The sequence below is a fragment of the Nansenia antarctica genome (genome assembly GCF_963989245.1).
Source record: "Nansenia antarctica genome assembly, chromosome: 12".
Classification (NCBI taxonomy): domain Eukaryota; kingdom Metazoa; phylum Chordata; class Actinopteri; order Argentiniformes; family Microstomatidae; genus Nansenia; species Nansenia antarctica.
The window spans coordinates 11,211,533-11,271,532 of record NC_137682.1 but is presented as its reverse complement, the minus strand read 5'-3'; the positions used below and the strand labels follow the sequence as shown (position 1 = coordinate 11,271,532).

At 42.1% G+C, this 60,000-nt stretch overlaps 1 protein-coding gene across 1 annotated transcript; it reads right to left on the bottom strand.

The window, feature by feature from the left end:
* Window positions 1-22,049: 22,049 nt before the first annotated feature.
* slc35b3 (solute carrier family 35 member B3) lies at window positions 22,050-38,346 on the bottom strand. The gene is made up of 10 exons (XM_080543440.1): window positions 37,819-38,346; window positions 37,276-37,506; window positions 36,471-36,592; window positions 35,477-35,631; window positions 26,777-26,884; window positions 26,284-26,381; window positions 24,719-24,811; window positions 23,867-23,978; window positions 23,172-23,241; window positions 22,050-22,793 (listed from the first exon to the last, which is right to left on the bottom strand). The coding sequence occupies exons 2-10, from the start codon at window positions 37,489-37,491 to the stop codon at window positions 22,643-22,645; spliced, it is 1,125 nt and encodes a 374-aa protein (XP_080399566.1). The 5' UTR covers window positions 37,492-37,506; window positions 37,819-38,346; the 3' UTR covers window positions 22,050-22,642.
* Window positions 38,347-60,000: the final 21,654 nt, after the last annotated feature.

Below are 60,000 nucleotides of genomic sequence, written 5' to 3'. Positions count from 1 at the left end.
GTGTGTGTGTGTGTGTGTGTGTGTGTGTGTGTGTGTGTGTGTGTGCTTGTCCGTAAGCGCTCTTTGGGAAATGGCAGCGAGAGGCAGCCGAGGAGAAAGGGGAATGTGAAATCATTTGACTGCTGACTGTCCTGCTGGGGTGCCTGGGGCTGTTCCACACATTTCCATTGAGTTACTTTATGATCAGGCCAGTATGTTATTGAAATATTATCTCTTTAGCCCAGCTCATTCTACCACCAAATGACAGGCTCTCACAACACTGATACAGACCAAATACCAAATAGAGGGCACTTGCCATTAAGGACATTAGACCCCTTTGATCCTAGCCTCGGTATCTCTCCCCACATGATAAAAATGGCTGCCGTTGGAGGTAATCTTTCTCTTTTTTGTTGCCTCTATCACTTCATATTGTGAAATGTTTAATCCATAACCAATTGGATTTTCTTGAAAATCTAAAATCATCAATGTTTACTGTTGGCTGACGTAAATATGCACCGAGGCCAAAGGTACACAATTATCTGTCCGCAAAATTCTCAACACTTGTTATTTGCATTTTATGAGATTACATTACTTTAGAAATCATTTCCATTTGGAATGGATAGATTATAGGGGAATTACGGTGGCTGCCTGCAACAGACCCCTGTTTTAATGGTGTGTGTGTGTGTGTGTGTGTGTGTGTGTGTGTGTGTGTGTGTGTGTGTGTGTGTGTGTGTGTGTGTGTGTGTGTGTGTGTGTGTGTGTGGCATTCAGAGGCTTCGTCGCTGAGAGAGATAAATCGGTTTCTCATTCCCAACACAAATTGGATTCCAACGCCAAGCGTGTTCCCGGACAGGTGCATATTCAGTTCATAATTGTCATAGACTGACAAGCTTGTTGCGGAGTGCATCAGACCAATGGATAAATAATGAAATAAATAAAATCAACTACATGCACATGTTTCAAATCCATAAACCTGTCTAATCTCTTGAGAAAGGCATAGAAAACCTGAGACAGGTCCCACATTTTCCACGTTGGCGCCATTATGTAAATTGAACTCAATTAAATACAACCCATAGAAAACTATTGTAATACGGCTTGATTAGCCAGGCAGCTTTAAAATCAGCCATAAAAAGAGTCATATACACAGAAGAATGAAGGAATGTGACCATGCGTGTCAAACATGTTAATTTCCCTTCGTGAACTTCATTTGACTCCTAAGTGGCTGAACTCAAGTGGTGACACATACAATGTTAAATATGTACACCGTTTTAAGGCCATGTTTGTCACATGTAATAGGAAGCTTTCTGTACAAAAATAAACAGACTGTTCATGATCCTCGATAGTGTATGTTGAATATAAAAACAAGTTATGGGTGTATCCAACCTGGGTCAAATATTATGAAGCGTTTGCTTTAGCCTGCCTGGTATGTCAGATAGGTGGAGTTTTGCCCATTTCATTCCTTAAGCCCAATTTATACTTCTGCGTTGAATTTACGCGCGGCTATGCCATAGCCTACGCAAGGGCTCTCCCAATTTATAGTTCTGCGTTGGTCGGTCTGCGTCGCGTTGGTCGGTGTACTCATAGCGGCATAATAGTGATTTTTTTGTTGTGCTTGTTGTAAAGAAAATGTCTATAATGCATTGAAATTACATTAAACTAAGATAATAAGATGGTTATCATAATTTTTCAAATCTTTATTAATAAGTAATTACAGAAAAAGTAAATGACATTTCTGTCATGGCTTCCGCATTTAGGCCTACGAGAGAGTCGGAATCATGTCGGAATAATGTGCTACCAAGCGGACCAATCACAGTGCTTACGGTCTGCGTAGGCACTGCCGCGTAGTTACATTTTTGGAGAGGTGCGCGTCAACCTACGGTGTAGGCTCCAGGCCTACGCAGGCTACTCCGTAGATTTTACGCAGAAGTATACATTGGGCTTTATTCCATTCCATACATTACAATGAGCCCGTCTTCCAAATTCTACCTCCACCAGCCTCCCCTGTTACATACAGTATCTCTATGTAGGAGTATAAACTAATAGTGGAAACTCGTAGTGGTCTGCTGTGAATTCCCTCTATTTTGTCCTTGTTTTTTTGTTTTTTTTCTGTCCCTGCCTGAGTCAAAGATAGGTTTGGCCTGTTTGGGTGTCCTTGTCTGTCCCTCTATCTTTGCCAATGACGCCTCCTCAGTTAGAAATAGGTGAGCGAGCACTTCCTCTCTCAGCGTCCCCTCTGACTCGGTGTTGTGTCCTATTTAGCATTGTTGCGGCGCATTACTTTAGCGTTACCCTTGCTGACAGTAAACCCGCTCTTTCCTGACCTTGTTGCTTGCCAGGATGCAATTTCTGCCTTGTGTGTGTGGGTGTGTGTGTGTGTGTGTATGTGTGTGTGTGTGTGTGTGTGTGTGTGTGTGTGTGTGTGTGTGTGTGTGTGTGTGTGTGTGCGCGTGAGAGAGAGAGAAAGAGAGAGAGAGAGAGAGAGAGAGAGAGAGGGGGGGGGGGGGGGGGGGATATCCATTCAGGTTTGACCTTACATGCACTTTGCCATGATCCAGTCCACTGATGAAAAGTTGTGCTGTCAAGAGCAGGTGCCGTCCAGCCTTAGTCTGGAGCAGAGAGCGCATCCCCACAGTGGCTACACCTCACCACTCTGCACAGAGCCAAACATGAACAAACACATTCAGGAAGCCTACTGCATGGGATTGCAATACACTGGTGCAGTGCACTTTAATTCACAGTAAAAACAATGCAATGTCAAAACATTTTTACTATCACATTTATTTTCTACTACAGTATTTGTCTTTGGGCGTTTTGAAAGCACTTAAAATGTGTCATTAATGTGTGTATTATTATTTTATGTTTGTATTACTGTTACTCTTAGTAGTAAAAGTAGTAGTGGTAGTACTTAGTATTTAGCATTACAGTATTTGTATTAGTATCATGACCATTATCTCCAGACTAAATAATGTGACTGTAAATCATTTTTTAGTGTTATCCTTTCTATTCTAACAGCTCATGTGTAGTACTCAATACTAGACCCCCGAGTATTACAATACCTGATAAATCAACCACACTTACCGGAATAGTATAACGTGTATTATTCAAACCTAGAATACTTCCTGTTTTGTCTTCGGTTTGTAACAATTATTTTTTTATCATCATGTTTTTATCATCATGTTTTCCATTTTGCGTGGAGACGTTTTGAAAGCCGTTATCTATGGGTTTTAGTGCGTACAGGTGATCCCATTCATGTACGCTGGTATAGCTAAATGCTAGCCCCGGAGCCAGCCAAAGAAAGTTCAAGAATAGAAAGGATGTCTGCGGATAAGTCTGCAACACTCTGAGGTCTAACATCTTAGGGAAATGAGGTCTAACAACGAAAGAAAATAGAAGTATCCCTTTAAATCTTCTGTGTTTCAGACAGTGACAGTGCATTTCATTTTAGTGAGTGCTTGCCTACTGTATTTATATATATATATATATTTATATATAATATATTTTATATATATATATATATATATATATATATATACACACCTTTGAGTTCTGGGACTTGGGGGAGGGTCTCCTCTCCTACTGCATAGTAGGCCCCTTTGTATGTAATGTGCAAATATGTGTCCCTTTGCAGAACACATATCATTTGCTCTGATGAAACACCACGTTGACGCTTCCTGAGGTACTCTCCTCCTTTAATCTTTTATTCACTACTGCTGAGAAGGGGGAAAAAAAGAGGAAAAAAACGTGATGGGTTTAGGAAGGGGGAAGGGGAGGGGGGGGGGGGCAAAGAGACATTTGCGTACTTTCCCCCCCCCCTCTCCTCCCGTCTGTCCGTTCGCCGCTCGCGTGGACTTTCTAGTCTCTAATAACGTTTTTTAACAGTGTTTACTAATGTATCATTCATTAGCCATTGGGCCGCCACGAGAAAACATCATCTATCCGGCAAAGGGGAGGTTATTATCGCATTAAATCATTTCACAATATACCTGTGTGGCTGGGCTCTGACAGGGCCGGGCCTGACTGCCTTCTATCCCCTGGGCCCCGGGGGGAAACTCTCCCAGCCATGATGAGATATGAGCCTTGCCTGTGATGAATATGATATTACCCATGTCACTGGGTGAGCTGGCCGCCCTCCCCTACATCCCCTGCTCTCTCTCTCTCTCTCTCTCTCTCTCTCTCTCTCTGTCCCTTTCTCCATTTCTCTCTCTAGCGCTCTATCAATCTCTCGTCTTACCTATCTCTCTATTTCGATCACTCCCTCTCTCTCTCTCTCTCTCTCTCTCTCTGTTCCTCTCTAACTCTATCAATCTCTTTTTTTTTGGTCATCTATCTTTGGGTGATTCGTACCTCTTATCTCTCTCTCCCTCTGCTCCACCTCTTTCTTCTTTTCTTCATGTACCACTCGTTCTGCATACTGTAATGTAGTAGGTAAATACGGCTAAGCAGGTAAACGGTGCTCTGGGCATCAGTCAAGCGTGGCTGTGTCACTGTTCAGTGGGTCCATGTTAGCAGACTGCAATGTGACTAATCTCATCTTTAATATGATGCACTTTAGCATGAGGGCTGTGGTGGTCCTCGCAGTGCCAATATGGGCTTTGTCTCTGTGCCTGCCCTCAAGCACTGCTCCTCTCTTTCTCTCTCTCTCTCTCTCTCTCTCTCGCTCGCTCTCTCTCTCCCATTTCTCTATTTCTCATCTCTGTCTCTCTGTCTCAACTCACCCGCCCCCTTTTTCTCTGCTCACCAGAGCAATCATCACCCCCTCCAAGTCTTCCCTGTGACCTCAGCGATGATTAACAGAGATTACCTGTACTGTACTGTACTGTACATCTGGCCAGAAAGATGCTGAGAGGGTTTTTTTCACTCCCGTTCACCCGGGGGGTTGGTAATCCTACTGTTGGTAACCCTACTGTGTTTGGCAGGCCTACCGGTGACCCATCATTGCTTTATTACCTACTGTAGGTGAATTGACTTTGAGATTCACAATGCAATGCTTAATAGTGGACTAAAGTAAAATAGAACGGAATAATAGAATAGAATTGAATAACACAGAATTGAGTAGAACAGAGCGGGATAGAATTGAATAAAATAGCACGATGCATGTACACCGTCTTACAAAGTGGAATAGAATTGAATGAAACAAAGAAAAAAAGAATTGAATAAAATTGACTGGCACACCCCTACAGTATAATATACACTACATATACATACTACACCTTCTCACATTCACAAAAAAGCCTGCATAGGTGATAACGATGAGAAATTGTGCCACATACAGTGCACAATAGAACAGATAGATCATGTGTTTTACGGCAATAACAAGACACATGTGAGCTTGCACTCTCAACATTATTGCCACAGCACAGCTTCACAGCACAGCTTCACAGCACAGTGCACAACATTTTTTTAGCACCCCCCTTACGATTCGCTGCACACCCTCCAATTTGTGCAGGAAACCTAGGGTAGGCAGTCTCGGTCCCCCTCCAATACAATATGCATCTCATAAAAGTGTCCGTGCTCGTTGGTGGAGCACCTCCGGGTACAGTCGCACTAATGAGGGACCGCACATCCAACAGAACATCCTCCTTCGTTAATTACTGCACCAAGCCTCTCCACCGCACCCGAGCCTGTGTGTGTAGGCCCCATGAAGAGAGAGATGCCATGCGACGGTAACCACTCAAAACAAGCAACATGCCCCAAACAGCCAAATGGAATCCATATCGTAGTATGTATGGTATACAGTAGTTATGGAGCGAGCGAGTCTGTGTGTTTATTCATTATTGGGGAACATGCTATGCTATTATTGTGATACTCATAGCCCGAGCCATGGGCCATAGCATGGTTTGGTTATTAGTAAACATGTTATTACAAGGTTATTACTTATGGATTGGTGTTGGTTCAGGTGTTTGTGTATGTACACTGTTATGGGCAAAAGTATGTGGACACAATTATCGTCTGGGGCTGTTTTCATGGTTTGGGCTAGGCCCTTTAGTTCCAGAGAAGGGAAATCTTAATGCGTACACAGCATACAATGCGTTTCTAGAGAATGACATGCTTCCAATTTTGTGGCAACAGTTTGGGGAAGGCCCTTTCCAGTTTCAGCATGACAATGCCCCCATACACAAAGTGAGGTCCATAATGACATGGTTTGCCGAGTTTGGTCTGGGAGAACTTGACTGGCCTGCACACAGAGCTCTGACCTCAACCCCATCGAACACCTTTCGGATGACATTTACCTTTACATTTACGGCATTTAGCAGACGCCTTATTCCAAAGCAACTTTACAATCGATCCATTTGACTAAGCAAGTGAATCAATTCACCAGTCGTAGCAGGAAGAGTAATCTAGCTCAGGCCACGGGCCTTTGGCAGTCGTCGTGATTGAAGAAGAAAGAAAGATTACTTTTTAAAAAAAAATATAGACACTGGAGAAACAGCACAAAGGGGGAAGTAGAAATCTTAGGAGACACAGTATAGGGGGAAGCAGGTGTCTCAGGAGACACAGTGCTGGGGGGTAGTAGATGTCTCAGGAGGAGCAGTTAAGGTGTAACCTGAAAAGATAGGTCTTCAGTTCCCGGCGGAAGATGGGGAGTGTTCTGACAGCCATGGGAAGCCTTCTGTGGATGCGCGATGGGATGACGTTTGGCGTTGCATATGCTGTGTATGCTAATATATGCTAATATAAAGTAAGAAGTAAAGCGAAGTAAGTAAAGCACGTTTTTTCCCGAATGTTGCTTCTGGCTCGGTCGATCTCGATAGGAGAAACGGATCGAGATATCCAAACGTAGCTATCTCTGCCATTGTCATACGGTCAGTTTGGTGCAGTTTGGTGACGATAGCATCCCGGGAAGTGCTATTGAGTTTGCATCGTAGCTCGGCGGCAATCTCCATACCTCTCAGCCTCTGTGCGGTAAGTGCTATCGAGTCCATTCAAAGTGTCAAAGCCTTCCCCCTTTTCACTGGTAATAATCAAAGTAATATTTTGACTATAAACACCAGTCTGTCTCAGCAAAAACAGACACTGAATGTTTAGAAAATAAAAATAAGTTTAGTATAATAACTAAAACATTTGCAGCACTTTCTGTGATGTGGTATGCTTACTTAGTCTGGAGGGACTGATAATTCGCACATGATCCGCATTTTCTTTTTTGCAAACATTGACATATTATGGAAACACAGCTACTGGCTAGGTAAACATTGAACTCTGTCCTTGTTAAGTCGTGACGTGTTTCCGGGTCCAACGTTGGCTGAGGCGCTGTCTTCGAAATGCCGAAATAATAATAATAATAAATTATATCTATATAGCGCTTTTCCGAGGCTCAAATACCCTGACAATATGGAGAAAACGGGAAAGTGCCGTGTCCCTTGTTGTATGAATAGATCCGAGTCTAAAAAACGATTAAACTGTCATTCTACCGCTGTAGTTCACAGGTACTCTGGTGCGGGGAATTTCTGGTTTGGACTCGGAAATGGCTAAACGTCACTTTTGACGTCAGACTTAACAAGCGGATAGTGCTCTCAAGATCTTTACAATCTTTACAATCTTTCATAATCTGTAAAAAACAGAAACATTACCTTACACTACTTGAGGACTTTTTCACCAGACCCTCTCACCGATGTCTTCAGTTATGAACAGAGGTTACAGTCAACCCAGAATACATTTGAGCCTACTTTGATCTCCTGAACAGTTGACACCAAGTCATCCTGAATGCTGTCACAGTCCAATGTCCCATGAGCACCTTTTGGGTACCCAGCTATGCTGATGAGTGTGACATTACTCACAGGATGACCTATAGACACGGCTGCTGGCTCCTCCTCCCCTCTTCCTCCCTTGTAGCCAAACTACAAGACACAACATGCATGTACACTTTAACACTGATAATTAGAGCGGAGGGAGTCTAGAAAAAAAGAAGAAAAAGGAAAAAGAAAACTCTGCTCAGGAATGCCTAATTGTCTTTTCTTCGCTAACATTAGCATGCCCCGAACGTTAGCAGGCCACGGCGGTTAGTTCATCCAGCCATGTACAGTTAAATCCTTCCTGGCTCTTTATCCCTGTGTTTATGTATTTGGTTTGTGGGCAGAGAAGACCAGCCCGGGCCATTATTAAAGCATCCCCCCCCCCCCGAATATACTTGACTTTCTCCACCACCGTTTTGCTTTTTCTTCTCCTTCCCCCTGCCTCCCTCCCCTTTTGTTCGTACCGAGGGGCGCCCACAGCTTATAATAAAAGGCATAGGATTTTAAATTAGAAATTAATTTGGATAATTTGTCTCCTACGCGTGCCCTCCTCCTGCTGCTCCTGCCAGGAATATGTTAATATATCATATTAAGTAATTGCGAGGCCCAGATGCACGTGATTATGCCGTCGAAGAGAGAGAGAGAGAGAGAGAGAGAGAGAGAGAGAGAGAGAGAGAGAGAGAGAGAGAGAGAGAGAGAGAGAGAGAGAGAGAGAGAGAGAGAGAGAGAGAGAGAGAGGGGCTGATCTAATTAGTCAGGGGCAGATTTGGCACACTCAGTTAGCCCTGGCTGTAGCCTTGGCCTTGTACTACTGTACGCCACGCTACTTAAGAGCACCTATGAGGCAGAGATGACAACCTTTTTATGGCACAGGGACAGAGTGGCACATGGACAGAGTGAGGGGGAGGGTGGGAGAGGGGGGTGTTTGGGAAGGGCATTACACGCACAAAGAGAGGGAGGAAGGTAGAGAGAGAGAAGGGGGGGGGGGGGCGGGGTTGAGAGAGATTAGGGAGCGGTGTAAAAGATTATGGACCGATCTCCTGCCTCGATAAAGCGGGCGGGGTCACATTGTTGCACTCCAAAGTGAGGTGTAGCCAAGGTCGACACCTCCCTCACACGCACACACACACACACCTCCATTCTCCTCCATTCTCCCTCCCCCCACCCTCCACTAGACTGAACTAACCCTGCTGTAATGGAGGGGCGGGGAGAAGGTAATGAAAGGTAATGAAATAACCATTGCTCTCACACTATTCAACATGCCTAATTAATCACCAGTATCTGCAGACAGCCTTGTATGTGAACTCAGCTGTTTGGTCCACATCATCACAGAGACCTGCACCCGACCAGTATGAATGAGTGCGTTGTAGAACTACCATACGCATATTTCCATGCTCTACTGAACTGAATTATTCTATTCGACTGGGAACGACGGGTATAATGCGGTAGCTACTGCACACACTGGGAATTGAATAAGAGAAATGTCATCCTGGAAAGTATAAGCGACTTCCAACCTGAGATCAACTTCACATTAGAGTTGCCCTGTGGGTGCCATAACAATGAGACTGTCTGGGGAAATGTAGGCGTCACATGCAAGCGTGGGAGGAGAGGCACATGTCATGCTGTGCATTTTTGACCAAACAGTCCTTCATCTGCTCTAAATGTTTCCACCTCTGTGCTTGACCCTCATGAAACCACACAACTCAAGTCTACAGACTAGGCCATGATCGAAAAGACACTGTCAATAATTTCTGCATAGAGGGCAGAGATATAAGACAAACGTAAATAATGGAGCAATCATTCCGTCGCTTATGATGAGTTAATCTCATTCTAGTATTTAGCCATCATATTCATCACTAGCAGGGGTATATTTTATTATCAGCAAATACTGACAATATCATTGACTGTGGCTTTAAGTGATATTCAAAGGCAAATCAACCTCTCCTGTCCAGCCATACAAGGCTGACACAATTTAGTTCAAGTGCTTCTGTATGCCTCTGGTTTAAGAGTATCTAAATGTATTTAAAACACAACCTCAGGAATCCGTTGACATCTGAGAAGCATAGGCTACAGTACAATGCAATTATACATGTTCTCTGAAATTGTGAGGACAAACTGCACAGTTAGAATAAACCCCTGAAAAGGTTCTTCTGCATTATTAAATCTATGATGTAACAAACAAAACAAGGTTTTACAGAGGGGCTATACAGTACAGTTACGTGAGTGTGCCTCATCAAGAAATGAGGCACGGTTAATGCATTTCACAAATGTTTAATTAGAGTGTATTAATTAAAGGGATTCTCCCTTTCTTTCTCCCTCTTTCTTTGATAGATCTGTAGCGTGACCTCCAGTTAATTGAAACCCAGGAGACTTTTCTTGCATAAAATCAGATTTATCTATCCATAAAAGGATTTCGTTAAAAATAGTCCAAATCCAGTGGCTCACAAACTAAAAGGCCCCCAGCTAGAGAGGCGAGCCTGGCTCCCAACCCCTTGCCCTTCCTCTGTTGCGATCGCGAAACAAGTGCTACCGCTAACTAGCTAGGGATCCATTAATTAATTGCAGGAAAACACAGACATTATGTCTATAGGGCAGATCCCCCCCCTTCCCCCCCCCCCCGCCCCCAAGAATGAAATCAGTGTACCATCAACCCTACTGAAACACTGTCTGGAATGCCCCCTTGACGATAATGTGTGGAAAGTAATGATGGCCACAGTGATAATGAAAACCATGCATCAAACAAAACACACTAATTGTATGAGATGGGCAAAGATGGAGAGTTAGCCGAGAGCAGAATGGCAGCCCTACACAGATACACAATAGCCACTTCTCGACAGTGGTGCCAGTGGGTCCAAAGGCTTACTAGCAGCCAGCTAGTGCACAAAGTCCGGTGCTTTGAGCCTGGTGAAGCACTTTGTGACCATTGTATTTGTAAAAAGGGCTATTAACATAAATGTGATTGTTGTGCATGCTAACTTGGATTATGCATGCCACCCACCAAGTTCGCTAGCCAACAAAAGCATCAACTTGCTCTAAACCACGTAGCCCTGTTTGACCTCATAAGGACAAGGGTGGTAGAGGAGGTTAAAACCCTGATTTTTAAAGACTTAAAACCCAGGTTTTAAGTAACAAATTACAGAATGATTGCACAGAGTAGTAATCGTTGAAGCCTCGGTGTGACTGTTGAAAAGCCATTTGCCTTGGCACACACTGGCATGCATGTGGCATAAAAAAGTAACTGCAATTTGTTCAAATGACTATGATGATGTGCAATGATGGCTATCAAAACAAGTGAGCTCTAACTAGCTAGCTACCTCTTATGCTAAGGGATACTGTAAAAATATATTCATACATTTCCTTACTGATCAGAAGAAAATATATACAGTAGGCTATAGGAAACTGATAACTAAACATCTTTATTCTGTTCTAGGACGTTCCATTCAAACATGAATGAACCTCCACGACAACAACTATCACAACAGTCATGTGGACTGGTTCACCCTGCCAAGTAGCAAAGACGGCTGGGAAATAAAGAGCTTATACGTGGAAAAAAAATTAAAATCAACCTGAATTTTAAAAAACAGCAAATGACATTTTAATGGGACACGGTTATAGTAGATACAGACAGACAAAGACAAACAGACAGACAGACAGATTCTGTTGACACTTTATTGTCCTCAGAGAGAAAATTATTTCCACATTCCCAGATCACTCAACAGAGTGAAAGCAACACAGCGCAGAAACATGACCACACAGTGCAATGTAATCCCTTACAGTGACAAGCCTCAAGCCCCCATGGCACATTGAGGCAGTGTGTGTGTGGGAGTTGAACTTAATGGTGTGGGCGAAACATCGGCCGCTCACACTCCGAACCATGTCCTCTTAGGGGGAAACAGCTTATGCAGTAGCGGTAAGGTACCAACACACTACTGTCACGGAGCGCCCCCCCACCAAGGAAGGTTCCTTATCATCCCTATCCCTAAACAACCCCCGAGCCAAAGGTTCCCCACAGGCTAGACAACCCAGCCACGCGTGGATCATCATCATAGGTGCCACCTGGGACCGCCGTTGGTCCGCGTCCAAAATACCACCGGATTTAGTACTCTCGGGTTGGCGCCAGAAAAGATAACGTACCAGCAGGCCACGCCTACTTCCCGTGTTTGTGGGGGATCCGTCGTGGAGGGAGAAGGAGTAGGGTCAGATGTTCTGTACCTAATTACCGCGCATACGCACATTTAAAGAAAATGCATAGGAGAAGAAGTAAAACCAGCCTGAGGGTTGGGGGGATGGGGGGGGCTAGGGTGGGGGGGGGGGGCTGTTATTGATGTTACACCCCAAGGACAGGCACATATGGGCTTCTATCTCTGAACTGTTTTATTAATTCACTATCGTACACCTCTCTCTCTCTCCCATGCAACCATTGACATTGTGGGAAACAGCACCATAATTAAAAAAACAACTGTGTGTGTATGTGTGTGTGTGTGAGAGAGAGAGAGAGAGAGAGAGAGAGAGAGAGAGAGAGAGAGAGAGAGAGAGAGAGAGAGAGAGAGAGAGAGAGAGAGAGAATGTGTGTGTGTGTGTGTGTGTGTGTGTGTGTGTGTGTGTGTGTGTGTGTGAGAGAGAGAGAGAGAGAGAGAGAGAGAGAGAGAGAGAGAGAGAGAGAGAGTGTGTGTGTGTGTGTGTGAGAGAGAGTGAGAGAGTGTGTGTGTGTGTGTGTGTGTGTGTGTGTGTGTGTGTGTGTGTGTGTTGGGCTCATTTGGTGCTGAAGTGATACATAATGCAGCCATGTTGTCCCCTCAAATCTGGGCTCCCGGGCTCCCCCTCTCTCTCTTTCTACAGAAAATTAATAGGCAACCACCACTGATGCGTTAAATTGCTTTGCGTTTGCCGCTGCAGACAACTGGATTATTTATTATTATTTTTGGTTCTATTAGAACAACAGCCTTCTGCTCGACTTTTGTTTTTAAATGAGTTCCTTTCCAGTATTTCATTAAAGGAATTGTGATTGTTTGAAATAGTCATGGTGGAAAGTACTGTGAATCTTGTAATGGTTGATCACACATTACTTTGAGTCATAATCCAGACACACTGAATGTATTGTACATGTTGACTTATTATTACTATCCCATTGTCAAATTCTGTAAAAGCATAAACTTTCAACAGATCTGAAAGATGAGAAGGTTAGCACCTCTGTATTCTCTGTATTTTTTTTGTTTTAACCTTGGCTCTCTTGTTTTTAGTCTTTTTTTCAAGCACCAGGGGAGCCCCCCCTCCTAAATGTCGTTGTATGGTACCTGTACTGTATTAATGACAATAAAGACCATTCATTCATTCATTCATTCATTCATTCATTCATTCATTCATTCAAAAAAGATGTATTCAAAAGGCACATAAAGGGCTGCATCTCAGACGTGTGTGAATGTGTAACCAAGTTGAAAAGGTAATAAACTCACTCCTCACACATTTAAATACCCTCACCTGTAGGGGTGTAACGGATCACCTAACTCATCGGATCGCGTCGCGGTTTCTGAGTCACGGATCGGGTCATTTTTCATTTATCTTTTTCCTTGAATTCTGTAAAAAACACCACTTTTATTGGGTCAAACGGGATACGTGGTGGATGGAAGCACTCATTGCAACTTGAATGATTGGAGGCTTTTTTGCAAAAAGTGCTGAAGAATATTTTTTTTTTGCCTAGTTACTCTCAAGGTGTTCTTCCAAACAGAGAGCTTTTTTCTTGCCACTGTGCACCAAGGATTTCATGTCTGGTGTTTCCAATATGGTGTTAAAGGACGTACTGATTCCTGATTCACCACAATGGTGAAATACTGTAGAACGTTCACCACGTTATGCCCAACTGAATGCCAATAGTGAGCACGTGAATGCACGTCACGTGACTAAAGGTTTCAACTAAATCTGATCACAATATGATAATATACAGTATTCCTTTATTTTAAATGGAGCACAGAAACTAAATTGATATCCACAAGGTTCATCCACGTTTTAAAACCACTGCATCTTCACATTTCCAACAGTGCTGCTGCACAGGTCTTCCACAGAGAAAATGGCACAAAGGCGTCTGTCCTAGGAAGGAATATGCACACACCAGCTGTGTACTACTCATATTCCCGTTGTTTACTATCATTCCCTCTCTTCCCTGTGACAGCCCCTACTCGCGCAGACTCAGCCCCATTCTCATCCACAATCATTGCTTTTCCACCCTTTTTATTTATCCCTTCTCTCCACCTTCTCTGTTGCTCTCTCTCTCTCTCTACATCTTGCGGTTGAGGGGGTTCCTCCTCCTGACCATTGTCAGGGGGAATCTCCCTCAAAGGCCGGCGCGGCGTTGCCTCTGCACATATGCGTGTCACCGAGTGTCAGTGCCAAGGTGGACTGTGACGTAATCTGCCCTGATGGCAGCAAACATATTCCCTCCTGATGGCAATGATTGCTGTGCCCAGGTATCAGGCCAGGGGGTGTTGCCCTCATGTGAGAAGTCGCTGGGTACGACTGGCCTTGCCCGCTCTCTCTGGCCTGTGCCCGAGATTCAACATGGCAGGCGTTGTTTTTCCCAAAGCCGCCAACGCCCCACGGTACATTTCATCCCTTCTCTCCCATCTTCTTTTATTATGTTTCCTCTTCACTGAGCCCACAAGAATGGAAAACTACCTGGCAACCTGCTCCTGAAACACACACACAGGCCAAAGTCAACCTGCTCCTGAAACACACACACAGGCCAAAGTCACGTCTACCTGGCATAACCTGCTCCTGAAACACACACACAGGCCAAAGTCATGTCTAGTAGGCAAGAACGATATTCGAAAAGGAAAATAGAAAATACAGCACTCTTCGCGAATACATTCATGTATAGTAGTACAACCTTTGTTTCAAAATGCCTTATTTTTTCTTATTGAACATAGCTTTAGAGCTTGCTACAATACGTCCAAGCCCCCCATAACAGAAAGCCCTCACAGACAGACCCTAAGCATATACCAAGCTACAGTACACTGTACGAGTGTGTGTAAAACCAGACATTTTCCTTTTTCCGTTTTATTCAAGTCGTGTACAATTAAATAAAGTTTTTGGTGAGTGATCGTTCACACAAACTGCCCGTATAGTATATGAGTACCCAAGGGGTACTCACTGCCTCCTTCCTGGGCGGCGGGAGAGAGAACAGTGGCGTGGTTACATTCCGGATTTGTCCGGGATTCGTAATTTATCGGAACTCATCTGTAACCGGGCCTGGCACTGATTTATATATTGATTTGAAAAATAAATAAAAAAGTGATAGGAACCTGCATTGGGCCTTGTAATGATGGACTGGAGCGACACGCAGGAGTACGGATATGAAACATTGGGAGGAAATTAGATATTATGCCCTGAAGACAACTGCAGCCGGCAGCACATTCATTATTAGGGTGGATATTTATTATTAAGAATTTCTCTTCATGAGTGACTGCGGAATATTTCGGCCGCCACTCGAGCTGTTAAAAAGTCCCCCGACAGGAATGAAGCGTGTGGAACTCATTTCTGCCTTGTTGTTGCTGGATGCTGACATGGCGAATCTGTACCCGGAGATACATTGTGTACATTATTGTAACACACACACATGCAAGTGCACATGCGAGCACGAGCACACACACAGACACACACACACACACACACACACACACACACACACACACACACACACACACACAGACACACACACACACACACACACACACACACACACACACACACACACACACACACACACACACACATACACAAACTATACACCTAGACTGACACTCATTGTCATGCAAGGATGATCAGTTTACATAACTTTGACACATCATGGTCAATGGGGTTGTCATGGCAACCGGACAACACTACTACATACAACCTATACGGTGCACTGACACCAAACAGACATGCGCAAGGCGGGCACACTTCTCTGTCTATGAGCCCACCAGGTACATGCACAGTGAAAAGGAACACATTACCGTAAACTACACTTGAATGGTGAATACAGTGGTGAGTACAGTGAAATAAGAATTCAACACACAATTCATTCCACAGTTAATTTTTAAATTCAACATATTTTCATTGCAGCCATTCACTTGAAATGTAGACCAGACAACCAAATTTAGACCAGATCAACATTTTATCCAAAGTACTTTCTATAAATGAGGCCCCTGGACGCAGCAAGTAAGGCAAGGCAAGGCAAGGCAAGGCAAGTTTATTTGTATAGCACATTTCATACAACAGGGGCAATTCAAAGTGCTTTACATGCATTATTTAAAAATACAGCAAGAGGAGCATAAGAAAATAACAATTACAATGAATAAAAGCAAATATAAGAAGTAAATAGATAAAACATTTAAAAAGACAATAGTTAATGGGAAAAAGACATTGATAGAAGTGTTTGTGTTTAATCATATCCCTCCACATCCTTCTACATCCCTCTACATCCCTCCACATCCCTCTACATCCCTCTACATCCCTCCACATCCCTCTACATCCCTCTACATTCCTCTACATCCCTCCACATCCCTCCACATTCCTCTACATCCCTCTACATCCCTCTACACCCCTCTACACCCCTCTACACCCCTCTACACCCCTCTACACCCCTCCACATTCCTCTACAATCCTCTACATCCCTCTACATCCCTCCACATCACTCTACATCCCTCTACATCCCTCTACATCCCTCCACATCCCTTCACATCCCTCTACATCCCTCCACATCCCTCTACATCCCTCCACATCCCTCTACATCCCTCTACATCCCTCCACATCCCTCTACATCCCTCTACACCACTCCAAGTACAGTTGTCACAAAGAAAACAATAGGGTTAGGGAAGAAAAGGCATGTTGAGGCTCATTTGAAGTTTGCTACAGAATATTTGGAGAAGTCTGTATACTGGGAGAATGTAGTCTGGTCAGACGAGACAGAAATCTATCTTTTCTTGTTTGGAGGAGAAACAGCTCTGCAAAAATACCATACCTACAGTGAAGTTCGGAGATGGCAGCATCCTGGTATGGTTCTGTTTCTCTTCACATGATACTGGTGGAAGACAAATGATCGAAGGGAAGAATGGAGCCAAGTACTGGGAAATTCTTGAGAAGAATCTGTTGCCATCCACCAGGATGATGAGGATGAGACACGGGTTGATCTTCCAGCTGGACAACAATCCAAAACATACTGCAAAGGAGACTCAATTGGTCCAAGAGGAAGAAATGAAAGGTATTGGACTGGCCATGGTAATAACCAGACTTAAATCCAACCGAAAATTTGTTGAAGGATCTGACGATCAAGATTCACCAGCGGAACCCCCGGAAACTTAAAGATTTAAAGACTGTCTGTGTCCTCTGTCAGAATCAAAAGTTTCTGTAGCTTCAAGTAATAAATACATTTCAGTTAGCATGTTCAATACTTCTTTCCTGTATCATTCTCTTAACTTTTTAAAATGGATTGGAGTGTTACAATTTCTTTAGCTGTAGTTTTATTGAGTTATTAATACCAATGTCTTGTCTACATTTCACGTGAATAGCTGCAATGCAAATATGTCGAATTAAAACATTGTTTGTGTCGAATACTTATTTCCCCCACCCACTGTATATGAATGCCTGTAGGCAGGTATTCAAAGACACTTCCTACTTTCCCAGCCAAGCCTTCCACTTACCAGTAATCTAAAACCATCCTAATCACACAACACAGTAACATTGTCTAACAACATAAAGTGGGCCAGCGAACCCAAGCCAAGCCAGGACATGTTCATTATGATTATATTTCTTTTTTCCGTATTCTGACACAACAGATGCAATTATGGAATGTCCCATTTCTCCGGCTCACTTTACACACCATAAGCGGCAGCACCTTGCTAATTATGATTATGACTGCAATCATTGATACCGTTTTGCATCCTCACAGAGAGAGAGAGAGAGAGAGAGAGAGAGAGAGAGAGAGAGAGAGAGAGAGAGAGAGAGAGAGAGAGAGAGAGAGAGAGAGAGAGAGAGAGAGGATAAACATCTGCCTCCGGGGCTTGTTGGTAAACGTATCCCTGGTAAACAGATGGCCGTCATATGAGGAGTACAGGCTCACATTGAGGCAGGAGACTTAGTCCTGTGTGGTGCAGCTGCTATCCACATCTCCGAGGACCTCTCTTGGACCCTTAACACCTCTTCCTTGGTCCAAAAGGCGCAGCGGCGCCTATACTTCCTAAGGAGACTGAAGAAAGCCCAGCTGTTTACCAGGATCCTGACCAACGGAAGGCCCAGCAACGGGTGGTGAAAACCGCCCAGCGCATCGTTAGCACCAAACTCCCTTCCATCGAGTCCCTCCAGGCCACCCGGTGTCGACGGAGGGTGGCTAACATCATCAAGGACACCTCCCATCCCAAACACGGACTGTTTGACCCCCCATCTTCAAAGAGACTCAGGAGGTACAGGATCCTCAGGTCCCCCACCAGCAGGCTTCTTCCACAGAGCAGCTTCTTCCTCAGATCTATCACTCTGATAAACAATCCCCCCCCCCACACAACCCGCTGAACTATTGCCCCCCCCCCCCCCACACACACACACACACACTTGACTCTCAGTATCCCCCCCCCCACCTTGGGATACTATGGATATGACAATGGAAAATGCCTATACTATGATGACAATGACAATACTTGTTGGCTGCTCATCGCTGGTTAATGTGATCACTCTATAACCTTTGCACTACTGATGTTTACAGTACTACCTTTGTACTACTGTATATTGCACATTGCACAGGTCTCCTGACATAGCATACTTCTGCACATTAGATAGTGTACATAAACTACCTCACTGTACATAGCTCTGTTTAAATTGTTTATTGCCCATAACTGTATATACCTAGACTATACTGATGTTTACAATACCACCTCTGCACATACTGTATATTACATAATTACCTATTACTGTTCTATTTATATTATAATAATTTATATAATAATATATAATAATAATAATAATAACCTTTATATGCAAACTTTGCAGCTCAAAATAAATTTATATCATTATATATAATGCACTTATATCACTATTTGCACTTCTGGTTGGATGCTAAACTGCATTTCGTTGTGTTGTACTTGTACTCTGCGATGACAATAACGTTGAATTTAATCTAATCTAATCAGTAGACCCAAGTTCCAACCCTGGTCGGTCATAATGACTACACTGTACCCCTCTCACATACCCTAAAACCCATGGAACCATCATTCCATAATCACATGATCTTTTCACAATTTGACCGTACAGAATCATCTCCACTGATCAACCTCTCGCTAACCCATGTCCTGTATGAGACAACGGAAGAGCTGATGACCCACTTACTGGGCCTGGTGCTAGATCTGGTAAGAGGGTCTCCCCCACTCCCCTCGTGTGTGGGATCCAGCGGCTAGTTGCTCTCGCTCACCCATCCAGGCCCAAGGACGAGAGAGAGAGAGCCTGGGCCGCTCCGCTCTCATAATGAATGGTCTGCCAGACCTCCCCGCTGTGGCCATTTGAAGAGGACGACATATTATATACCACCCTATTTGCTGTTGTGATGAGCTCCCGACACCTCCCATTATTTACGAGGAGGGGCGGGCGGGAAAAAGGCACAGAGGTCGCTGAACCCAGGTAAACGGGCGACATTAACAAGAGAGAGAGAAAGAGAGGACGTGAGAGAGAGAGAGAGAGAGAGAGAGAGAGAGAGAGAGAGAGAGAGAGAGAGAGGGAGAGAGAGAGAGAGAGCGAAGAGGGGTAATAACAAAGACAGAGAGGCCTGTGCTTCTACTCTTATGTGGCCATTAATTGAGTGGTGACTGAGGGGGGTGTGGCAGCTCCCAACCACTGGGGATGTGTCTAATAGTCCTAGGTATTCTCCTACACGGTATAAGCATTCTTAGACAGTTAGTAGTATTCCTGTACAGTATTAATAATATTAGCCCGGCAGTCAATAGTACTCCTATACAACATTGTTAGCCTGGCCATCAGTGCTATGACTGTGCAGTATTCTGACCGTCAGTGGTATTCCTATATGGTTTTGTTTTGCGAATGTTAATATGACAATCAATGGCACTGCTGCAGCCTGTACCTGAAGTAGTATAGTGTATAGTGTATAGTATATAGTATAGTATAGATAGTATCAGTGTACGTCAAACTGAAATTATTTCCACAAGCTTCAAACATCTTCTTATTAAGATGTGTTTCAATTAGGTCCCATTTACTTCACGGAGAGAATAACTCCCATGCATGAGAAAAACGGAAAAATATTGTACCTCAGATTGGGGTTAGCCTCCTTTGTTAGAGTGTGTTCTCATGGTGCTAAAAGACAAATGGTGTAGTTTGTCTTGGGTCAACTGGGGTTTGCTATCCCATAATGACCTTTCAGGGAGGTGGAAGAAGAACTATTGCTCCCCTAGCAACAAAGCGCAATAAAGTACTGCATTTCAAAGGTTTCTAATAGAGGTCTTATTCTTTAACATCATAATACAACCTCTGAGCCCAGTGATTTCTATGGTCATTAGTCATAACATATCACATTGCATTAAAAAAAAGAAAAGAAATAAAGCTACCTTTAAAACCAGATAGCGAATATTCATCCCATTGTGGTGCAACTACAACACAACCAGCTTCCTATCAACCTGCATCAAGTTATACAGAATGATTTATTTTACGAGATATCCCAACAGCACATGGTTTGTTTGTTTCAGTTGCCACTTGGAGATGAGAAAAAGATGCGGCAATCCTGTGTGTGTGTGTAGCTCGGAGCCACTAGACCCTAGAGAAGGGTCTGTCAGTGTCAGAGCTGAGAAGCTGCCAGCTTTTTATGAAATACTGAATTACTAATTGGCCTGTGTTGGGTTTCCTGCCTGGGTGTCAGCTTGTAATACTCTGCCCCCTACAGTGCTGGCAAGTATTGTAATTTCACACCAAGCTATGAAGGAACCTGGTGCCAGCGATGAGATATCATGAAGGACAAAGCGAAAGACTTTTCAAACTACCCCCCCCCCCCCCCCCCCCCCCGCCCCCCCGACTCAACACTTCTGCTGAATTCCAAAAATGATCCCTAGCCCCCACCTGCTTCCTGGCCACTTGAGGAACGGAGAGGAATGGATTGGTGGATCAGTGAGGATACATTTCAACCCAGCCAATCAGAAGAGAAGGCGAAGCTATCGCTCCATTCCTTCCACCTATCCCAGCCCTCAGTTCTACAGGAGTCTCTAAGGAGGATAAGGAGGTATGGGTCAGGTGTCCATTTGGAACTCCTATGGAGCCTAAAACAATATATCCTGGTGGCATCACTCTCGAAACATTGCATAAACACTGTTGCAGTTACCCTGATATTTCAAATGCAACATTATTTATCAGATGTACTGTAGGTAGAACAGATGATCAGAACAGAAATCTGTGGAAACCTTGGCAGGCACAAAGGATGTATTACCACCATCATCTTTCGGAAAGACGGTTGGCTTTGAGAGATGTGTATCCACTTGGGAAGGCACTATTGAACACTGTGATCTCTCTATGCACAATGCAGTCATGGCAGCAGTACATCAAAAGGGCTTTTGTGTAAAACAGTATGAGCTGAACTGAATGGAGCTAGGCAGGTTTAGACCTCTAGGGAGATGACTACCTGTACATCGGGTTGTCGTCCATTAGACACCAGATGTGTTCCAAAACCAGCAGGTATTACACAGATTGACTCTTTTTCCCATGGGGATAGCAGTAAGTCAGGGGGGCCATGTTATTATATACATCTGTGTCACGCAAGACAACTCAACTACATGGAAGTATTCCATCCATAAAACCATAAAAACTGAGTTAATGGACCCTAAAAGCTTAATATAATAAATGTTGATTGTGACACAGGAGGGATCTCTGGCTGTTCCTAAGTCAGCTAGCAAAACCCAGGTGTTGTTGGCAGCAGCATCATCATTTCCGAGAGGGGGCTCAAACTGGCTTTTATACTAATGACAAAATGTCACCCTGCAGAACACACATAAACAAGCGCGCGCACACACACACACGTTCCGCTCATCCAAATTAGGTCTAAAGCCAAGCCCCTCTGAACAATGTTTGTTTTCTTTCCTAGTGCTATCTTATTCCAGGATTACTAATCAAACAGGCCCGGGGCTATCTGATGGGTAAACATCTGAGAAGCAGCTTGGCAGCATTTCAACTCCCCTCTCTGCAGCCAATGGATAAGAGACGGCTGGCAAGCTAGCTACTTACACTGTAATACATGAAAACACATCAGAAAGGAAAAAGCCCTTGGATAAACTTCCCAGTTTGTTTGTTTTTAATGTAAAACAGCTACCCCTTTCACCAAAACAAATGGTTTGCAAATATGGCAGTTGACATGTTGATACACTTTGAGAGCATTTGCCCCTGCACTTCGGGATGTCACAACGCACATACATTTTTCGCACGATCGGATATAAATTACAAAATAAAACACGGAAAAAAAGCCACATTTCTCAGACAGTGATTGAGGTAAAATAAACTTTTTTTTTTCCTGGCACATGCAGGTGAAAATATGCCGTTTGGGATTAATATTTGTTATGGTACACATTCATTTTTGGACATGATAATTTAAAGGTCTATATAGATTATCTTTAATCATACCCCACCCCCGCCCTTCTTCTCCAGTCCATGAGTCAGAGTCACTGTTACAGTGCAAAACTGTGCTATTTGGTTAGCCACGGCGCCGGTTTCCCTTTGAGATTCTAACTGGGCTTCCATGTTCACTCGTCGTCCCTCCTTTTAGGAATGTTTCTGCTGGGCTCGGTGGCCATGACCTTAGGACCCCACCAAGCTCATACTGTAGGTCTGTGAAAGACCAAGGAGTTCCATGGTAGAATCCTTGGTTAGACAGGTAGAAAGTGTTCCTTTAGAACACTTGTGGTTCCTCTGTCCACCTATCGGTCCTTCTACACATTCTGCGATAGCAGCCTGACTTTCTGCCCGGCCAAAAGGAAACTCCTGAGGTCGGCGAACGAGGGAAGCTTCATCTTGTCTTTGTTTTTGCTGTAAACATTGAGGAAGATGCCGAACAACACCAGAAGGCCGCCCCATATGTACCTGAGGAGATGACAGAAGATTGTTAAGTGGGTTAAGCACAGAATTATAAAGAACACTAGAATGTGCACATTTTGTTCCGGAGTTGCAATGAAACGGCAGCCATAGTGGTCAGGGTTTTACTATGATATCTGTGGGGTTTAGTACATTAAAAGTAGGCAGGGATTCAATCCATTGTAGATAACAACTGTTTGCACTGTGCTCTGATAGCGTGGACTTGATTTGCACAGTAGCGTGTCCTGGATGGAGAAAGTTGACACTTGATTAAGAAATCCAGTGAGGAAAGCTGTTATCAGCAATGGATTGAATCCTAGCTTGAACAGAACCCCCACCTCTACAGACATGAGCAGGCTGTAATAAAGTGAGGGTAAAGATACTTACTGAAAAGTAAAAGGCTTTGAGAAGAACATGAAGGACAGTATAATCGTCATGGCCTTTCGTCCAGTTGTTACTGCAATGAAGAGAAGATAAAAAGGCCATCAAAAAACAAGATTTACCACAGAAATATTAAATCTAAGAGCTTAATATCTTGTGGACACAGGAAAGAGTTGTCTTAACTGGTAATATGATTACTTAATGGTATTAGTTTTTACGTTTAATCTCCAAATTAATCTTGGTAGTTTCAGAACTTTTAAATGAGATTAAGATTACTCTGATCTGGTTTCATTTCAGTAATCGGATGTGACTTATTTTGATCACAGCAATATGTCAAATGTTTTGCTTTCAGAATTTAGAGATAGCCAATGTTTGAAGGTTGACGAGGACATCATAATTATTTCTGAGGGACCATTAGATTATTCAGAACTTCCTAAACTGAAGGTCCAATAGTGAGTTTATAGTGACAGCAAAATATTGGCCTCTGGAAACAATGGGAATTATTCAACAATACATTTGAGACATTTGACAGATAATTAAATGAATAGTGTCATATGTTTTGTGTGTGTGTGTGTGTGTGTGTGTGTGTGTGTGTGTGTGTGTGTGTGTGTGTGTGTGTGTGTGTGTGGGTGTGTGTGTGTATGGGTGGATCACTTTGTACACTAACTAGAACATTAGTCAGACTGGACAGTTCCTCTCACCTGTTACTGCAACCAGCGCACCGAAGAGCTTGATCAATGCCAGCACAAACGAAATACCAAAGTACCCCGTGAGAGAGAAGAAGAATGCATAACCGTATGTCTTCACTGGATGCTGAAGAAAGAAAGAAAATATCAAAAAAATCTTTCTCAGTTCAAACAAATAATACATTTCAATGCATCATAAACCCTTTATAAGCCTACACAAATCCTGTATAAATGACATCTACACTCACTTTATTAGGAACACTATACTAATACTGGGCATTGATTCCACAAGATGTTCCACAAGATTCTGGTCCATGATGACATGACTGCATCACACAGCACCTTTTTCAGGTGCACTTTCAAGGTGTGAATCTCCCACATCCCAAAGGTGTTCTATTGGATTCAGATCCGGTGACAGGGAATGCCACCGAAGATCACTGAAGTCATTGTCATGTTCATGAAACCAATTTGAGACGAGTTTTGCTTTGTGACAGCTTTGGTCAGCAACAATACTCAAATAGGCTGTGGCATTCAAGTGATGATTGATTGCTATTAACGGGCTCAAAGTGTGCCAAGAAAACATTCCCCACACCATTACACCACATGAATCAGAATTGTATAATAACATAACTATATCATTGTATAATATAATAACCTGTATAATTGAATACAGGTGTTCCTAATATAGTGTTTGGTGAGTGTATGTATACATGACTTGTGAAACATCTATGTAGGCCGAAAAGCATCGAAAAGCCATAAAAACGTTTTTTGGGATACTTTCTCCACATTGTCCTGATGCATACATCTACAAAATGTCAACGTTGTATCTCTTGTCAGGAGAGATGTTGAAAAGGGCTCGCTACTGACCTGAGAGCAAAAGGCCACAGCTGGTCCCAGTCCACCCACACAAAACAGGCCCGTCAATATGTACACAAAGCCAATGGAGTAGGAGTACAAGACCTTTTACACAAACACAATGGAATATATAAGTACATTGAACACCAAAATAGGATTATACAGTAGTTCTTTGATGACTGATGTGTAGATGATTCGTAAGTCGCTTTGGATAAAAGCATCTGCTAAATATAAAAAATACAGTTCTTCTGTATATTGTCAGGGTATATACAGGAATCTTGAGGTTAATTTCAATACCTTTCTAAGACTTTTTAAAGACCTTGTCAATATTTTTCCAGACCTCACCGCCACTTCGAGCTGTAACCGTTTACATCAGTGACACCTTTAACTTAACAGTTTTAGTTTGCAATGGACTAGACCACTATCATACAACAGAATTTCCGGTTCACCCTAGTTTTTTAATAAAACGAATAAATAAACTTTTACTAAAAGTTTTTAGGACGCAAACTCTTTGGACAGAGTCTAATTCAGAAAAATACCAAAAAAATTCAAGACCTCATAAAATCGAGATAAGACTTTTTAATACTTATTAAGGGTCTTGATTTTCCCAAAATTGATTTATCAACTTTTAATACTTTTCAAGACACCGCGGATACCCTGATTGTACATCATGTAGGGATGGGTCCGATGCAAGTTCTGGGTAATGGATTCATTGATGGTTGCCAGAATTGATTAATTGATCCCTCACCGCATTCATTTCTTTTTTATTATGACTGCAGAGCTCATGCTTAACCAGCCCGACAGAATGAATGAGCAGGGTTTACTTATGTTAGAAAAACTTTGACAAATCCTTCCCACAATCTCACAGACAAATGGCTTACTTTAGTTGCGTCACTGAAAGTGAGGGAAAAGTGTTTTTCAATTACCTAATTTAAAATCGGTATGGATGCCAGCGATTGACTAATCGATGAATTGAACAATCTATAACCCATCCCTAATATTGTCACCATCCAACTATTCCTGCTTGGTAACTCATGGTAAGCTCAGGGGGGTGATGATTGGCTACCCAGGGTGCATGGGGGAGTGGCTTGCCTGTTGGCGGGTTTCGAAAGGTATTTTGAAGGGTGCTCATTTGCTACCGGGGAGAGTTGAGAGAAGAGTGGTGAGTGGAGTTGAGAGTGGATTAAGACGCCGTATCTGAGAGAACCCCCGTGGACATTTATTATAAAGACTGTTACTGTTTGGGAATATTGGATTACCCCCGACGTCGTGTTGTGTCGTGTCCGGTTTTGTTTTGTCGTCATTGTTTTGTTGTATGTCAAATACTGAATGGGAAGGGACACCCAGCGAACTATAGTGCAGGCTGTTCGGTACCCCACGCGGACCACGCCACTAACCATCAGAGCCAGGTAAGCCATTTCCCCCTGCTTAACATCTACCTGGGTGCTGACAGCTAACCCTGAGCTAACCTATACACCTGTGTCCGGCCTCGGCCCTGTGTGGGAACGAGTCCATTGGATTTCAATGTACACACATCGCTGTTGGGTCGTGACAATATCAAGTTTAGTTTTCAGTACCATTTCAGAGTTGGAGCCATTGTGCAGCTTCATGGCTTTCTCCTGCACATTTCCAATGGCCGCATCAGCACACAACGCCATCGAGATGAGGAGGACTCCTAAGATAGCACACAAAATCATAGTAAAAACTAATTGCTAGGGTCATTGCTAAGTACGGTCATAGATGCAATGACAGCTTCTAAAAATACTGAAATAACATCAGTGCGCTGCGTTTTGAACATGGAGGGAAAAATATGACGGGACACGCATGAATTGAAGGTCAATAGATAGCCTCTGTTTAGGGTTCCTCAAAATTTAAACAGTTATCCAAAGGTCCCTGGTAAAAAATAATGAACATGTAGCTTGAGCTAACCAAGGCTCAGACACGGCATTACTCTGATTCACAAGGCATTGCAACATGTTCTTCACATAAACACATAGTGCATACAACATTACACTGGAAGGACGGTGAAACTGATTTACTTCTCCATAGTTTTAATGAATCATACATTACCTGTCGCGTTGAAGTTGGGGGCGACTTTACTGTCAGCTAGTGTGAACCAAATGAGTCCCAGACTCATGCAGATGGCAGCAGATACATCTGCCAAATTGTAGCGTTTGCCTGAAAACACACAAAGAATAGGCTACTTACAAACTCTGTCATTTCATATCACTAAAGCATGGCCCAACAACAAATGCAAAAAAAATGTACGCTAAAATGTGGTGCTCAAGGAATGACATTCAATGAAAAATACATAATATAGAATTCTACTAAACAAAATTAATTAATAATTAATTAATAAGAGGTAGTGGTGGTCTAGTGGATAGTGAGTTGGACTTGTGATCGGAAGGTTGTGAGTTCAAATCCAGGGGGAATGTCCCTGTAATTCGTAATTGTAAATCGCTTTGGATTAAAAGCGTCTGCTAAATGGCAAAATTATTAATTAAACAAAATTGATCATATGACAAGAACATTAATCGTTTTGGTTATGATAGCCGTTATTCATCGTAATGAAATATATATATATATATAAAAAATAATAATCGTACTTGACATTTTAAATGCTGTGACTTTGAAATTCAAATTTTAATTGTCAAGTTTTACTAAGATTGAATATACTGTAGTCAGTAGATTTCAGTATCAAGCACTTGTTCCATATACCAGTGGGGTTTTAAACGAGCCTGAACATTCAAGCCTAACCCTAGACCGTTGAGATGAGGCCCGAGGCCAGTTTGAGCCAACATCGAAGACATTTTCGTGAGCCAAGCTCGAAAAAATTGCAGTGCTGCAGAGAAACGAGAAGGGAAGAAGAAAGCCACTTGCTGAGAAGAGCTGGAGAGAGAGTAACTGCTTGAAAACTCACTGTAGTTACTATCAACAACAATCATTTACAACTGTATTTTACTGCACAGGCCTTTATAGAAATGAGCCAGATCTTGCTGTCGTCCCTGTTTTATGAGTTTGTAAGCATTGATGCCAATATCGCTCCAGAGAAGGCTTCACACAGTAACGTTTATTATGCATTCACAATTGATCTGATACTCTAGGCCAGGTGCCGGTGAAGAGTCCATGGGGGTATTTCATCAACGTCGCTAAATAAAGCAGCGCTTAGGCCTAATTGAAAAAGCCCAGGTTAGACTTAACATCAACTGTTACTTAAGCCTCAAGCTGTTCCATTAGCACAATTAAGCTGTGTCTTGTCAACGCTAACTCTGGCCAGGCTTGTAAAGTCTTGCTTTGGGCACATGCGTATTAAGCAGCCCAGGACAGCCGATTGTCAAAAAGAAGACACTATGACGGAAAACGAAGGGAAAACCAGAGCGCAGAATGGTTCTCTTTGCAGCAACAGCAATAGCAATCTTTGCAGCAACAGAGCCCTGGCTGATGGAGCTTTATGAAGAGTATAATCACGAAAAAGGGCAATACTGCCACAGTTAGGAAATAAAATTGCTGGACAGATTAAATGTGTACGTTATACTAGCCTACTTATTGTTTTATTTTCATTTTTTAATGATTGAACATTCACTACTGTCACTATATTATCCGCAGGCTAGATAATATCAGATCGCCAGGATGGCAGAGCGGTCTCCTTTTGAGGCGTGGGTTCGAATCCCACTTGACAATTTTTTACTGCATTTCTGAAGAAGAAACCTAGATCCTCCCCCTGGCTCCGCGATGTTACTAGAGCCCAGAGGCGGGAATGGAGGCGGGCAGAGCGTAAATGGAGGAAAGACGGACTACAGCTTTCCTTTGAGATGCTGAGAGACAGTGCTAGAACCTACCGACAGCTGGTGGAAGCCGAGAGAATTAAGTACTTCGCTGGCCTTATTGAAAACAACTCACACAATCCCAAAACACTCTTCAGGACCATAAATGCTGTCATTTGCCCACCCACTGCAGTTCTGGAAGCATCCCCTGCTAAGTGCGAGGACTTTCTGACCTCCTTTTTAGACAAGGTGGCTGACATTAGGGCTGCACGATTAATCGATTTTAAATCGAAATCGCGATTTGAAATGATGCGATTAGCTCATCGCAAAGCCTGCGATTTGCCTGTTTTTTTTTTTGTTTTTTTTTTTGCCATTTAGCAGACGCTTTTAATCCAAAGCGATTTACAATTACGAATTACAGGGACATTCCCCCTGGAGTAACTGAGGGCTAAGTGCCTTACCCAAGGGCACACTAGTAGTGGTGTGGTTTCAGGCGGGATTTGAACTCACAACCTTCCGATCACAAGTCCAACTCACTATCCACTAGACCACCACTACCCGTATGGGATACGTCATACAGCGCGTCGGATTCAACGTCAATGAACGTCAACGTCAATGAACGTCAATGTCAATGAACGTCAATGTCAATGAACGTCAATGTCAATGAACGCACACGCACAACAACAACATCGCACGTGAAACGCCCACGTTTCGGTAGCTAGCAACATTCATGGTGGATAAATGACTTCAGCAGAGCCAGAAGCAACGATTTAGTCCCGAAGAAAAACAGCACTTCTGTTGTAAGTATTTCGGGTTTAGGACGACAGATGTGCAACAAAAGCAGGTTTTGGGCACGACCTGTCGTGGAACAGTCGCTACATCCAGACGCAACGCCACAAACCTGTATCAGCACTTGAAAAAGTACCACGGGCAGCTCTATGACGGAGAGTTAAGTGAAAGTCCCGTAGCCCAGTCTAACGTTAAGCAAACTAGAGTTTTAGAGTCGTTTGCGGCTGTTACCCCGTATGAAAAGGGCTCACGAAGGCACCGTGAAATAACCAATTCCATCACGCATTACCTCGCTAAAGACATGGTGTCTATTAACACTGTGAGCAACGAAGAGTTTAAAAAACTAATCCAAACGCTGGATAAAAGATAATGTGATTCCATCCCGCACGTACGGAGCTGAAACATGTGGAGTACTATGCAACAACAACCGATCTGCGGTCGAGCCGTGCACTTACATAGGCCTACATTACGACGAGTTGAAGAGCTTTATCTATTTCAATGTTTACAGAAAGGACCTATTCTTTTTTACTGGACATTTTTATTATCACTTTATTTAACTTGATTGCAGTATGTGCAATATTTAGATGCTGCTCCTGAGCCATAATTAAATAACCTTGTTTGTAGAAAGGTCCTATTTTATTTTCATAATGGAATTGTAAAAAAAAAAAAGACACTTGAGAGAAACAAAATGGCAGCTGTTTAAAAAACCATACATAAATATGTTGTTCCAATTCATATCTTTTAAGTTCTCATCCTTGCATTAGAACAGTTTGATGGCATAAGAGCAGTTAACAGTTTGATGGTATCATGTGGTAATGCTCTCTGAAATTAGCCCATGATAGACAGATTCATCCAATCACCTGCCAAGTATTTTTTGAAAGTACCTGCCCTTTTCCAAACAGCTTCCAATTAAGCTTTCCTAGATGGTTGTGTGAAACAAACCACCTGAGTCAGGTTAGTAATGCTCCATCACATGTTTTAATCTGAAGCTTGATTTTAAAGCAACCCAACTTTAAAGCAACCCAATGTAAGTTTAGTTCTTTCACTCGTAGCTCGGGCTGTGGGGGTGCTAGAGGAGGGAGCCTCTAAGTCCCCTGAAGACGTACAAACAAACTGCACGTTGATACGACCTAGCCGGAGATATGGCCACACTTTACAAAACCCCCTTTTTTTTTTTTTTTTTTTGCTATTTAAAAAAATTATAATCGCAAATTAAATCGCAATCGCAATATCTGTCCAAATAATCGCAATTCGATTTTTTTCCCCAAATCGTGCAGCCCTAGTTGACATCAGAAAGAACATCCTTTTTTCCACCCGCGATTTGGCTGTTGATCTGAGATGCTCCTCCTCCCTGTCAAGCCTTCAATCCATCACACTCCCATCCCTGACCAAGATCATCTCCTCCCTGACTTCTGCCACTGCCCCCCAGGACGTTGTCTCCACCCCTCTCCTCAAGGAGGTATTTGACACCGTAGGACCTAGCATCCTAGCCATTATCAACAGCTCCCTGGCTTCTGGCGTTGTTCCATCCAGCCTTACATATGCAGTGGTACAGCATCTTCTAAAAAAAAACAGCTTAGACTTCACCCTCCTCAATAACTTTAGACCAATTTCCAAAACTTCCATTCATCTCTAAGACACTGAAGAAAGCAGTCCTCGGTCAACTGCTGCCAGACCTCCACGAAAATAACATCTTGGACAAAATCCAGTCTGGCTTCAGGGCTGCCCACAGCACCAAGTCTGCCCTCCTAAGGGTAACAAACGATCTGCTCCGCAACACGGACACAGGCAAGTGTGCTGCCCTGGTGCTACTGGATCTTAGTGCATCTTTTGACACCATTGACCATGCCATTCTCCTAGACCGCCTCCAGCAGGGGGTTGGCATCACCGCTTCAGCTTTATCCTGGTTCGCATCATACCTCAGACATTTCTCTGGGAAAATTTGAAATAGTTTCTCTCGTGTTGCTGACCTCGCCTACGGGGTCCCCCAGGGGTCTATCCTGGGCCCAATCCTTTTCTCCCTGTATATGCTCCCCCTCGGTCAACTCATCCAACGTCACAACATCTCCTTTCACTGTTATGCAGATGACACCCAGCTGTATCTACCACTAAACACGGCTGAACTAAGTGGCCAGGCCCGACTCAAACTGCCTGCGGGACATGAAGGACTGAATGGCGCAGAACTTTCTGAGACTTAACGAAAGCAAGGGGGAGGTCATCCTGTTTGGCCCCACCACTTCTGTTGCTCAGATCACAGGTGGCCTAGGAAGCCTGTCCGCCCTGGTGAAGCCCCAGGTCAGGAACCTGGGTGTTGTCTTCAACTCTGAGAGCAGTGGTGAGCTCCTGCTTTTTCCAGCTCCACACTATTGCTAAAACCAAGTCCTTTCTCTCCCCTCGGCACCCGCAAAGGGTCATCATCATGCAAATGTTCTCGCGGCTTAACTACTATAACTCTCTACACAGGGATAGCTGATGGGACTTTGAACCGTCTGCAGCTGGTTCAGAACGCTGCTGCCAGACTGCTGACGTGTAGCAGAATGCGAGACCACATCTCTCCAGTCCTGGCATCTCTACACTGGCTCCCTGTTAGGTTCAGAGTGAAAGTTTAAAACCCTCATGTTCGTTTTTAAAGCCCTATACGGCCTCGCCCCACACCACATTACAGAACTCTTGGACTATGCCTTCAGCGCAAGATCCCTCAGATCCGACGAAAAGACACTCTTGATGGTCCCCCGGTAAAATCTTGTAACAAGGGGAGATCGGGCCTTGCAGTGGCAGCTCCAGGGCTGGGGAACGACCTCCCACTAAACATCAAGACCGCTCCCGATCTAGAGACTTTCAAGACTCTGCTTAAAACTCACTACTGTCGTGAACTAGGCTACTGAGATGTTCCTGATGTGTTATAGTATGAATGTCTGTCTTTAAATGTGCGCGGTTATGAATGTTACACGTCCTCCATGTTTATTTTGTTTGTCTATTTTGTTGTCCTTACCCGTCTGTGTTACCATATTCCATCATGTTTTTTCTCTGTTTTAGAGTCCGCGCCCTAAACCGGTGTAGTTTGGTGCGTGTTTAAATAAATTGACTATGACTATGACATGGTGCAGAGTGAAGTAAGTAGGTCATGTATCTCAGGGAGGAAGGAGGGATTTGGTTTGGGGGGGCGGTATATGAGAAGCACTGTCATGGAGTATGGAGGTTTACATTTGAAGGCAAGACGCTCCATGGAGGAAAGATCAGGCATCGGCAGGGGAGACAGTTTCAGTTCAGCCCGGTGCATGATGGCCACCACGGCCAGAGCTGCGGGCTTTCTCCATGTAGTTAAAGCCAGGGGGGCAGGCCTCATTCAACAGGCTCATTCTGTCTTTTAAAATTCCAAACTCTTGGCAGCGGGTTAAAAACCCCTTGTCGGGTGGAATTCTGAAACTGCGCAAACGTTGTAGCTGCGGACGCTTGGTAACGACCACAGGTTGGCCAGCACCAGTTCCAACTGATGCAACGTTACCCGTCCAAAGTGTCAACAGTTTAAAAATCACACTGAAGGTCATCATAAAACAGTGATTCCAGTAGAGCAGGTAGGCTCTCAATTTCATTCATTAATCCAACCGTGTTCCAACTCAGCAAGCCGTATTCCAATACAGGGCGGTAGCAGCACTTTGCAAACGCAAAAAACAAAAGGTCATGCAAAAAAACTAAAGGGATTTGAGTAAAATAGTAAAAAGCCACGTATAGAATAGTAAAATAGAATAGTAAAATAGTAAAAAGCCACATATATCACACAAGCAGCAACGTTAATTGGCGGAGTCAGAGAGGACCGGCAGCCAGTGTGTTGTCGACTGAAACTGAAGCCATAAGAATTTTACTCTCTTGTACTTGCATAATGGGATGTAATAAACTTTTGGTACACATGGCAATAATCATGAAACCATGAATCTTTTATTATTATTATTTAGCAATTTAAACATGTCAGCCCTGCAAGTTTGTTTCCTGAGGGTTAGCTGACAACCCCACTGACAGATGACAGGTAGATAATGACAGGAAGAGTAATGGGGGAGTGGTTGTCTTGAGGGAGGAGTTGGGGTGGAGTTAGCCAGCTATTGTTCCTACCCATTACCTACCTGTGAAAAGTGGCTGTGAATACTTTGAGGCCGAATTTCTTGGCTTGTTGATTTGGGGTCGAATCAACATTCAAATATGTATAACTTATTCAACTTGTTTTAGATCAGAGTATGACACATCATTTGAAAGCTTACAATCTACCCTTTCATAATCTGGAAAAAAACTGAAAAATTACGTCGCTCTACTTGGGGACCTTTTCATCAGACCCTGTCACATATAGCCTAAACAGAAAATAATAACAACAACAACAAAAACATTGGAACTGGTGCTGCTGCTGTGCAGAGGGAGAGAGAGCAGTATCACACAGCCATGCAAAATGACATCTGAAATAAATTAAACACAGCTCTGTCACGGCAAACCCGACCCTGGCCCGAATCAATTGTCAGAAAATCTGGCTCGGCCGGAGCCTGTCAGGTCCGGGCTGAAATTTCAAACTATACCAGTCAAGTTGATCCAACATCTGTCACGAGATCACACAAAAAAATAAAAACGAAAGGCTAACATAACATAAGCATCCTTAACATCACTAATTCATGAGGAAATCTCTCCATGATAAGACAGGGAAACGATAGCATAGGTAGTTAGGTAGATAGCGCCGATCCCCCTCTACGCGCACCCTTCGTTCAGGTGAAATTACGCCGGGTGCTCTTCTAAGAAGCGGAAAAGAACAGAGGAGAGACATGCTTGGCAGTCGCCGCTAGGCCTCAGATCAGTGGGAGTTGAGAGAGTCCCATGTGACACTGGCTCCAGGTTGGGCTGTGCAACAGGTTCCCTTTTGAACAAGGCCTTTCACACCGGCAAGGCTCCGTGCCGGTTCCGGTTCCGGTTCTGGAGTCTCAGAACCTTGGTGCTTTCTGGCGAACCAGCCCGCGTTCATACCAGTTTAAGTGGAAGATGGCGGCTACTTCACTGTAAATGAGGATAATATCTTCCACTACAGTATCTGAAATAAATACTATTTTGTAAACAATTTTGGAGAAACACTTTCTAAACACGTTCTCTTACTAGCCAGCTACTCGTTACTAGAACGGAAATGAACACGAAGTTTGCGTTTGCGCGTGTGTTTGCTGAGCATGTGAGGAAGATAGAGAGAATGATGAAACTTAAATATTTTTTTTTATCACTAATGATTAGATTAGGTTACATTACATGTTGTCTCCTTCCTTCTTGCACGTTCTTAAAAATTAGGTTCGGGAACCGGAACACAAGAAGAAGAAACAAAAAAAAACTTCTCCCAGACTCTTCTCAATCAAAATCCAAACAGCAGAGGGAAGAGAGGATGAAGTGGGGAAGGAGAGAGTTAAGAGGGAGGAGGGAAGAGAGGATGAAGTGGGGAAGGAGAGAGAGTTAAGAGGGAGGAGGGAAGAGAGGATAAAGTGGGGAAGGAGAGAGATAAGAGGGAGAAGGGAAGAGAGGATGAAGAGGGGAAGGAGAGAGTTAAGAGGGAAGAGGGAAAAGAGGGTGAAGTGGGGAAGGAGAGTTTGGGGAAAAAAAAGAAAAAAAAAGAACAGGCCGATCGATGCCTTGGGGATGACAAGGTGACGCAGCAGGTTGGCCTGGCGCGCTTTGATTCCCTCTCGCCTTTGATGGGTTCACATCAGATCTCCCCTCCCTCTCGCATCCTGAGTGAACGCAGTACAATTTCCACTCGGCCCCAGAGGGGACCGTAGGCCGCATCCCCGAAGCAGGAGCACCAAAAAGAGTCTGATCGCTGGGACGTGGAACCTTATGAAGACAATGTTCAGATGAAAGGCAGAAGAGCACCAAGAGTATCAAGAAATAGGTCTTGCGCTCAAACTCGACAACATTCGCAAACAACCCCCCCCCCCCCACAACCCTCCCCGAAAGCGGTACAGAAGTACAGAACTCCTGCAAAAGTTGAAAAGTGGTTGCTTCAAGGGACGGAACGTAATGTTCAAGGGACGGACGTAATGTGACACTTACTTTTCTAGAAAGCCATGACTGACACTGGATTTCAAAAAGCTCTCTGCCATGCACACCTATTATCACAATGCCATAAGGAGAAACTATGCAACAGAACTCTGATCAGAGCTCGCTCGCACACAAACACAACACTGACACCTCCTCGCACAATTACCTTGTATGAATATTCCTCCTATCATGACAGGAATGAGTTTGCAGCACTTGAAGATCACTTGTGTAGGATAGTTCAAGTATCCAAGGGATGTGTTGGACAGACCCATGGTCCCAACTGTTAAAAATGCGATCATCATGTACGTTTTCCCTGGTATTCTGCAAAGAGAAATTGAGCAATTAGCTAATAAGTTGGAGAAGGACAACAAGGAAACAAATGCAGTGGGTGTTTCAATGGTCTCCGGTAGCATATGGTGTACAAGCTTACACAGGTTAAATGTTTAATTGTATTCCATTTGCCCTATCTTGACATGAAATGAAAACAGTTTCGGCTTCAGGTCCAAGAAAAAAGTTGGGATTGGGAACTTGTTTGGATTTATGCCCTGCACACTATTTTCTTGGACCCCAGGCTGAAAATGTTGTCATTTCATGTTGAGATAGGTCAAATGGAATACAAAAAAACTGAGACTTCATAAAAATAACAGAAAAGGTGTTTTTGACCTCTGTATAGCCCACTCCTACTAAAATAGCAAGTTCCAGGGGGAATCCTGGTAAAAAGAACTATGGAATTCATTTTATAGTGTGTGTGTGTGTGTGTGTGTGTGTGTGTGTGTGTGTGTGTGTGTGTGTGTGTGTGTGTGTGTGTGTGTGTGTGTGCATGCGTATGTGTGTGTGTGTGTTGTGCTCCAAGAGCTGGCTTCATGTGTAGCCAGTTAGCAAATGTTAGAAATGTAGAGGCGAGTCTTATGTAGCTAATGTACACCTGGTAGAAATGTTGTTTGTGTTGTTGTTTTTGTGTTGTTCTTTTTTAAAGAAATTAATGGTGTAGCAGGAATGTTGGTGGGAAGGAAAACTGTTTTGAGAATTCTGATACCTGAACTACAGGTTCACAAGCAGGTAAGGCTATAGGAGAAAAGCACTTGATTTCACCAATATTTCAAAATGACCCCACATTCACAGAGGTGGGAGGCCCGATCAACATAAGACGGCTGTCATACCTTCTCCGTTTGTCCTGTGTTAGCTGCAGCTCCACCAGTCCAAACATGGAGTAGAACCCAAACTGTATTAAGGTGAGGTACCAACCAAAGGGCTTGAAACCCTCCACTGAAAATATCAGCTCCTGTAAAACACAAGCAAGCAAGCACACACACACACACACACACACACACACACACACACACACACACACACACACACACACAAAGTAAGACTATTTTCAGGGCTTACAGAACTCCATCAGTGCTCTTTAGTGAGGCATGATAATATATCATTGTGATGTGTCTAATTTGGATGTTTGTTTGTCGTTCAATTTTACTGGTTAAGAGTATGTAAGAAAGAAAACATCATACTGCTCTCAAAATATTCTCAAAATATTATCCTTGGTACCACATTAGTAAATCCCTTCCCATCAGCATCATTCCCTAACACCTGACACCAAACTTCATGCATCAATACACAGGCCCTGTCTTGAAACAAACATAGCCTTCTTTGCCTGTATTGACGTGACAGGACAGGATGGGAATAAGCAAGATAGCAGTACTCGTGGTCAGTACTGGGCTTGTGTTTACCTATTCTTTTAGACCCGAAAAGTGTTAAGGTAGTGGGGGTTGGGGTCGTTTCTGGACCGGACCAAAAGACATCTAGGTTGTGTCGGGCACAGTGTAGCAAGATATTTGACAAAGCTGAACAAAACATCTACATTTTGATTGGACGAATACAGGTATTACCCTTCAAAACAACTCGTTTCTTGTATCTGTTTCGTGCATAATAAATGAAAACCACCCCAAGGTGCGGGCTGCTTACTTGCAGGTAGCCGTAGATGAGGTAAAACACGAAGACCCCAGCTACGCAGATGAGGAACTGGGTGTGCATCTGGAAGTTGCTCAGGTTGATGCCCAGCACCCTCAGCTCCTCCACAGACTTGATGTGAGGAGACATGACCTCCGTGGACGAGGGCATGGAGATGGATATGTGCTTCCGGGAGTTGTTGTAATTCATCAGTCCAAATTTGGCCGTCATTGTGTTATCACCAGGCTGGGGGATCAAAAGAACATTAAACATTCCTTAAAACACAAGTGTCTACTCTTTATGTTGCACAGGAAGGTAATAGCATTAGTACTGTTTGTGCTGTGGTATCAAATACACTTGATAATGTTTCAGGACTAACATGTCATGTGCTGAACATACAGCTTATCAAATGCATGCCAACAGATCAACAGATCAGAACAACAGATCAAATGCATGCCATTCTCTTCCTTGCAACAATGCAGTTGATTGATGATGTGGCATTAGGTCTCAGCAGTAAGCTACACGTTGGCTGATTGTATCAGTGGCATCAGAGCTTACCTGCAACAATCAAAGACCGTGTCGATAGAATGTTCATTGATCTCTGATCTCAGTTCCTCGATGAGCAACGCAAACTTAAGAAGCGATTCGCAATGAAATAATTGGCTGGCTAAGAAATAATTGGCTGGCTTATATGGCTAATTAGCTAAGACAGCTAGCTAGCTAAGCATCATGCTAAGCAGCCAGTTGAGTAACAGTCCTTATAAGACCATTTTTAAATAACCGTATACAAATAAGAGAGATCGGTGACAGCGTTAGCTGGCGATGAGCCGAAACATTGCCATCGGCAATCAAAAAGTAAAGTAGGCTACATCTGATTGCAAGCTGCTTGCTACCTAGTTAGCTCGACCGACACTTCCGGGTCTGAAAGAAGCCCTTCTGTTCTTGAGACGCGATCCAGACAGATGTCATTTCTCCATATGCGACAGCTCCATTTTTAACAGCACTGTTATTAGCTGACGTGATGTTATTATTATAATATATTTCCCTCTATTGATACTAAGGAACTGTAGCATGGTAGCCTGGACCTGCTGCTCTGCTTCCTGGCAGCGGCCAACAACTTCCGGTCCCAGCCTCCAACTCTATGAACTATGACCTGCTCACTTATTGGTGGTGTCTATTGATCAAATAAAGTCATTATGTCATTAGGGTTTCTCTTCTGCAGCATCATATATGTGATATACACTACAGGCCAAACGTTTGGACACACCTTCTCATTCAATGAGTTTCCTTTTTTTTCATGACTATTTGGTACATTGTAGATTCTCACTGAAGGCATCAAAACTATGAATGAACACATGTGGAATGATGTACTTAACAAAAAAGTATGAAATAACTCTAAATATGTCTTACATTTTAGATTCCTCAAAGTAGCCACCCTTTGCTTTTTTGTTGTTAATAAAAGATATAATAATAATATTTAATATAATATGTGTTCATAATAATATGTTATTATATATATATCAGTGGAGGCTGGTGACTTCCAGAATTGAGGAGGCCAATTTTTTTTCCGCTTGCTCGCTTCACTCGCGATGGAATGTTCCCTGTTCTTCTTATCTGTCTTTGTTAAAAATTATTAATTTGTGTTTGGCGGTACTGAAGGGATTGGGACACTCTCAGGATGGTGGATGAAGCAGCTTTTATTGCCTGCACAATGGGTCATCAAATAAACAAAACAATTGGCATGAATCTCTGGTCCGCCTGCAGCAGCTATTGTCCCTTCTGCTCAGGCTCACAACATTCACCACAACATACTACATACAATCCAATGACATGTCAAAAGCACTCAAACACTATGTCAATCAGACACACAACATACAATTCAGAACAATACTTCATCCATTTCTAATATTTATCCTGCAGAACAGCACTCATACGCGTGTGGCGGAAAAAGGTACTACACGGAGGCCAGGCCTCCTGTGCCCACCCATTTTCAGTGATTTGGCCAATCACATATTGCCATGAAAAAAAATGCATTACATTGACTTCTATGAGAAACCACTTTCCTGGGGAGGCCTGGCCTCCGTGTAGTACCTTTTTCCGCCACACGCGTGTATGAGTGCTGTTCTGCAGGATAAATATTAGAAATGGATGAAGAATTGTATGTTATGTGTCTGATAAAAAATATAATTATTGCTTTTTTAAATCTCTCTCTCTTCTCTCAAATGATTGGGGAGGCCAGGCCTCCTCCACCTCTATGGAGGAGCCTCCACTGATATATATATATATATATATATATATATATATATATATATATATATATATATATATATATATATATAATATTATTATATATTTTATTAACAACAAAAAATATATATTTTATTAACAACAAAAAAGCAAAGGGTGCCTACTTTGAGGAATCTAAAATATAAGACATATTTAGAGTTATTTCACACTTTATTGTTAAGTACATCATTCCACATGTGTTCATTCATAGTTTTGATGCCTTCAGTGAGAATCTACAATGTAAATAGTCATGAAAATAAAGGAAACACATTGAATGAGAAGGTGTGTCCAAACTTTTGGCCTGTACTGTATATCAGAAGCTGAGCTGACAATTCAACAATCAAATCAGTAAATAATTATGTATTAACTGATAAGTAGCCTCCACGGTCAGTCCAAATGTATAGCCAGGCAGGTGTTTGGGTGAAAATGTGCCACAATAAGCCAATGAGTCATAAATCCTTACCTGGTCTTCCATCATCGTCAGATAAGCCGTGTCTGGCTGTTGCTCTGCACTGCATTGAGGCAGATGCATAAGGGCAGAATAACTTGTCCATCCAGACTGACTGCATATTTAACATCAAAACGTGGTTACGTTATGTTACGTCCTTTCTCAAAGTGTGTATGTGTGTAAGGATTATTATTATTATTATTATTATTATTATGTGCACTTAAACAAATATAATTGTGCTCACAGGACAAATTACCAAAGTTTGAGAGTTGCTAAATAGCCCTACAAGTAGTAACTTGATATACAGACATTCTAGTCACTGACTGTGATGCTTTCTAAATGTCCATACTGTTTTACTCAGACAACAGCTTTTATTGATAATGAAGTAAGGACCCGAAAGGTGAAACTCAGACTGCCCGATGTTTGATGTTGACACTCTGCAGAGCCTCTCCCAGCTCCTAGTATGACTCTGGATGTGTCTGTGAACCCTCCTCCCCCGTCCCCCTCACTATATATTCTCCTCCCTCCCTCCCTCCCTCCCTCCCTCCCTACCTCCTCTCTTTTCTACCCCCCCCTCCCCCACCCCCTCTCGTGGCATATGACACAGGCCGCTCCGTCCACCCCAGAGGTTAATTCACTCTAGGATGGCGTTATTTCCTTCCCAGCTCTTTGACAATATAAAAATTCAGAGTGGACAGCTCAATCCCTCTTCCATCTCAGATTTGATTGTAATGGTATTGCCTTCTGTCCCTAGGAGGCCTCCAGTCGCCTCGGCCCAGGCTTTATGACACTAAATAGCCCAGGCTACAATTTTTCCATCTATTCAAAAAATTCTGTTAATAACTCATTTCGAATGAGACTCTCTGCTGTGCTACCTTCATGGTGCTACCATTCTGGCCGGGTCCCCCCCCCCCCCCCCCCCCCATCCTCACTCACAGGTCACCAGACATGGTGGCTACCCAAATCCTGAACAGAAAGGGTTAATTAATCTCGTTGAATTTACGGTCCCTTCCCTGTTTCTGTGCACTCCAATTGACAGTCCCAAAGAGACACAAATGTCATATTTACAGCCTTTTGCCAAAGTATTCAGCCATGCACAGTGGCCTGCATGGCGCTGACCACTTTCCTTTCCCATCAAACTTTACAAGTGTACCCATTCATCAAAAAATGATGGATTTATGTAATAAAATCAATTTTCTTCCCCCATAAGATTCCTGTTAAATAATAAAATAATTATTTATTGATTATTCAAAAAAGGTACATATTCGCGTAATGGCTTTGCACCGGGACCACTGGACCTGCAATAAATAAAGCAAGGAGGGAGATGAAGGGGAATGAAATGACTTCTGAACCAGTGAAATCTGGATTCTCTCTCTCAGTCTGGACCAGGGAGAACATCGTTCAGTCTTTTCAAGGTGCGTATGGGTGCAGGACTTATACGTGTTTTTGATATACAGTATTGACAATGTCAGATCTTTTTTCTTCCAAATTAGGGTGTGTTTGCTTGAGCTCTGACTAAGTGCATTAAGAAATTGAACATGATTCATTCAGGTTATCTAATCACTTTCTACTATTCGATACTGCCCAAACCTGGGTTCATTTAAAAAATAATAAATAAAAAAAATACTTAGCTTGATTGACTTTGCTTGGCACAACAGAACCATCGAAATAATCCCTGCAATCCATCTGGCACGCCAAGCAGGCTGAAGCAAACACCTGATTTCCAATACTTCCCACCTAGGTCTGATGACGACTGGCATTCAGCACTTTAGCTGTCTAGGTCATTGTTGTAAAACAGAATGTGTTCATGTGTATAATAAATAAGCTACAAGATTACAGGTTTCTCCTGGCCCATAAATAATTTTCAAGGTAAGTAATCATTTGATTATTATGTAAAAATATTGAACTAACCCTTTAAGTAAACTTTTAATAAATGAAACTCCCCACTCTACACTAGTACCGTATTCAAAAAGGATGTGAAATTCCCTTCTCACTCAGAGGAGGTGGATATTAGAACTACAGTATCTAGGCCTCTCAGACGAGTCCCAATGCATTGTTCCCCAGCAGCCTCGCTACTGATGACCTCTCAGTGTTTCTCCTCCTAACCCAGTTTCCTGAAATTAAAAAGAAAATCGACCTATACATCCTCACACACACACACCTTTCGACCCAGAGTGCCACCTTCAAAATTGGAAATACCACGGGAAAATTACACCGGGCGTTCACTCTTCTTATATAAAATAATCCCCACATTTATTTTGTCATAAAAACCCTTATCTTCCGCCAACAATGGGGGGGAATGGACCAACGCCCAATTCTATATTACATTGAGGTTCCCGAATAAACCCATTTGTGTTTGCTCTTATCCAGGGCTAAAGTGCCCTCTCTGTAGTCTCTTTCCTGTGCTTGTCTGAAGCCTTCTCCCACATGCTACGGAAAACAGATGCTATCTCCGCTATATTACTTTCTCAAAGCACTCATATCCTCTCCCATGTTATTTTCTTTGATCTGCTCGGCTTGCTGCTCTCACATTTTTCTCCCCTGCTCCCCGCTCCCAACCCCCCCCCCCCCCCCACACCCCCCATGTGAGTGACCTAAGTAACGTGTGGCCACATTGGTCTTTCTTGCGGATGCTTGGAATTTACCTCATATGTTGTCTTTTGTCAAAAGGAATGAAGGGGGTATTGTGGGTAAAGGCCCTTTAAAACCTCTCCATTCAATGTGTCTTCTCTATTAAACCTGTCTTCATATTGCATAGTAGTAGCCCAACAGTATGTCTTCAGTGGAGAATACTTATTTGGCTATTGTCATAGCAGCCAACCAGATTCTGAAGAGTGAAAATGTGTGAAAATGTTGATTTCTGAGTGAGTAATTCCAAAGCAAGCCCAGGCAATGTATATCAATTACCAGGGGATTCTCTTACAAGGTAGCCCGTTAACAGATTATGGTTGTTGCTAAAGACCTGAACCATTTGGACCACCTGTCTCTTTGGATGTATGTGTACTACCTTGGGACTACCTCACATTCCTCCTAGACAACAGGTTAGTAACTTTCCTTTCTTACCCTATAGGTAATGCAGTATACATAATATGCAGTATAACATAATTATGGAGGGGAGGTGATTTGGAATCATGCTCTCTCAGACCTCAAGGATGTCCAGTTGGCCTAATGGCGGATGCATGGACCCGGATTCAAAACCAGCTCTTCGCATAGTAATACAGAGACTGAACCTTCATTGTAGTTACATTTCCAATATGATGTCAACGAGAGAGTAAAGACAACATGGGGGATACAACTGGAGACAGACATGAACTCAAGGAGACTTTGGTTTTCTTATGCAACCAGGAGGGGGAAGCATACCTCTTTGCAAGTCTGATGAAAAGAGTAGAAAATAAAAGTAATTAAACAAGCAATTTGCCAGGAATGGTGTCTGCTTATCCAATCTGCAAATACGCGTTCACTCTAATACATAGAGACAGGAAAAAAAGAAAAAAAATGTTTGTTGTCTTCACAGAGAGTCGGTAAATGACACACATGTTTCATTGCGCATTCATTTAACCTGAGCTATGCATATGAAGGAAAGGGATTGGGAAACAAATTATGTAGTGTCATTTAATTAAGAGTTTTGCTCTGAGCAATAATACTGTTTTTCACATAACCTTTAACTACTTAATGGATTTGAGAAGCTATTACCTTTCAAGATTTCTGTTTTTAATTATTTGTAATATTGTCATGAATATGAAATGTCAATCAAACCAAGGGATTACTGTTATGTTTGTCTTTATATAATATATACTCAAGGAGATAGAATAATACAAGTTCTTTCAGTTGATGTGTTCACACTAGCAAATCCTCAGAATATGCAAAATGTTGCACCCTGGCAAACCTCACAATTTTACGCTCATTTTACATTCTCCTTTAATTCCCCCATATAAGCTTGACTGGATTATTTGTGATGGTGGTGCAATAATGCCCAAGTAAGCCTTTTAACTGCAATTATCCTACTGCCATGCCAATCCTGATAATACTGAAAACGTATTAGGGTTGCAAGTAACCTAGGAACCAAAGAGTACCTCACCACATAAACTTTACCATACCGACAAAGCGCACAGATTTGTTTGTCTTTTAATATGGAAAAAACATCCAATATGATTACACATCCCTATTTATTACAATGTTATTACCCATACTCAGCCCCTGATACTGTAGCACCCATATCATAATGCAGTTGCTCCTGCGGCCTACAGTACAGTGTGATGAATGACACCATGTCCTAGGGATTATCACTCAACCCTGGCACGTTTAGGAACACCCCGAAAGTGGCGCAGAAAGTTTATTTAGTGTGCCCCAAGGACATCTTGTGTCCGTGGCAACAGACAAGCCCTTGTGCCTGACGTGACATCATGCATGCCCTGTTGGAGCGTGGATCTACACCAATCCTCTGTTAGCACATCAGGACCCAGACCCCCCATGGCAGGCACAGGGCATGTAATCATCATGAAAGCCGCCCTCTGTAGCTGTCCTTCCCCTCCCCTTCTCTCCTCTCTCCTCATACCTCCTACCTCATAAATGTGCAAAATGGAATTGTGTGGTCAGGAAGGGGGAAAAAAAAATATGAAAGAAGCGAATGAAATTACAGACCCGGCTGAGTGCACAAATCATGCATATAATGTTTTATTGCTTGCCAAAAGAATTCAAACACCTGTGGCTTCGTCGTAGCTATAATTGCACGTGACGCACCGGCTTTTGGGAGGTAGGGGGGGGGTGGTGGGAGAGGGGGGCATTCTGTTATTGTTGGCTCGGGCAGGTGAGTTGAAGGTTAAGTGACAATAAGGGAGCTTTTTTCTGAACTCCTGCCACCATTTAGACCATGGCGAACCACCCATAGATCACACAAGGCATGCTAATATAGAGGCCTCATTTACCGGCGTAATTGCGCTCTGTTTGTTTACTTTACCTGGATTCTGTGGTGGGAAAAAAAGGGAGTGACTCATCCGATCGTGATGGTTTGATATGGGTTCAGGATGGCTGTTAAGTTTAATTAAACAAAGCAATCAGAGCACTGTGAATTAAACACAGCATGACCGGCCCTGTTTGAACTCGGTGCTGCATGTGCAATGCTGATTAACTGTGTGAGAAAAAAAGAAATGCATCTTATGCAAAAACTTAGGCTACTGTACCAAATCTGTTTCTCAGGAACTCTTTCAGTTCACCCAAGACAACAGCCAGATGGAAACCTACCATATCTCAATCTTTATTAGATTTGTTTTGTTTCTTTGCTACTGTGCTTTTAAAAACAACAAGTGGAGTGAGGTTCTTATTCTGATGATAATTCCAAAAATATATTTCTGATGTTTTGAGCTAAAAAAAGGGCTTTCCTCATATTATGCCTAGGCACTGTACTGTAACTGTGACAGACCGTCCTTATTGAGCACACTGTCCCGTACGCTCATTGTGGCATTTGAATGTGTTTTAAAAAGTTGAATTCACCGTCTCATCTCTGAATGTTAAGATGCTTTATGTCTATGGTTGGTTGGTTGGTTCTGTTGGATGGATGAATGGATGGATGGATGGATGGATGGATGGATGGATGGATGGATGGTGGGCTTGATTCCAAACAAGACAACAGCGGGAGAGATCTGATCTCTCTCTCACTCTCTGTCTTGTCCTTCTTCTTCTACTCTCTCTCTCTCTCTCTCTTTCCCTGGCTGATGCTTGAGCCAAATTGATTACCCCACTCCATCTGCATCACGCCGGCTGCCTCCTGTGCTTGCCGCGTATGCCTACAGCACAGAGTTAGTGTACAATTACATATAGTTTAATATATCTGCCGAGCACCTTTAAACAAGCATCACAAGTCCAGGAGGTGATTTGTCTTGCAGCGCCATTACTCCCATTGTACATCTTGATAGCCAAAGATTGCTTCTAGCCATGTTTAAGCATTAAATAGTGTATTATTATTTCACATAAATCAAGCAGAGATGTCGGGTGGTGGGTAGGGGGAGGGATTCATAAATTTTGTATTTCTCACAGACAGTATTTTAAAGTCCCTCTCCACAGCATGGTGGAATTTAGAGTGAAGCAATTCCACTCCCTCGCCAGACTGTAGAGTACATTAGAGACAGGTGTATCAAGGAGGTATATTCAAAACAACATGTGATGCAGTTTAGATTAAGTTTAAAGCCACTTTAGCACGTTTGTCATATGGCTGTTTCCATAATAAGGAACCATATTACTGGCTGCTGCCAAATTCAGCACACTAAATCAAAAAACAAAACTGTCACCGGTGATTGTCATATGCTTGCACAGTTCTGCATTACGGTATCCGATTGTGAGAATTATGAAACACTTGATATAACAATAAGAAGGATTCAAGTGATTTTTCCATGGCCTGTTCCCCCTTGTCAGGCGAGCAAGCACAACTGGAACGTCCTGAATTCCGTTTGTGCAGAAAGTCTAGTGAGGAAATGACTTCACTCAGGAAGCTGGATGTCAACTTTGCACATGACCGGGAATGCAATGTTTAAGTCCAAAGTGACAAAAGCCCTTTTCTCTCAGTTCACTTCAAATTGACTGTAAAGCTAAACAAGCGACAAAGAAGGAAATTGAAATCTAAGTTGTTTTGGTTACTCCAAAGACACTTGGCACATTTTGTTTCTGGTTCCTGCTATTTGGACAGGTTTACTGATTAACTCGGATGTAGAAGCCATACTATACCTGACAGAAGTAACGTAGGTTTGCGATGAGGTGGTTAGGTTCACCCCAGAGTAGATCGCATTGAACACATTTTTAGCAAGCGATAATACACACAACAGGATATCCGCAGAGTCAACACAAACATTCAAAGAAACTGGAGAAAAACAACACAAGTCAGTAAGGTTCTGCAGTGAGGCCCTTGTATTTGACTTTTATGATTTGATGCTTGCATACTGTAGCTGCAGTAGGCTACAACACAATTAAACCTAATTTTCACTTGAAATGTGCTTATCATTTTTTATACATAATAATTATTTGGCCAACACCCCTCTGGGCATTTTTGTTGCAACACAGCCAGTAAAGAGATCTTGTAAAAGCCGTCGCAAATTGAATTGATGCCAAGACAGTAAGTTGATGATGAGGATTGTGAAGAAAAAAAATAGAAAAAGAAAAAAAATGAAAAAATGTCTTTGAACTAGTTTTTGCTTGCAGAAAATACTTCTCCTGGGACGGTATTCTTTCTGAAGTGTTTTATGGTAAAACTGTATGAAATACAGCACTAGATGATTAAGTGAAAGGATAGCACACCTATTCTGTTCCCATGACATCATCACATATTAAATGGTCAATACTGTGCATCACACGAACCCCCATTCCCCCAAATTACGGTATTACTTTATTAATAATACCATTAGCTGTGCATTTGTGGGTTTTTGGAGTTTGCAAATGCTATGCATGATGGGTGGGAGGTGTAATTTAGCAATATGAATATGAACTTTGGCCCGTCATGATTCTCTCTCTCGTTTTACCTTCAAATAGACAGTATGCTGAGGAGAATACCTATTGCTAGGGGAAACGCAAGGTTCAACTGAATCAACATAAGCAGGACAACCTCCATTCAAACCTGTCTGTCATTTTGAAAACCTCACAATTTCTAACTGGGAACTATTGAACAGTATAGGAACAAATGGGAAAGTCAGTAAAATCACTGGCCTCTGATAGAAATGTATTCAATGGAATTGAAACTAGAGAGAAGACAATACTTGTCCCTTGTTCCAACAATGTTGTTGCAACATTGTATTAACACGTAGGTACAATGTAATTTAGTAAGTACTTAATAATTCAATAATAATAAAGTTGAGCGCCTTTTAGTACTATTACAGTGCCTACAGCATTCCACTTGTTTAGTAAAACCCACTAAACTCAATTACTACACAATTACAATGCAAATACTAATGTGTTGTGTAACAACATACTATTTCAATGTTGTTATTCGAGTAATTACAGTGTTAATACTCAGATATGCTATCAGGGCAAACATATCTTTTTAGTTTGTCCTGACTTTTAGTGTTTATACTTTATTATACAGTAGTTAAGCTGAAACAAAGCATAGGCTATGTCTGTCAATCATCATACTATAAGCTCTCTGGGTGGGGTAATGTCAGCCTTTTGAAGTGCATTTTGTTATAGTGGATCTGCGTCATTGAAACTTAATACAGTGAGAGCTCTATGATTAATAGTTGGCGGTGCACCACTTCAAACACACTAAGACACTGCATTACGGTTTGAACTTCTGTAATTCCCGTCACCACACACACACACACACACACACACACACACACACACACACACACACACACACACACACACACACACACACACACACACACACACACTCACACACACACACACACACACACACACACACACACACACACACATACACACACACACTCACTCACTCACGCACACACACACACACACACACACACACACACACACACACACACACACACACACACATACACACACTTTGGGGAAATGGTCAATTACAAATGCGTAATATACAAAGCTGATCAAAATACATATTGGCAAAAAGTGTGTGTGCAACACACACACACACACACACACACACACACACAGAGACACACACACACTCAGTGTGTACTGTATATTGTATAGACACACATTAAAAGCACACTCATAACAGATTCCAGTAACACAACATAAGTGGTTTTCTCTTCTCTGTTATCTTCAGCTTCCTTTTTGCCCTTTGGTGAAACATTTCCTTGGCATGCCATGATCTCATTTAACTTTGATTTCCTTTCTCCAGGACTGCATTCTGGATGGTTCCAATTTCCAGCCCATTCACCAATTTTCAACCCCAATGAGAGACAACACATGCTGAAATGGCTGTTTACGTAAAAGTAAGGAATTGGTAAGTGATGATTTAAAATGCTGTTTAAGATTTTTAAAAAAAAGAAAAAGATGATTTTGAACAGATAAGGACTTGTCTTTGGAACGAGTAGGAAGCGTACGCATCTCAACTCAGTCTTGTTAGGTCACGACTGCAGTTGAAGTAGCCATTTAAATATCTATGTTGTTTTTTCTATTGCTTGTAACTGCTATGACTTTGCATGATAGTCTAACTATGTCTATATGCTTTTTCATTGAAATCTTATCCTATGATAGCAAAGTAAATATTTTTATATACTGTATGATCTAATGCTGAGTTGATATCCAATATAATATTCTGTTATATTCCGATATAATACAGAATTTTACTGAAACAAGTAGCAGCTTTATCATGATCTGCTTAACCTACATTGTATATATAGTAATGTATTCAACAATTTGTAACAATAGTTGACATTAAGTAAACTTTTATCACCTGTAGTAATTTATATAATAATTCATCTTTTGTACTTTTGTATTCAGGGTTTGTTTGTTCATCATTAATCACTGATTAACCTTCTTTCACAATTATTCAGGAAGCTGTTTACTAATGCCATCAACTTTACACTAAATGCTAATGTAATTGTTTCCTAAATTAACGTTTTACTCCAGTCTGTCATTATATGTTAGTTTTTTTTACATTTTACTTTGTGGTGTTGACTTGACCAAACTTTGTAAGTAAATCTATTGTGACCGCTACATTTACCTAATAAATATAACAACTTTCCCCCACATTTCCCCTCTATATTCTTCCAGAATATATTGAATTGTAAGCATGGGCTTATTAAGTCATTGTAGTGAAATCAATTATATATCTTATATCTTGCTAACACAAGTTAGCATAACATAAGCATAACTATACTTCAGACTGTCCAAGTTCTATTTGTTTGAAATACAATTCTGTTGGGCACTTTTCAGAAGAACCATTTGTCTTGTTGTGATTTGAAGATATGAAAACCAACTAAATAAATGAATCAATATTAAATTATTCACACAACATAAATACCCTTGAAATACAGAAAATGGTAATAATAAGCTTATTACTTTGTGGTGTATTTTGTTTGTGTTATTCTAAGCTTCACATTTTCAGAATATTTGCTAAATTTGTTCTTGATTAACCTTTCGACTGTGGAGAATGTGTCCAGCATGTAGAGTCTTTTGTTGGTTGACAAGAGGAACTCATTGTAGAACTTAAAGGGCTTGTGTAATCCTATAACCAATACCATAAACCAAAGAGATTCACAAAATCTTTTTCCAGCAGATTCAGGAGGAGAACCTGGGAATTCTCTCTCTCTCTCTCTCTCTCTCTCTCTCTCTCTCTCTCTCTCTCTCTCTCTCTCTCTCTCTCTCTCTCTCTCTCTCTCTCTCTCTCTCTCTCTCTCTCTCTCTCTCTCTCTCTCTCTCTCTCTCTCTCTCTCTCTCTCTCTCTCTCTCTCTCTCTCTCTCTCTCTCTCTCTCTCTCTCTCTCTCTCTCTCTCTCTCTCTCTCTCTCTCTCTCTCTCTCTCTCTCTCTCTCTCTCTCTCTCTCTCTCTCTCCAACTCTGTCATAAATCTAGATCCCATTTCCATATCAATCGGATTAGTTCCAAGACCAAGGAAGTAGGTGTAATGTAAGTAACCATACCAATTTAAATATAGGACATCAAAACATTTTTTTATGCATTTGAATATTTTTGAACATGCACAGTTTTCTGAAGATGAGATTGAAATGCATCCCTCTGTTTGAGCTTGGAGGCTTTTTTTATTTGAAATGTGCTGTGATGTAAAATGTTTCAACATTTGTGTCGCTGTCATTCTTATTTCACTGTAGTTAAACTCACACACAAATGAAACGTTATAAAATCAAATGCAATCCCAATTCAATACCACCAAGATTCAGCAAAATGAAACTTTCAAATACATCGGTAATTGTCAGTGTCAACATGTAACGTTTAACATCAATAAATACTTACAAATGACAATGTATGACATAACATAGCCACAGACAGACAGAGCAGCACACTGTACAGTACATACACCCTAACTATATTGGAATACTCGCCACAGCAAAGTTAAAATGGGTGCGCGGGGCGGTAGGGGTAGGGGTAGGGGTAGGGGTGAGTCATGACGGGATTATTCAGCAGTCTGTGGTGGCGTTGACTGAGCGGAGCGCCTCTCACCGTCTGGACGGAGATGGATGAGTGTCTGTGTGTAGGCCCCGGCTTCGCGGCCCAGTATGAGTTCCTGCTGTAATTGAAAACTGGGCTTTGTAGTCTGGGGATTTGTCCCTTTATAAAACAGCTTCAAAACAGGAAAACCAATAGTGGGAATAGACCCCCAAACATAATTAATTTTGGGGACTATTATTGCGGGAGGAAGAATTCTAATCAGTTGCAGATTCCTTCCTGTTTGGTTAGCGTGACCGTAACCAATTACAAGTGAACTTTGTGTTACAGTTTCACTTCCTGTGCTACACGAATAGTGGTCAGCCCCGGCACTACACTGGCAAAATAGAGAGGGAGAGGGAGAGATTTACAGATGTCATAGGTTTGACAGGTAAATTGTACAAATCTACATGACCTTTGACCTCTAGTGCTGTATGCAGCATGTGCCTAAAGCTGAAATGGGTGGATTTTTGATTAGGACTCTCTCTCAGTTTGGACCCTTCCATACGTCATGGCAAGATGTTTCCAAAAAAGTACAACTGAATGAACCAAAAAAAGTCTGAAATATGGAAATATGTAGCTAAATCAATTCATGATAACATCTAGGTACAATTTGGCAGTGCTGTTTTCTCTCAATTCAATTAACCCACCGTACAAAACAACAGTATGACGAATACTGGGGAATATGGAGATTAGCATAAAGTGCAGTTTTCTGTGTGTGTGCAGAGAAGTACTGTAACTCAATATAGCATGGTACTTCCTCGCGAATTCTCCACACTTATTAGGGTAGATACCGCTGTTGCTGTGGGCCTGCCAGACTGGTAGGTTACGGCATATTACAACAAGAAAAACGCCCAACGTCAATCATCCTCTCCTCGTTTTTCCGAGGTACTTTTGTATGATTTGTTTGCAGCCAGTCGACACGAAGCTTCTTTAATGCCAGTGTCTATTGGGCACAAGAACCCCACCAGAGCCCAAACATTGTGATCAGGCAAAAGAAAACTCCACTGGTTTCCACTGTGATCTCCAGAGCAAATTGGTAAAAACCTGACCTGCCAAAATGGCTCCCTTCGGCTTGTTCTCCTTCTTCAATTCTCTTCCAACCTCCTGAGGGCCTGTTCCCATGGTCGGGGGCTCTAATAGTTTTTTGGCACATATTAGTTGCTCTGTTCCACCCCAGAGGTCTCTCTAATTCACTTTTGATATCATTGTTTGGATGATGTGGAATTATTGGGAGGCACTCAGGGAACGTCCGATTGGGATTGGCAATGAGACATTAATTAATTCATTTGAGTTTGATAGACACCCTCCTACCCTGTCGATCAGAGATAAATATGTGTCATTGGATTTGGTCTAATTTCCTTCTGAAATGTTGCCTTTTTGATGTATATTTAGCTAACAACCCATTTAGATGGCTGATTACTTTCGGTAACACTTAATTTTCATCACAGTGATAAACCATTTTAAGTGCTTACACATTCTTTGTGAATACAACTTTAATGTTTAGTATATTCATAATATTAACAAAGTGCATTCATCAATGCTATGTACCGTACACAACTCATACCATTGGTAATTTATTTCATGCTTATAAAGAAAGAATTAACAACAACAACAACAACCAGGATCTAATATTAGTCATAATGTGGAATGACTTGCACTTATAATTTCTGAATCTACATAAGAGGCTATATAAATATATATGGCCTTGGAAGTCTATACTGCACAGGAAACATGAAAAATGGGACAAGTGCCATATTATTCAGTGTGAACATCAGGACCCAACTCGCTAAACTAATACAACCACCGTAGAATCATATACCCAGCCCTGCCTCGGATCATTTCAGAAACAAACGGGGTATTCCTGGAAGAATTGATTCTGTTAGCTAGTACATTGATCACCTACATAGCCTGCAGAAAGAAGATGGCTTTACAAGCAATAAGATGTGAGACAATTATATTATTTTAGTGAAATAAGACAGAGTACAAGCACCGAGTGCCAATAGCCAGCAAGCCCTTTGTGGTTAGCTCGTGTGTTTGTGCTCCATCCTCCAGTGGCATGGTAATCCACTAAAGTTTCCCGGCTCGGTTTCCTCAATGCAATCAGGATGCGAAGGCTCACCAGTGATTGCGTTCATTTGTAAAAGCATCCAAGCCAAAATTGAACCCCAAGGCTGATAAACTATAAAGATGCTGATCAGATCGGAGCTAAATAGACTACACTGTAGGGCAAGAGGTGTCAGGGATAGATCCCAAAGACCAATGACTGTGTGCACCTTATTCCAAACCAGGCTGCAGCCCAGAATACAAAAAAGAAGAGGAGGAAACACATAAAAACAATTGCAGGTTTATTTTTCATCCTCTAGCATCTTTGGAGAGACCATATTTTCAATTCAACAGATTAACAATTTGGTGTTGTTCTTCCTGGACCTCATTACATTGAGTTTATTCATTGTGGGAACAGCTTTTATGAAGCAACATAGAATTATTGGTCCTTTGGGGTTAATTTTGATGATGCATTTCAAGACGGGGCTAAACTAAAATACTTGATTACTCTCAACCCAGACAGAAAATGTAAAACATATTGAAAAAAAATGTGTATATTACTAAATCAAATTTGATCTCTTAGCTATTTATTTGAACAACTGTAATTTTCGTACTCATCCCTACTACTCATGCTTCTCCTATTTGTATTATTATTTATACTACACTACTGCACTAGGATGGCCACTTCTTCGTCATTTTCATTTCTCACAGCTATTGTACTCATTAATAGCAGTGTCATTATCTTAAACACGTGAGTTTTGTCTTCACATAACACATAAAGAGTATACGTTGAGGAGAGAGAGTGAGTGTTCTCTTTCAATCCTTGTGGCCCCTGTGTTAGATGTCAGAGACCAGTCAGCATTAGAGCGAATTCCAGAAGCTATGTGAATGCAGCCAATTGAAGAGCTACTTTGATTGACAGTTCTTCCTCTCTCCCTCTGGCCCCAGGGTGATTGACAATGTGGTTCATCTCACATTTTGTGACTGAACTAATCCAGTAAATTCCTACCAGACGGTACACAACTCAGCAGAGACCCTTTTCTTTTCCAGGTGGAGTTTTATCTCCCAAAATAAATATGTTTTTCCATCTGTGACTTTAAAAAAACAAACAGAGTATAATTAAGTGTAAGTACATAATTAAGCAACTTTTAGAAAGTGATACTTTTCAATAAATTAATAAATATGGACTAATTACAAGTGGGAATTATCCTCATGTCACGGTTATGATTAATATTGTCGTAGGTGTCTCAATAGGGTGCCAGTCGAAATTGGATCACCTCTCTGGAACGATTGATCTCTAGCCAAGTTCAATAATTTATTTGGTTTTGCAATCACTTCCACAGAACAATCACACATACCGCCCCATACCCACAAGGTGTTTTGGCTCGTCCTCTTGACCTTGCACCTGTATTTTGATGTATTCCTCCACACTGTTGCCACATCTCTACCCAAGCAGCTGGCTTTCAGAGAACAATGAAGACATCCACAAAATGGAGGAAAACCCATAGGACTTCCTGTGTTAAGTTATTGGATGTGTAATTATTTTAATGACGTGAGGTAACTACTTGACGGTGCTGGCCAACCTTTATAGGGGAAATAAAGAATGGGAAGAGAGAAATACGGAGTCCACTCATTCATCATCATTACTAAATGAAGGTACGCATTTAGTCATGATTAATTGCACAGTAAGGTTAGCTAGACAACGCATCCTTAGCCTTTTATTGAGAATGCAGATCTGAAGGTATTTAAAATGAGGGAAGTCCAAATATACTCAGAGACTTGACAATGCAAAGTCTTGTGCCCCATGTTGTTGCTATGATCATGGGCAGAAATGTTTTGCAAGACATGGAGCCAATGTCAGAGACACAATATTGAGATCGCTACTGTCTGATAAGTAAGTAGAGTTTGTAGAGCTCGGGGGGGGGGCTTCATCACCAATGAAGGAACTGGCTAGAATGAAGGGATATGCTTCCTACAGTCCTACACATATTCCTCTTGAACACAGTCAGTTTGTGCTGAACTGAACTCCATCCAAATATCATATCCCTCGCAGGGATGGTTCAGAATGGCTCAGTTAGTGGTATGAAAAGTGTTGAAATACATTTCCAGATGGAGAGCTAATGGCATAAGAAAATATATGATATAATATATATATACAGTATGCATCACAAACCACACAGACACCTTCAGTAGTAATTTTTTAACGTGAGGCAGCATTTGGATACCTAGATTAAGAGAGTCTTAAAGGTCCAGTATGTAACATCCAAGCTGTCTAAAAGCATTCTAATGGTTTAATGACTATGTTTAATCGGTAGCGATCAGGGAATGAGATCCCTTTCATTTCCGAACATTGTTTTAGTCCAAATTTTTTTTGGGGGGGGGTTATATTATTAAGGAGGTGGTTGTTGTTATTGATGTTGTTGTTTGGAAATTCAAACTGAATTTAGGTGACACATTTCCAAACTTTAATAACTATAATAAGCTTAGTGACATTTTTGCCGAAACAATACACTCTAATTTGCCATTAATTAGCAAGTTGTTTTTGCTAGCCATCATTACTGTATTCTGTTGCTATCGCTGCTATTGTTGATTGTTGATTGTTGTTTTTACATCCTGCATATGTTATTATTGATTTTGTATTCTGCTTCGATGCCAATGTTGAATGAACCTGAACCCAAGAATTTTACTCTGTGTACCCGTACATTGATGAAATAAAAGCAATTCTGATTAATTATTCTGATTCTGATCATCACGCTGTTTCATGCCTCCAAAACCAATAGGGTGTCTCCAATTGTGTTTCCATTTTGCGATTTGAGACCTACACTTTCATAGAGTAGGCTATTACATTGTCCTAACAATCTTTCAACGGTCCACATATTCTATACACTATGAATGAATGAATGAATGAATGAATGAATGGTCTTTATTGTCATTAATACAGTACAGGTACCATACAACGAAATTTAGGAGGGGGGGCTCCCCTGGTGCTAGGTAAAAAATACTAAAAACAAGAAGGGAAAAAGAGCTGGTTTACATAAATAAAGGCTATATACACTATCCACTATACTATACTACTATACAAATACTATACAAATACTATACTATGTTATATATATATATAGCCTGGTACTCTACTGTACTTGGCTGATGTCTATACGTGGCTGTTCTGTTCTGTTCTGCATCACAAGCAGCTGAATCGAGAGAACAATCCCCCAGTGTGAGGCTCAGGTGTTCACCACCCTGTAAGGATGATGAAAGCCTAGAGAACCAGTTGTGACAATAAAAAGAGAGATAATAGACCGCCGAAAGAAATTAAGAATGACTCTTACACGAATCAAGCTTGTATGGGGTATTACACACTCCAAATGGCATTCCTTTGAAGTCAGAGAGATCCTTTTGGGTGTGGCAAACGCAGTCTATCCAACCCCAGACGTTTCATGTTATTCTAAAGTCTCTCTCTCCCCTGTATCGTATAACGTATTGTGTCAAGTGTATTTTATTTACAACAGCAAACCGTTTCCAAATTCAGTTACAAAAGTGTTATATGATTTACATGGGAATAGTTTAGATCTACTTCGTCTGGGAAAAACCTTCAACTATATTTGGACTGATTCCCCAAAGCCTTTCCAGTCCAGTATCCAATATTTTGTCCGCAGATGCAAGGAGTACAGTACATAATCACACAGTGTTATGCACAATTCATATTCAGATCACTATGTCTTGACACAACCAATACATCTGTCACAGTGGCTTTTTTTGTTGAATAATTAAAAAAAAGAACTAGAAAAAAGGACTAATGAGGGAACCTTTCTTGAGGGCTTTGCTGCTCCACTGACTATCACATTAAAGTATTCCTCTGTGCATTAAACGGATCATCAAACACTTAAGTTCTTTCCATATTTTCCTCTGAAGACATGACTGGACACTGGCGTCTACCTTGCCCTCTACAATAATGAAGGGCATTCCTCATTATGAATCTCCAGTGATTAAATGGAATAGTTGTGTACCATACACACTTTTCCAATTCAACCAAAGTCTTATAGGGTCATGTTTTCCTAATGGAATGGGATATTGCTATATTCTATCTGCAATAAAGCCATTACGTTATACACAAAATAAATGCATTTCATATAGGAAATATGATGTCACCGTTAAATGTTTCCATGTCGTGGACAACATGTGACTTTATTGCCTCTGCTTATAAACCATGATTAAATAATGTGTTTCTCGAAATCCAAATGTGGCCATAGTGTAATTCCTTAACTTGCCAACACTAGTTAACACATGTACATGTTTAAATTATTTGAAAAGGAGGATCTAGAATGATACCGTTTACGAAAGTGTGTACCTACTTGAATAATGGTTAGCAACTCTTGACATGATTGTTTATAATGTAATAAGGTTGGAAATACAGTTAATGTGCAGGCGTACACAATGTTACTCATGCTTCCTTGGCAAATAACATTGGGGAGACTTCAGAGGTTTCTCAGCACTGAAGCCAATATGGACACATAAATAAAGCAGAGAGTGAGGGGCATCACTTGTATGAGATCTCCACATGTTAGGAGAAATGCATCGGCCTCTCTCTCTCTCTCTCTCTCTCTCTCTCTCTCTCTCTCTCTCTGAATCAGTGAAAGAATGCCCTGGAGCTCCAGTGACTAGTGGTGTAAACCGTGCCTGGCCCCTCGCCACCTCCCAATAGCCCAATAGTCTCTCTCTCTCTCTCTCTCTCTCTCTCTCTCTCTCTCTCTCTCTCTCTCTCTCTCTCTCTCTCTCTCTCTCTCTCTCTCTCTCTCTCTCTCTCTCTCTCTCTCTCTTCTCTCTCTCTCTCTCTCTCTCTCTCTCTCTCTCTCTCTTTCTCTCTCTCTCTCTCTCTTTCTCTCTCTCTCTCTCTCTCTCTTTCTCTCTCTCTGTCTCTGTCCGTCTGTCTTTCTATCTTTGTTTCTCTCCCTTTCTCACCCCATGTCTTTCTCAATCCCTCGCTCTCCCTCCACTTTCTTTGCCCTTCTCTAAAGCAATCTGCCTTTCTTCCCCTCTCCCTTTTCTCCCTCTCTACCTGACCCCCACCCTTTCTCTTTTTCCCTTTCCACTCAAAAGAGATTGACAGTCATAACTGCCCTCTTTACCCCAAAAAACTCACATAGTAACCGCGTTGTTATGGGGAGTTGGGACGTTTGTTTTGGTGACAGATACAAGTTAGCCTAAACATGCCAGATCATTTAAATGTCAACATTTAATGTTTCAGGATAAAGATTTGTTAATTTTGGTCACGGTAATTGACTATTATTACAATCAATCGTCACGTAATAAAAGCAAATTATTTAAATCATGAATTGCCATGGTATATTTTTAAAAAGATTTGTGCAAGTATATATATTTTGGATTTTGATAAGCCATGGTAATTTTCTAAACTTTTACATGTCTGTATATCGGACAGGTATTTATGTTTGCACAGAGAACTTGAAGATGCTCATTATGTTAACAATAAATGCGCTGCAGTTGGCAATAAAACAAGTCCAAAGGACGATACTTATTTTTTCCTCTCAGTTGGCCTTCTGAACATTAAACTAAAGAGCACGGAGGATGCCAGTGTTGGTTTGAATGTTTTGAATTTGTTTGCCCACAGCTGTTGGAGAAGAAGTAGGCAATATCTGATTAATCATGCCCTACCAGCCCTACAGCGCGCCATCTATACACAATAAATGGTTGGTAAGCTAAACTAAGCTCACACACAACCTATGCAGATAACAGAGTCATTCATTTTAACATGCGCATGCTAAACCTGGCTGATAAACGACATGCCCAGCAGCACTTCCGTCCATATTTTATCACGGCAGACACTTCTCTGCGTATATCCAGATTCCACTATTTCAATGCAGATTCAGGCAAAGATCTCTTCAACCTCTCAACAGCCTGACGCCCGTAATTAACTTTCTAAAGGGAATGATTGTTTTATGTCAAAGACAACAGGAAGACGCACTAAGACAGATATATGGTGTAGCTTTCCACGAACCGCAACTTGAATAAACAACATCACTTTACCTAGCGACTCATGACCGCACACAACAAAGGTAACCAGTGTTGCATTCGGATGGCCACTGAACGCTGCAGGTATAAAATGCTAGGCATAGAACCCGATAGGATTCCCTACTTAACTTGTGGCGTATCTGTTCTACGCTGTGTATTTCTTGCGGCACATTCCGCAACCTGGTGCTGTACAGAACGTGTCCCAGATGTTTGTAAACGTCGGGTTTGTAAACGCCCGGTCCTTGTCCAGAGGCGATCCCATGGCCCTCTGGACACTTGTGCTGATCTGTGAGCTTTGGAGACGTATAAGTACAATGGCAAAAATCACCCAGTATCCCAGTCTAACAGAGAACCTATCCGACCCTTTGAGATCTCCACAGGTACCTTAGATCCACGGGGAAGTGGTTAGGGGTTGTTTTAGGACAGGAACCGTGGCCTTCTAAATTGCATCTAGACAAGTACATCTGAAAGGATTGGATTGGATAGTTACTACCATCTTACTTACAGTATACATACCTATCAGTGGAAGCTGGTGGAGGTAGAACATTTTCCTGCGTCTAGGACCTGGTGAAGGGGATAGGATCAATTTTTTGGGCAGGGTCTTTGACAGGATGTTCACTCCCCTGCTCCGAGGTCAGATCAGCAACCCAGCCTATGTAGCATGCAGCCTCTGCCCTTCATCCCAGCCTCTATAGCCTCTGCTCTTCCTCAGCAACCTTCAACAGCCTCCTCTGAGCACGGGCCCTTGTGGGGCCCCTGGTTGACATCTCGTCTCCCAGATCGTAGAGGGATCCTTGTGCATGCCTTCTGTTCAAAGCTATCATTAATAGGTGGAGTGTGACCTCTGCCCGTCCCCTT

What these genes read in the sequence shown, in the direction of transcription:
- slc35b3 (XM_080543440.1), bottom strand. Translation starts at nt 37,491, where the DNA reads ATGACGGCCAAATTTGGACTGATGAATTACAACAACTCCCGGAAGCAC. An exon ending in ACACAGGACAAACGGAGAAG is followed by an intron (nt 35,632 to 36,470) that starts GTATGACAGCCG and finishes TTCTCTTTGCAG; the next exon opens with AATACCAGGGAAAACGTACA. An exon ending in TGCGCTGGTTGCAGTAACAG is followed by an intron (nt 23,242 to 23,866) that starts GTGAGAGGAACT and finishes TCTTCATTGCAG; the next exon opens with TAACAACTGGACGAAAGGCC.